The sequence below is a fragment of the Vidua chalybeata genome, chromosome 1 (assembly GCF_026979565.1).
Source record: "Vidua chalybeata isolate OUT-0048 chromosome 1, bVidCha1 merged haplotype, whole genome shotgun sequence".
In the NCBI taxonomy this organism is placed as follows: Eukaryota; Metazoa; Chordata; class Aves; order Passeriformes; family Viduidae; genus Vidua; species Vidua chalybeata.
In genome coordinates, this window is record NC_071530.1 from 31,921,438 (window position 1) to 31,982,806 (window position 61,369).

The 61,369-nt window shown below is 39.3% G+C and overlaps 1 protein-coding gene across 8 annotated transcripts; it reads right to left on the reverse strand.

Moving 5' to 3' along the window:
• Positions 1–13,078: 13,078 nt before the first annotated feature.
• Positions 13,079–59,464, reverse strand: HYCC1 (hyccin PI4KA lipid kinase complex subunit 1). Of its 8 annotated transcripts, XM_053967952.1 has the most exons (14): positions 59,374–59,395; positions 55,889–55,939; positions 39,820–39,899; positions 38,850–38,951; positions 34,981–35,160; positions 32,092–32,172; positions 31,432–31,547; positions 31,010–31,105; positions 29,250–29,366; positions 28,418–28,505; positions 27,782–27,941; positions 21,580–21,594; positions 20,080–20,447; positions 13,079–13,545 (listed from the first exon to the last, which is right to left on the reverse strand). In XM_053967952.1, exons 3-14 carry the CDS (start codon positions 39,868–39,870, stop codon positions 13,465–13,467), a joined length of 1,455 nt encoding a protein of 484 aa, XP_053823927.1. In that variant the 5' UTR covers positions 39,871–39,899; positions 55,889–55,939; positions 59,374–59,395; the 3' UTR covers positions 13,079–13,464. The 8 variants fall into 8 exon arrangements, with proteins under 8 accessions (XP_053823927.1, XP_053823902.1, XP_053823915.1 ...); XM_053967927.1 differs by lacking the exon at positions 13,079–13,545 and having other exon boundaries at positions 16,051–20,447; XM_053967961.1 differs by lacking the exon at positions 13,079–13,545 and having other exon boundaries at positions 20,356–20,447; positions 21,380–21,594.
• Between the last annotated feature and the right edge of the window lie 1,905 nt (positions 59,465–61,369).

Consider the following 61,369-nt stretch of genomic DNA (forward strand, 5'->3'; position numbering starts at 1 on the left):
AACTTCTGTTACACCTTCTGGGATTCTATCTATAGCAATTGCTTTCTCTCCCCAGTTGGCTCCAAGCCAGAAATATATCCATTTGCACAAATGCTTCTTAACCTTGTTCCCACTGGAGGGGGGGGGGGAAAGAGGGGGAGTAATATTTTTGTCTTTCTGCTTGTCTGGTTGGTGGATACTTTTATAGGAAATTCAGTACTTGCCATGTTCACTGTGTAATGGACAAGTGGTTACAATGCCTTTTCTAAACTACTGTTTGTTTCACTTTAAGTGCACTGAATAAAACTATTTCTCCATGGTCATTTCGTGCCCATCTTACTGTAACATGGGAGTCCTAAGCAAACACATTTAATCAATTTTCTGATAAGGTTGTATTCTTCCTTCTCAGTAGGGCATTCTCAGCTGACAGAGAAAGCATTCAAGACTTGCATTAACCAGCATTTCTGAAGGCTGAAGAAAACACTAAGGCACAAACATTTCTCAGCAGCTACCTGGCAAGTTCCAGTCATGAAGAAGTCCTTGTCATGAAGAAATTGGTTTATAACTGACAGGTAAGATCGTGCTTACCACAGGAATGCTATTGGTACCCACACTAGCTTGTCTTCATTCTGAAAAACCTGCAGCTAACACACATACATGTACAGCATCCAGCTCTGGGGTCCTCAGTGCAGGAAGGGCATGAATCTGTTAGAGCGAGTCCAGAGGAGGCCACCAAGATAATTAGAGGGATAGAACACATCTCCTACAAGGAAAGATTGAGAGAATTGGGATTGTTCAGCCTAGAGAAGAGAAGGCTTCAGGGTGACCTAATTGTGCCCTTTCAGCACCTGAAGGGAGCCTACAGGACAGGTGGAGAGGGACTTATTACAAGAGCATGTAGTGACAAGACAAGGGGTAATGGATTCAAACTGACGGAGTAGGCTTACATTAGACATTAGGAAAAAATTCTTTGCTGTGAGGGTGGTGAAACACTGGAACAGCTTGCCCAGATAAATTGTGGATGCCCCATCCCTGGAAGTGTTTAAGACCAGGTTGGGGTTCTGAGTAACCTGGTCTAGTGAAAGGTGTCTCTGCCCATAGCAGGGGTGTTGGAATAAGATGGTCTTTAAGGTCCCTTCCTACCCAAGCAATTCTATGATTCTATGTAATGTGTATAGACACTTCTGCATTACATGTATATAAGTACACAGAACTACAGGTTTATCAGAATTAATTGAAAATGAGCCAGCTTTGATATCAATACCAGTACCATTTCTGAGGATATATGTATAGACACATATAGCAAACTTCAGCTGCAGCTTTTAAGTCCTCAGTGTTCCAGCTACCTAGAACTACCTATGCAAATATTTGATATTAGAAAATTAGGAGCACTTTGATTGGAGTAATTAGGTTGATACATAGGAGTTCTATGGTAGAGGCAGGAACAGATAGTCCTGATTTTTCTGACTCAAATTTTCACGACAAATTTTTAAAAAAATGTTTTCATGCACTTCTGTACAGTTGTGAATGCTGTACCAGAGTCCAGTCCAAGCTCTGAAAAAGACAGAAAGGGTGTGGTTACAAAAATAGTCAGAGACCATGGCTCTATGTCTGCATGCTAGATCATGAACAAGGATTCTGCATTAAGATTGTACATAGGACAGTGTGTGGCATCTCTCACTGCATTCTTTTGTGGCATCTTAACCACATTTAACTTCCATTTTTATTAGATCTCAACCTTAGGAAAAAAAGAATGCAAGTTCTAGCTTGTGCAAAATTTTATTTATTTCCAGCTCTAATAAATCCAGCCTTGCCACTTCCAGTCTTCTCGGATGTCCAAATACCTGCCCCTAGAAAACATTCCTTTGCATTAGAACTCATAGGGTAAACTGCTGGATCGGTGAAGTTCTGTTCTCTCTAAGGTACTGCATCATGCATTTGCAGTTTTGTTCTCCCCTTAATGCAGCTGGAGTTTCAGGCTATCCCATTTAACTGCATCTGTGTCACAAGTCACTGACATCAAAAGTACATTTTAGCTTCATTCTCACAAATTAATTGAGTTACTGAAAGAAGAATAAGGTTACTAAAAGAAGGGGTTTTAAGATTTTACTTTCAAATAATAGTGAGTAGCTAAAAAAAAACACTAAAAGCCAGGAGTATGCAAGCTCCTACTGGTCAGTGTTCAGTTGATCAGCTTTTAATAACTACCAGCAAAAGACTAATTAGTGACTTCACTATGCTATCCTACATTTCAAAGTGTCTAATTGCTGTCATGTAGCTGCACACCTAACACTGACTGCTAACTCCATACCCAGCACTGGTCAGCACTAGCAAACCTCAGCTTCAAGGTTTAAGGTAGAGTCAGCATTTTGCCTCCTGTCAGCAATAATCTGTAACTTCCATTGCTGGGAAGAAGCGAAAAGATATTAAACCAGGAATGGTTTGGTTTTCACCTACTTACAGTAAATTTAGAGCAGTAACTTCATGACATCAGTGGGAGCAGCCTGTTCAAATCTTCCAGCACATCATGGGAAATACAGACTATCAATTTTCCATTCCTATTTTGGCAGGCATAATTTTGTTATTTTTAAAGCTGTTGATATTGACCACCTCAGTGTTTTCATTATTTCACACATATTTCGGCATTTCAAGAAGTCTGTGCTTCAGCAGATATAGGGGATATAGTGTGTGTCCTCCCCAAATTTGGAGTTTCTTTCACCAAGTATGATATATTACATTTACAAGCTTGATTTACACAACAGAAAAAGGACAGACACTTGTTATCACAGAAAACCTTTCCCAGCAGAAAGGTTAAGGAATTGCTCTGTTTATGTCAAGGCCAAAGACCTGCACTTTGAAAACAGCCACAACACAGATGACCTCTCAGCAAAAGACCCAGGATCCTGATCCCAGGAGAATGGTACCAAGGCTGCAGCGTCAGATACGCCTTGACTTTCCTGTTATCCTGTCTGGAAAACACACGTGTTGAAAACCAGGAAAAACAGGCAATGGGCAGCAATGGCCTGTCATTTGTGGAGAGCAAAGTAAACAGGATTCTGAGGTAAAAGATACTAGCTGATGCCTCCTAAGGTAAATGACAGATCTGTCCAGAAACCACTTTCTTGTCCCTAGTCAAGGGCTTGTATTGGGGGCGTGGCAGCAGCATCCCCATTCCTTTGTGTCAAGCTCGAGGGAGCCTGGCCAGGCCACTGGGACTCTATGAGTTGGTGATCAAGAATATAGAAGTGTCAGAGTATTCGAGAATTAACTCTACAGCAGAATGAGTGTGAGTGCATAAAATCAACTTGCTTAAAGATTTTGTAAATAAATACCTTTCATAAGATCTCACACTGAACTTTCTCACACTGATTCATGTGTTACAGCAATTTCCCATTCTTACACAAATGAGCAGGCATGCTTGCTGAGGACCATATCATAATTCCCCAACAGACAGAGGGACAGAGATCATCATGACTTGCTCTAATTCTTGCATTCCTTCCTAGATGTGGCATAGTAACAAACTCTGTGGCAATGTATCTACAAGCACATAGATTATAATTTTAATTTCCTCCTAGAGCTTTTTCAGAAGGTTGGTTTGCCTGACACAGATGGATTTGGTACAGCATTTCATGACATGGAATTTAGGCTTCTTTGACAAAACCCATGCACTACTGGAGTAAAATAATCATCAAATCATAGTTGAGCAGTTATTGATAAAAAACAAACAACTCCATGGAAAGCCACATGAAAAACAAAGGATTGCAAAGAAAGTGAAGAAGGAAAGCTGAAAAAGTTTGCTGTAAGACCTGAAACAATAAAAATGAGGAAACAATGTATTGGCCTGATACAAGGACAATATGGACTTAGCCAGAGTCACAGTATTACTCAAAGTTGGTAAGACATGTGAATAATGCCTCCCAACACCCCACACTATTCTGGATCTGTAGTGCCAGAAAAGGAGACTGCTAGAGGGGCTCAGTTAGAACAAGGCTGGGCTGTAGCGTGCAGAAAGGGAGATTTGGATTTGTTTCTTTCACAAGCTTTGATAGGGTTCGCATATCAACAATGAGATCAGGGCAGCAGACAGTACGGCCCTTTGCGCCTCCCAGTAAAAACCTCATGGAGAAATAAATATCTTTGTCCTTCTCCCTCACCATAGTAACACTAAAATAAGCTACAATATGTATGTCCATTTACCTTGTCAGCCAGATGTCAGTGAGGCTCAAAGTCCTTGAATTACTTGTGTTAAGTACTGCAAAAGGCTTTTCCCAGAGGACTAATCAGATGGGAGCTGGCTGGTTTTGATCTTAGACACATATCATGTTTGTTCTGACACAATTATATATTTATTCTTTCAAATTTCTTTTACAGAAAGTAGAAAGTCTGCTGGTAGCTCACCAGCCAGTTGGCCCCTGCTGTAACCTTGAGCTGGTCTTTGTAAATGTATTGAGAATGTTACACCTGCTAATTTAGCAAGGACTGGTGACATGCTTAGTGCTGCATAAAAGAGCTGCTCCCTCACAGCCACTGAAGGGAAAGAGGGCAGGGGCTATAAGGAATTGATGCTACTTAGAGTTCAATGCCTGGCAATGCTAACCTGGTAAGTGTGAAATCTTTGAGACACTAAGTTTGTGTCCAAACATTCAAATGTTTTATCATTATGGACAACACAAAGAGGATTTTCTACCCAAGTAAAATGTCTTAAATCCAGTAATCTCATCATTGTCCTGTCTGGAGTGCCTCTAGATCTATAGAGCTCTAGAGCAGAAATTCTCTCTCTATTTCTTCTCTTACAATCAATCCTAGAAGGCTTGCCAAGCTTCTGCCTTCATATATAGTTGGCAATCAAAGCAAAAAATGAGCTCTGGGGAGGGGGAAAGCCTGGTTGCTAAGAACTGTGTCTGCCACACAATAAACTATGTGTTTGAGGGGTGAAAAAAGGGATGTGCAAAAATAGGTTTAAACCTAATTTGCTCCCTCACACAGCTGAAGCAGGCTAGGTGACCTGAGGGATAGTCTCAGTTGACCACCAAGACCTGCTGGAGGAAGGAGATGACCTGACTGGAAGATGCCCAGCCTAGCCTGTGGCAACAACAAAAGCTGCTCCACTGGGGGTGCTCGGGACTCCCATGCTCATAGCCAACAACATCAACTTCTGACTTGTCAGGCAAGACAGGTCACCAGAGCCCAGCACAATGAGTAATCCACTTGCTAGATCATCTTCAAGGATAAAGAGTCTTAATTCAGGCATTACTAAATTACAGAGCTTCAAAATTACACTGCTGAAATTTAATTAAGCTGTGAAAGCAGCCAGGCACTGAGTACTGACAGTAATTCAGCCACGCCAGAAGCGCTCAGTCTCAGTTCTGCTGCAGCTCCATAGGAGGCAGCAAGGCAATAACCAGGAGCTCGGAAAAAGAGGCACATGTGCCACTGCCAAAATGTAATGAGCTCTCATTCAGCTGTGTAACAGCTGTTTTGAAGCCATCACATAAGCATTTTCATTAAAATATAAAGAAGCTAATTGGAAAACCCTGCAAAAAAAAAAGCCTCATGAACCTGCCTGCAAAGAAGCACAATGTAAAAAGGCCAGCCCAAGCCTCACTTGCAAATGAAGCTTGGACTATCAAATCTCCAAGATGATGAGGCACATACTGAGGAAAAGGTTTGGTGTGTTACTCTGGCTACAGAGGGAAAGGGTGCTCTATCATCTGCTGATAGGTACATGGTAAATACTGCTTTGGTTAACTAACTGCAAGAGAGAAATCTGAGGGGAGCTGACTGAAAGGCTGGCACCTCTAACAGCTGTCTTGTGAAGTTTATGTGATAGTAATACAAAAACAGTCATGGGCAGATCTTTGACCATGAGGGCAGAATTCAGCTGTGTGCACAGCCTTTGGAAGCTGTCAGGAGTGGACTGGAGATGGAACAGGATCACAGAATCATAGAGCAGTTTGGGTTGGAAGGAACCTTATAGATTTCATAGTTCCAACCCCTCTGCCATTAGGCAGGGACATCTTCCACTAGACCAGGCTCCTCAAAGTCCCATCCAACCTCACTGAGATAATCTCCTTCTATGTATTTTATATACAGCACATAGACAAACAATTAAAAAGACACATACTAGTGTTTCTGACATGCTTTTCTTGTAAAATTCTCATTTAGGAACAGAACATTTTAAAATGCTGGCATTTCTGTGTAAGAAAATCCCATGCTCCCTCCCAGCCCTGTATAGATGGCAAGTGTTCCTCTGATTGCAAGGTCATGATTAGGTCTAGCAAGTGAAATACAAAACATTAGAAAAATCACAGCGCTGTTCAAAAAGTAACTCTGTCTGCCCTGACCAGCTCAGTGTCTTCTCAAGACACTGAAATTATGGAATAAATGACTAGACCCCTAAACTATAGAATACCTTTAAATAGTGGGATAGGTTCCCTTCCTCCAGAGGCAGGTTGGCACTACTGTGAGAAACTGTGGTTTGTTCTAACTCACCTTAGGGCAGCTGAGTTTCTGTTAACACAGAGGAAAGGTGATAAATCTGATAAACACTGTTAGAAGACCATCTTCTCTGAAAACATGCAGTCCATCATGCAACGAGGACAAACAAATTCCATTTACTTCAGCCTGTAACACTTTGATGTCTGTGTAGGCTGCCAGTGGTATCAGTGCTGTCGGGTCTTTTTTGACTCTGACGGAGATATTCCATTTTCCTCCTTCACAGGAATCATAAATGGTAGCTGTTCCTTATGCAGAAGGACTCCTTATTTCTTACACTGCAAAACACCCTTTGAGTAAAAGGGAGAAGATGGAATGGTATTTTTGTTTCTGCCTGAAAAAGCAGATCCATACCATAACTACACAGATAAATGCAGGAAGTGGGATGTATAAACACTTACATTTTCAACTCAAATGCCAACGTTTCTGGGCATGCTGCCCCAAACAGTCTGGTGTTTGAGTAGACACCAGCTCTTGGATAGATTTCTGCACTTTGAAACGTAAAAGTGCCTCTCAGAAATGCCATTCATCTTGGCCCTTTGGAACAGAGAGACCCAGAATGATACCCACTTGCTTTTTTGCTCATGTGTTCCTAAGAGGGCCAAGGCGAGAGGGAGCAACCCAAGGTCTGGTCAAATTAAAGAGGACTCTTATGCCATAGAGGCATGCATGAGTGATACACCTTTCGAGCAGACACCATATGTATGACTGGCAGATGACCTCCAGAGATGCTCCAAAACCAGAACCACAGCACTAAAGACCCAGGACCAAACAGAGCAAGCCACTACAGAAGCTCAGAGCTTGCATGTTGAAAGCTCTGGTTAGTTCCATGAGGTAGCTCAGTGTTGGCCTGCAGAAAACAAATTTGAAAGCCATTGACTTTCAAGTAATAATCTGCATGCAAGTGATGCTCTTCTAGGAAACTGTGGACCTGAAAAAGGAGGTTTAAGGTAGGTGCAATAAAAACACATTCTAAGATGAAGGAGGACATTCTTCTCTCACAGGCATCAACACTGCCACTCTTACTGAATTCAGAAGTCGAGGTGTTTGCTAATCAAATACATTGATTCCAGGCAAGTGGAAATATTTTGAAAGGATGCTGGAGCCTCCCATGAGGTGCTGTGAATAGTGACAGAAGAAAGCAGTACTGTAGCTGATCTATTGAAATCAGATCAGTGCTGTGCTCTCCTTTTGAAGCAAGCCTTTCTGGCTGCAGCTGTCATGAGGAGGAAGTGACATCAAAGGCTCTAGTCTAAGTGGGCAAAGCATTAATTACCCTTTAATCTTCCTTTAATTTTTTATCCATGCTTTGGAGTCCTCAATGTAAGTGAGTGCAGATATTCAGGCAGATACTCAATTCCCTGTTTTCCAGACACAGGTGAATAAATGAAGGTTTAAGTAGCATGCTTTCTCCTATAAGTGAGGGTACTGGATACTTTCTCATCTTCAAACAGCTAAATGTTGTAAAGACTCAGCTCCCTTTTTCAACATGTTTCTCACTTTTTAAGTTATTAGGGAAGAAAAATTATTAAACACACTGACTAATGCACAGTCTAATAAACTGGACTAATAATGGTTTTCCTGCCATCAGAAAATATGATATTTCTGCATTCCACGTCCAACACTGAGCTACCTGAAGCAGAATGGAAGACATAATTGATCTGTGTAGGAAAGTGCCTCCCTTTCATTGTTAGCCAGACCAGCTTCATTAAGCCACCTACTCTACCATGCTGAATTGCTCTTCTTACCTCATACACATTGTTAGATTCTGCCTGATCCTCACAGATGAAAAGTGCTTACTCAGGGGAAAATTTGAGGAACATCTGGCAATGTACTGTAGTGCATATTGCTTTTCAGCTTTTTAAAATTGTGATAATTATATCATCGTCTCCAGTTCCAGGGGCTGCAGGTTATGGGCTTGTGCTCTACTGTACCCAACACTCAGCCTCTGAGGTTTAAGGCTTTGTCCTCATTCCCACGGTCATTTGTAGTATCTGAACCTACACAGGCCAGTCCTCAAGCCTGAAAATCCATCAGGACAGGAGAGACAGAGGATCAATTTCTATGGGACACTAATTTGAAAATGCTTGGTTTCTAAGCAGTGTTTTAGGGCAGGCACAAGTAAACTATCAAATGGACAATAAACTTTTGAGAAAAGCAGTCCTTTAGAAAACTCTGCATTTTTTAGTGGACACCCAAAGCTGTTATAGATTAAAAGTAGTCAATTTCCAGATACCCAGGAACCTTAAATCAGTTTTAGGCAGCTCTGCTTAGTTTCAAAGAGTCTACAGAAAAATTGCACTTGACAATAGCACTCTACGCAGTAATTCTGTGCCTGGTCCTAGGAGATCTTTCTGCCACTTAATCTATTTTATTTTGGTTTTCAGTCCAAAGAAGGGCAGTGAAGCTGGTAAGAGGTCTAGGACACAAATCTCACAAGGAGCAGCTGAGGAAGATGGGGGTGTTAAGCCTGGAGAAAATGAATCTCAGAGGGGACCTTGTTGCTCTCCAGAGTAAAGGTGGGGACCAGTCTCTTCTCTCAGGTGACAAGTGAGAGGACAAGAGGAAATGGCCTCAAGTTGTGTCAGGGGAGGTGTGGAGAGGATATTAGAAAAAAATTCTTCCCTGAAAGGGTTGTCAAGCATTGGAACAGGGAAGTGGTGGAGTCATCATCCCTGGAGGTACTTAAAAGATATGTAGATGTGGCACCTGGGAACGTGGTTTGGCGGTGGGCTTGGCAGTGTTAGGTTAGTGGGTGGATTCGACGATCTGAAAGATTATTTCCAACCTCAATGATTCTTTGTTATTTTACATCTATTTACTATTCAAAAATCAGACTAATACAATGTACTATATATGTTAGATTCTGGTTGGATAGATAGCCTAATTTTAATTCTTGCACTTTGAATGAAGATTAGTTTTATGCAACACTGAAAGCAGTCACCTCTCAGTAAGGCATTTAGCACAGGGGTATAGCAGCTCCAGCTCCTCCAGTGCAGTGATCAATAACAGTGACACATTACTCTTATGCCACAGCAAGCGACATATGGCCATGTAGCTGCACATTATAATTAACCACTGATTAACAACAGAAAGAGGATTGACTGTTACATTCAATTAACTTGCCTTCCTTTCAGCTGACAAGCAGCTGAGTGCTGAACACTTAATACACTTTTTGCAAATTTCCTTTTCTGCAAGTATTATAATTGCAGTAATTAGCAGAGATCACATATGACAGCAAAACTCTCATTTCATCTATACAGTGCAGTAGCTTAGAAAAAGTTAGGTTTTATCTGTTTTATTAATTAACTAACCAGTATTTCTCTTCTACCACAAATTCTCATAGAATTCCATGTAGTTTTTCTGATAATTCAGCCAACTTCTAGATAACTCTACAGAAAATTTTCCCAAGAAATATGATTGGGGTTGTCATCAGTTGATGACAGTCTTGTGCACATCTACAAAGAGGTACATCTGTGTACCTGTGTGAAGAATGATCCAGGTGTCTCACATTTGCTGTTAAATGAGTTGGTATTTTCTCACATGCTGTTTCCTTTCCTTTGGACTGTATATTAGTCCATAGGGGGAAAGCTGCCAAGGCACCCTGAAACTCCTTTTTTTTTCTTTCTTCTGTTTTCCATATGGTGGCCTGCTTGTATTCCCTAATAGGGACTCGATGTTTTATTTGACTTGGCATTTTGATTTGCCTGTCAGAATAGTGTAGAGGTTAGAAGAAGTGACTGGCAAGAGTAGAAAGGGGTTTATGCTAGCTAATAACCTGCCCACTAAGCAGATATTGAGAAATTCGAGCAAAAGTTGTCAAGTCAGATGACACTTCTGACAAAAGGACCCACAAAGTGCCTTCAGGAGTGTAACCCTGCTGAGCTTCATGTCATGCATTCAGGTAATGAAAGCCATGAAGAAAAAGGTTAATGCCAGTACTTTGTATAGCACAGTCCCACAAACCTCAAAGAAATGTAATCTGCTGTGATAACAGAGAGCAGATCAGGCACTGACCTTGTGAGTCACCGGGTTGTTCCTCCTGGCATAACGAGTCCCCTCTATTCAGAGGGTGGTGCCACGCAAGGGCAGCTGTGGGGTCACTGTGGTGCCTGTGCAGGGAATGATGCACAGCTCAGGCTGTGCACTGCCCGGTGTGCCTGGCCTCCTGCTGGCATTCCCAGGAGCAGCACTGAGTGACACCGACCACAGGAGCACCTTTGGCCTTCAGATGTGCATCACTCTGTCCTTGTACTGACTGGCCGTGGAGTGGCAATGTCAATCTTCTAGAAAATAGTTTCTTACACTTCTTCCTGCTCCTCCCCCTTTGTGTTTTTTTCCCTTGTTCTCTTTTTATAGTGAAGGAATCTGTGCTTATATTTAAATTTCCTTACAGAAATTGAATTCTGCTTTTTCTTCTAGCAACAGTCCACCACGAAGATTTTCTGACCCCACTAGGCTAGACATTCTCTTTTGCTCCCTCTTCATTCAGTTCCTTGCGGGTGCTCAAGTATATTCCATAAATTAATTTTAAGTGCCAACTTTCCACACAATTTTCCTCTCATTCTAAAGGTGGCAAATGCCAGAGACTCAATCCTTTGGCTAAATCTTCTTTGAGCATTTCATTTTGTGCTTTCCAAAAGGTACCAGGCACACATTTTTTGGCAGCAAAGCATGACAAGAAAATCATCAACACTTAAACTTATGTAGAAGAGTGCAGTCACCAGTGCTGCCCAGAAATGTTCTTCTGGTCCCATGGTTGGTTGTTTCAGGACTAAAGTCCCTGTATTTGTTACTGTGGTAGTTCCAGCACTTTGCTTCCTCTCCAAAAAGGAAGCAGAGGCAGGGAAGGGACAGAATGCCATAGCACAAGTTCTGCCTGATGGGAAGATGACTGCCCTTGCAGTCAGGTAGGAGTCAGGGGAGAAAAGATTTCTTCCAAAGGCTCTCAGCTTTATGTGCGTCTCATTTTGTGCAGTTTCTTCATTCATACAAAAGTGCCCCCAGAAACAGGCAGAGAGGAAGCAACATTTTGAACTGTTCTTAAAGCTTCTGGTTTCGCCTCCCATTCACCTCTTTTCCCACAGCTCAGTACAAAGCGTGCTTTGTGTGACACGTTCCTCCTTTCAAGCATGAAACAGAACTATCCTTCAGCCCTTGTGCTGTACACTGCCTACTCTTGTTGGAGTAGGAAGGAATAATTACAGGGATTATGAACGTGGTACTGAATGTCAAGGCATATTAAAACTGTTCAGTCTCTCAAGAGCAAATCAAGATTCTTCCAAGGGGCTGCTTTTCTTCCTGAAATTGAATTACGGTATCGAGTACCTTACAAGTAGATCTACCTAGTAACTAATTTTGTTGGTGTATTTAAGAAGTTACTCATCTCACCATTACCAGAATGTGTCGAAACTCTTTGTGCTCCCAAACATCACCATTTTTCATCCAGTATGGCTCCTCAGGTACAGTAAAACCCTGTGATTCATGGAGAATGGGGCCCATGTGTTGTGCTGCAGTCTGTATCACACGTGCCATGTTTTATGAAAAAGGTGGGTCATACAGTCTGGATCTTGGAGAAATCCATTGCTCAGTAATTTCTTATTTATCCATAAGCACATTTTGTTTTGTGCAATGATGCCAAAGCAGGGAACTAGCAGGAATTGTTCATGGCTTCCTATGCTGGCAGCAAGAAAAAGCAAGTTCTCATGGATAACCAAGGAAGCTTAAAGATATGAATTTGATACAGTATGCAAGACAGTCAAGGAGCTCTTCCCCAACCCATATAGTTAAGAATCAAGATTTGTCAGAGGACTCAGCTAGAGCTGAACACGTACCATTCACTTATAAGGAAGCTGTACCAGCCTTGCTGCTATTCCACATTAAAATTCAAAAGCTGGTAAAGGTATTGCATACTTCTAAGTGGGATCATAAAGCAATAATAGCAGAAATGAGAATGATAGAGAGAGATTTGTGCTCTATTTCTTTCCTCCTTCCCTACTTTAGACATTTGAAAATGGCTGAAAATGCAACTACTTCATGATTAGTCTTATAATCTGAACAGATGCAGTTTGAATCCTAAATCCCAGCACCTGTCCACATTATTTCAAGCTGATCTTTACAGCGTGGCCAGAGAACCACTAAACCAGATCTATTCTTCCTAGACATCTGCCTGCTTGTAAGGCCTTTAGCAAAGGGGACAGCTGCTGATATTCAGAGCTCTGCTGAAGCCACTGATGCTGTGCTAAAGCTTCTTTTGGCTTAATTTAGCAAGAAAAGGGAATGTAGGGATTAGATTCAGTCAGAATCAGTAGGAAGGCAGCAATGCTAAACCAGTTGTTCAGGGTGAAAAGGGAGAAAGACATGGGATAAACACCTCGTGGGTGTCAGAAAGGATTTTCCTAGCTCAGATGTCCTGAATCAGTTTGACAGTGCCTGTATCTTTCTCCAGTCAATACAGGAAGAGATGAAATCAGTACTTTTGCTAAAGAGCAGTTGGATTGGTATTTTCTAATGGCTGAAATGAGGAATATAAATCCCAATGAACTAACAAGTAAACAAGTAAATGAAATATCAATGATGTTACCTACTGAAAGTAGTTCTGATTTATTATAGCATATTTCTTACACACCAGCATTTGAGGGGCAAGACAGCCTGCTGAAAGATGACATTTGGTATGACAGTTGGTTCACAAAATGTTATCATATATAATACTATCCTGATTCCCTCCCAATTATTAATGAAGTCTGAACTGCAGGTTGTTAACAATAATGAAAACACAATGCATTTTACCAACTAAAAAAGCAAAAGGAAAATACAGGAGTATTGTGATTTTTTAAAAAAAGAAAACATTTTTAAGGAATAACTTCAAGAGCCTTTACAATTTATACTCAAATCAATTTACTGCTGGCAGATAAAGCCACAAGGAAAATATACAAGTGACAATACAACCTTTCACTGCCTAGCTACATCTACTTTACGTGGTATCCTAGGTCATTGACACCAGTGCTGTTCCAAGGTTTTGCCAGCTCCAGCAGTCTGCATGGCAGTACTACAATCTCCATACCTTGATAGCTGAAGAGGAAAACAATGTGTAAAATAAACACAGACACACATTTTATATGTAATTTTTAAATAAGTGATTCAGTGATATCAAAGATGATGTACAAGAGAATTTAGTGACAAGGGGTAATGGATTCAAACTGAGAGTAAAAGGAGTTTATGCTAGCTAACATTAGATATTAGGAAAAAATTCTTTACTGTGAGAGTGGTGAGGCACTGGAACAGGTTGCCCAGAGAAGCTGCAGATGCCCCACCACTGAAGTGCTCAAGGCCAGGTTAGATGGGGCTCTGAGCAATCTGGTCTAGTGAGTGGCATCCCTGCCCATGGCAAGGGAACTGAAAACAGATGATCTTTAAGGTCCTTTCCAACCCAAACCATTTTGTGATTCCATGATTTCATGCATGAAAAAAGAATATTTCCAGAGAAAACACTGAACATTCATTATTCTGGTTGACTATTTGTATTGCAGAAATGATATCCACACAAGGACTTCTTATGCCGATATGTGACACACCTTCATTTACTTTGTTGTGCATTGTGGAGGCAGAAGCTGACATTTCTTATCCCATCTGAAACGTGCCCTCTCACAGCACAAAACCTACCATCATACTCCAGACCAAGCAAGTCTATGTGGGGGACTGCCAGTATTAGTCAGCACTACTGATGAGAACAACAAGCAGGCAGCTTGTCAGAAGCGCTGTGTGACTCAGACTGACTTCCACAAGTCCTTCTGCACCATTACATTTCTGTATTGTCCCTGCACATGTAGAGTAACAGATGACTAAACACAACCTTATTTTAGGACTCAAGCTAACGAAGCGAGCACCGTGCGATGTGAAGGCTTGTTTCACAAAGGCTTCTGGAGTTTCACAGTGACATTCTTCCCACTACCCTGAATTAGCAGGTGTATTTATTACCTGGCAGCTGTGGGCTGGGAGAAAACCCCCATACTGAAGTCATCTTTAATACAGAGCCAGATTAACATAAAACATGAAAAACAACTATTACAAGCTCAGTGCACGCAACCAGCTGTGAAGTCTGTAGGAACAAATGTAATTTCTGTAACTTGCAACTAATTGCCTGTAATACCTTCAAAAACCCCTTTTCCCATGAATTGTCCAGCAGGCTCTCAGCTATACTCTCATGCTCCAAATACAGGCAGTATTTTGGAGTACCACATTTTGGGAAAAGTTCTTGAAATCCATGTTGTCTTTTATTAATCAATCGCTATTCGACCCTGAAATTACCTAAGAGCCCATTTTAAACAATGCCTTTCACTCACAATAACTGAAATTGCAAATCCTACACACTTACAGGGCAATCACAGCATCAAGTCTAATCTGTACCTTTTGCAAAGGAAAGCTTTTACCTACTCCAATGCTTGGAATCAGATTTCCCTTCTCACCCATTTAAATGATGGGAAATTGAGTTTTGTCCTTTCAAGATGCAGGTTAAACACTGACATCCAAAAAATAGGAAACTATGCAGTGAGATCTCCCACTGCTGCCCTCTACTACAGCTCTTTCATTCAACCAGGTTTCTCTACAGCATTGCACCAGAGACTACATTTGTAAGGGCAAAGGAAAAAAACCCTGAACTAAATGCAGGATGACAACCCTGGACCTACAGAACAGAGCTTGCCTTGCACAGGAATTTCTCTGCAGATGGCCATGGGAGACCATCTTAGAGAGAAAGGCCCAGGAGAGCTGGAGGATGTTCAAGAACCACCTCTTCCAGGTTTAAGAATCTTCTATGGGTACACACAGAAAAGCAAGCAGAGGTGGCAGAAGGCATGGAAGCATGAAGCAGAAGCTCCTGACTAGACATGACAAAGCAGCATACAAGAGGTGGAAGCAAGAGCAGGCAACCTGGGGAGATGCACCATCCAAGCATGCACAGGTGGGCAACCCCCACAAGACAACCCCCAAATTAAATGGAACATGGCAAGAAAGGTGAAGGGCAAGGGAAAAAAAAAAAGATTTAACAGAGAGATCATCAGCAACAGGAAGACTAGGGGGAAAAAAGGCACCGCAGCTGAGTGGGGCAGAGGAGCTGCTGACAGAAAAGGCCAAGGTACTGACTGCCACCTTTGCTTCTGTTGTTACCAGCAAGAGCAGCTCTGAGAGCTACCCTGGACACAGTGCAGATAACGGCTGTGTATCAAACCACTGTTAATATTCACACCACCAAAATTACCAGTCTGCCCAAGTAGTGCTGCTTTACTGACAGGATCACCATCTGCTTCTGCCAAATTTGCAACTCATCTGCTTGAACTCACCCTTCACCCATCAGTGTTTCTCAGCCATGGTGTCCCTCCTGACAGGGCTGCATTTGCAGACCCTATGTTGCATAAAATAGGTATTCAGCATATTTTAGGTAATGCAGTCAACATACTATGACTTCTGGATGTGTAGAATAAAAACTGAACAAATATGTAGCAATGTAATGCGTATTTCAATAAAGTCTGTAAAGAGGCAAAATTTTCTGCTGTACATAGTATTTACAAAAGCATACGATTTAAAAAAAAACAAATTTATTTTACTGTCAAAATTATTAAACACTAAAAAGACAATATTGTAGCCTATACATTAGGAATGTAAGTTTTCATGTACAATCAAGAAAACACTTTACTGCAAAAAAGTTGAAAAAATGTGTTTCTAAAACAGTGTCACATAATGAGCTGAAGAATGAAAGTGTGGCAGTTGCTTAAATTCAGGTTCCCATGTGAAAGACATACATTTATAGACTGATGCAGATATTCCACAGACTCCAGGGAATATCAAATGTGTACATCTAGTCTTAGAAGAAGAATTATACAAATACAAAAGGCAATATATTATACATCTATATACAGCCTCAAACACCAACAAAAGGTACTGGACAATTACATTAGAAATTTCTAGAATTTCTCATAGGAAACCTCCTTAGAGAGAAGTGTGGCTAAAATAGCTCTATTTCTGTACCTTTCAAATTTGTTAGGTAATCAAGGCAATTCAAGACATTTAAATCCATTCAGAAACGTCACTGCAGCTCTACAGGAAGTGGTTAGAGGCCACACACTTTTTGCCCAAATGTTACATATTCTCCCAACAAAAATAATTCTTCTCTGCTTCAATGAGTTTTGCAAGTGTTGCTGTTCAAAGCCATCCTTGGAAACAGTGCCCTCTGATTTGGAACAGTAAGGTCAGTTATAAACATCAGCATTGAAACAACTTCTCTTATTACAATGTGAGATGATTCACTCCTACATAACATTTTCCCTGCAGAATGGTGCAGCTGTGTATGTTCGGAAGGTATTCATCAGAACTACCCACTCCCGGGCAGACTGTAATATGTGGTGTCTTAATGGGTTTCCTTTACACTGTTAGAAGACATCTACTTCTTTAACAAAGATTTTCCATCTGACAGTCTGAAGTGATTGGATAATGCTCAAACCCCCCAGAGTTTGACAATTTTAGAAATATGTTTCCTGCCCTACTTCCCTCATCACTCTTCCCACCCCTCTCCTAATGCTGAACCATGGATATTTGGTAAACAAATAATTCTGCCATCACTCTCCCTTGTGCCTTTTTTTTTTTTTTTTTAACTTTTCAATTTTTAAGAAAAGAAAGAAGCACAACTCAAAGTTTTGGTACTCAGGAAAGAAATTCTTTAGACTCAATCAGTATGAAGGTGGGATGTCAGCTCAAAAAAACACACTCATCACTGGGCAAGTTACTCCAGAGACCAATACAAACGTGTTTATATGACACCACATATGTATGGACAGAACAGTCTTTAGTACCAAGAACCTTTCCTTTTACCATTTTCTCAAAAAAGTATGAAGATCTGTATTATTTCAGTTGTACCAATATGAGCCTATGTCTTGGGTTCAAGCCAGACCAGCTGGATAAAAAAAGGATCAACAAACTTCATTTCAACACCATTTGGCTTGTGGCCAAGAGTACTGGAAACATTATGTTACATCTCTATACTTTTTGGCATTTTAGATCCTAATTTGAAATCCTAATTATTTAGATCTAAATCTTCCCAGTATAATAAATATCTTTTATACCAACATCCAGCTTAAAAGAGTGTCTACCATGGAGGTAACAAACAATTATGAATTAAATTAAACAAAGCAAAACCAGCAGAATTCTCAAAAATTCTAGCCCCTCAACACTACCTCGCAACTAATACAATAACAACAAATATTTGTCTACTGCAATTTTATTTATCTATTCTAGTTTTATGTCAATTTAAATTACTGCAAATTTTTTCTAATGTGTTCTTTAGATCCTACACTGCAAAAGTGGATTAGGAAACTGCTGTAAGTTTTGCAGGTTATTTCTTTGCAACATCCAGATCAAATTTCAAGGGAAGGAAGAGCTCTACATTACCTGTGTGTAGAGACAACCAATGCCAACTATCAGCTGCCTAACACCCTGCTGCTGCTCGTGGTTATGCATGTCCAGCAGCCAGATGCATTTGTCAATGTGTAACAAATGTCCTATCTAATGTGTATTGCAGAAAAGCCTATTAAAAAGAGGCTAAATTTTCTGCTGTACAAAGTATTTACAAACACAACCTCAAAGAACCAGTTTTTCTCACTGGTCAGTATTAAAAAATAAACAGGGCAAATTTGTAGTTTATCCATTAGGAATATAAGTTTTCATGTAAAATTAGGAAAATACTTCACTGTAAAAAGGTGAAGTACTGCATTACTAGAAGACAATGGTGTCACACAACAAAATGAAGAATGAGAAATTGTGGCATACTCCTTTAAATTCAGGCTCTTGGGTAAATATGAACACCTACAGACGGATGGGGGAATTCTGCATACTTTGGTGCATTCTCAGGAATGTACACATCCAGTCTGTGGTCATATTAGTACAATTATACAACTTATTTACTCTTTTCATTAGTTAACCAGCTTATTAGTTGCTATAAACCTGAATAACATTAGCTGTTTAAAAGTTACTTGTGCTTCAGTTTAAGTCAAAAGTATCTAAACTTACCTCCAAGCAAATGGTAAAGTCTACCAGAATTTTAGGTTTTTTTTGGTTTTTTTACAATGTTGTTGACAATAATGGATTAACAGCTGCAGAAACCTGGACAGTTGGGAGCAACTATGCCTTAGATCTTCATCCTACTTCTCCACTCTTAATAATATATTGTCTGTTCATCAGCTAATAACTGCTACTGGAGTGGCTTTGTCAGCAACTGCTTCTTCAGATTTCTGCGTAAGAAGTTTTAATGTCGTCCATTTTTCATTAAAATCTTAACATTATAAAAATTGTTGTCAAATTCACTGAAGGCTAAAGGTTTGGTAAAACCTTGAACAGGTTGCTGGTTTAGAATTTTGAACTAGAAAAATAATAGATATAAAAACCTTAGGAATTACAGTGCTACTTATATTTACATTATAGTTCCCCTTTGTGCTTGCAAGTTACTGAAAGTACACATCCTTTGGTAGTATTCTCTTAGTCTCAAGCATGAAATTCCTGTTAAGCACATTCACACTCCTGATTTGCTTGAGTCAGTGCAATGGGCTCATATTTCTACATAACATTGGTACACAAGCACATCTCTTCCCCACAGACAATAAAAATACTGATGACTGACTTTTCAGTGAGTAGTTTTGGAACTGATATTTAAGAATCCTAAAAAAAGAGTCTGTCACATAATTTTTGAGTCTTAAGAGTGAGTGACTACTACAGCAATTGATAATAATTCCCAGCCACAAGCTCTGCTGCTGTATTACTTTAGGCCCAGTTTTGAAGACATACAGATAAAACAAAATGCATCTAAAATTGGACTTATACAGGCATAAAGAAGTATGAACATTGCTACATGTACTAACTACCAATACAAAAGCCACCAGAACACCAAACACTGAAGTGATGCTTCTAGTTTAAATTTACATGTAAGCACAGCTCACATGTAAGAAAATGTCTGTTCTTACAATGCTCTTCCAAAATTGCATGACAATACTGCAAGACTCCTCCTAAAAAAACCCTAAGTACTTGCAGTTTTGCCTATGCCAAATGGAAGACAAAAACTAGGATCTGGGAGAGACACTCTATTTGTTCCCACAGTGTACATGTGTAAGAAGCCACACACCTTGGCCAGTGACAACCAACCAATTAATGCTTGTTCAGCTGGTGAAGGTATAAACTTTTCATGAAGCTGTAAAGGTATCAGAAGTTGACTCAAAATAATTAAAACTGTTGTCTATTCACTATTACTGTCAAACATGAGCCAAGTAAGAATTTATTTGAGACTTAAGGAAGTAACGTATGGCATATTAAGAGCTTAATGTACCAATATCAGGATAAAGTCTCAGTAATTTATTTTTTATACTGGCCAATTTAATATCAATCTGTTGACAAAGTTATGCTAATACTAGGAGGTCGCTGCTGATTAGGTTGTTTGCTTAAAATAGGAAGATCTGTTCTTTCTGTTCCATATATCAGTTTTTCCTCCTGAAGACTGCAAGCTGAAAACCTGTTTGCCTCTGTACCAGAGACACCACCACGATTATTTGGAACTGGGACACCACTGACCTGTTCAAAGGATTTACTAAACACAGTAGTGGTTGTTCTGGCCAGGCTATGGCTGCCAGGCTTAGGCAGGGACTGGCTGGTTGTCAGTGTCAGTCTCTTCAGAGACACAAGCTCCAGATTCTCACTCATGGCTCTCTGAGTTTGTTTTCGTGATAAATGCTCTCTGCAGGTTTCCCCTTCTTTTTCTTTTCCTCCAGATTTGCTTCCTCCAGACCTTCGTTGGCTCTTCCCTAAGAGGCTCTTGCTGCTTATGGTGCTGCTGTTAGATAGGGCAGACTGACTTGCACCAGAAGTAGCCCTAGAGTAAAACCCTTCATCGGTTTCAGATACTTCTATGAGTTCTTCTTCAATTGTTAAGTCAGAATTATCTGCATGGTAGAAACAGAAATAAAAAATTAGCAATTGACTGTCTCACATTCATTGCTTTTACATATTGTTCAATTTTGATATTTATAAGCATGAAGCCATAAAGCAGTAGAACACAAGACAACGCTTACCTATTCCATGACATTTTGGAATTAAAGTTCATTAGGATATAGAGTTACAGCAAGTAATGCCGCATTAACTACATCAAAAAGCATGCCCCAATCTCATTTTGTTGTGATTTTGAAGGAAAAAAAATGCAGTCTTGTTAATTCATGCAGGAAATTAGAAACTTAGAGATTAGAAAGTACCATACAGAGCAAAAAAAAGTGTAAATCTTATTTTGAGCAAGTGATCCACTACAGGATTTGGCAAAGCTTGTTAATCACAGAGGTATGAGATCAATGCCCCAGGACGCCCTATGGCACCTGCATGTTTAGCAACCCAAGAATGCTTTAGGACTGAAAGGTCACTTTCTGCATCACAGGTCTGATGGTAAGAGTTGGAAACTCAAGCACAACATGAGATCTGCAGTACACCATGGAAAGTAGAATTTGGGAAATCTGAGTAACATAGCAAGATACTTTTAACATCCATTTTGATGGATTTTTCATACCACTGATCACTGGATTTTGTAAACTCACACAAATATGCTTAATAAACTCAAAGGTATGTTGAGTCTTGGTGTATTTTCTCCCAATTAAATATATCTACTTGTAAGTATGTCATCATTGTCTGTGGCACAGACAAAGCTGTGTGCAATACATGCAACTGTGTTATTACACATGCAAATATATTAACTGCATACTTTAATTCTTGAAACATGCAGCAGTGACCCTTTCAATCAACAGCGGTACCTTACGGTGCAGCTACAAGTGCTCTGCTAAAACTGCACTCTGCCAGATGAGTTTATTCCATCCTCCATCATTTTTCTTACAGATTTTTGCCTCCTGATTTCTGGCATGCCTCTGCTGTCAGTTCTAGGATCTGTAGCTGTTTCCTGTACTCCCTGTAAATGCTGAACATCATTCTCTGCTAGAGCTCTGCTCTTTTCCCCATTCCCGGTCCTCTCTCCAGCCACACTTGTGACACTAATCTCAGGTATGATAAAGTTGCCCAATTCAGTAGCATCATTACCATTCTCTGGTTGTTCTAGAATTAAAGATGGATAAGAAAAAAAAAAAAAAACAAAAGATGTCTGAAATAAAACATGAAACAAAACGCAATAGATACAGATGACTTAAGCATTATAAATTAAAGCAGATGTACACATATTAACCTCTTGTTAATTAGTAACATTAGCAAGTATGGAGTTTTGCTTTATTTCTAAAATGGCAGTCTTCAGTCTTCCAGTTATTGCCCTGAATCATACTGAAAAGGCCCATGCTAGAGCTTTCAAAACTGAAATTTCAAAACTGAATGAGGATCATGAAACAAATTATCAGAAACCAAAGAACAGTTCATAATTCCCTTTACAACTATATTCTCCACATCCCCATGCTAGAGTGAAAGTTACTTTTACAATGAAATGGCATATCAACTTCATGCGTTATCATTCAAGACTAGAAAATCTACACATACAATATCATGATGCTGCACCTTGGTCAGCTTGAAAACAAAGAATGAAACAACAAAGTCAACTCAAGCACACTTTGATATTCATTATCTTTCTTCATTTCAAAAAACTGTTTTCAACTGGAAAGGGATTTCTGGATACCCCAAAAAAACTACTTGAGAAGAGGACTGTGGCACAGAAACTTGACAAGACTAAAAATGCACTAAAAGTACAGCTCAGAATAAAGCTCAAGTGAGTCTCTATTTTATTCATAATGCAGCTCTTTCAGACCAGAGGATTAAGTAAAGACCACCCAGACTATACTGCCAGTCTGCTACTGCACATGACAGAAGCTGGCAGCACATTGAACTGACAGTACGAAGTCCAAAACCAGAAAAATTTACAATTAGATGGTTTTTCACAGTGGCAGCTCTAATACTCTTTAATTCAAGGGGATTCCCTCTTCCTCCTGTCCCCTCACTGAAGACTCTTGTGCAGGCACAGTGCACTTCTAGGTCAGGTGGCTCCTGCACTGGGCTTTTCACTACCATTTATGCTGTCTGCACTGACCACAACTGAGCCAGAAGGTTATTCTGGCAGGGATGGACAGCAGTGTTCCCTGGTGTAAGAGCTATTTTACCTGAGAATTCTAATAATAAGTCTTTCTAACTAATCAATGACCAATCAAAGTATCTATTTAAATAGCTGCACCACCCAAAGGAAATGGCATTAATAGCTGATGCTATTCTTCACTAAATTCCTGATATTTTGGAGGAAACTCAAAATAGAACCATTTTCTTTCTGCAAAAGTCTTCTATTTTCAGTAGCAAAGGTGGCAAGGAGCACCATGAACTGGAATAGTAATAACAATAAATAAACAATTATGATATGAAAGCACCATCAAGTATAGCCTTTTTTTTCTAAAAATACAGAAGCAGAAAGGTTAGTGAGAAGACCAACGCTCACACTGGCCTCAGTGCTCTAAATTCACTGGAGTGAGGAACTTCCGCCTCTCCAATGGCAATCTTTGGAACTCCTTCCTGCTGCCCCAAAGGGAGGAAACGACAGAGCAGAGCTTAACTGTCAGAAAAGCACTGATTATCCAACTCCAAAGAAAGAAGACTCAAAGTACACAGCAGAAATCAGAAATAACAGAGGAAGATTTTTTTTTTTTTTTGGTAAAAGGTTCTGTATAAAGGCATTACCCAGTTATGGTTATTTGGTGGTGTGCATTTCTAAATGTACCATCCAGCTGTGATACCAGCACTTCACCCAATACTGCTGCATTCCCACAGCTGAGTAACCATTACTACAATGAACTGAGGAAAAAAAAACCCAGAAGTTAAGAGTTTTACTCATTATAATTAGGTCTAAAGGAAATATACCTTTCTCTGAATTTAACTGACTACAGGAGGAAGCTAATGGAAAGAATGGGATATGGGGTATCTAAACACCTATTAACACTGTCTACCACAGCAGCTACACTCTTGGGGCAGGGATAAGAGTACACAATCCACACCCTCCATAGCAGCATACCCTCCTTATTTTACAGCTTTTAAGGACACCCAAACCTTCAGCTTTATAGTGCTTGGTGGTGAAGATAATACTGCTTTCAAGCTGGACAGCTCTGGGGGTCTAGCCTTTGAGAGAGAGCTATTAATGCCCAGTGCACAATGTAGCAAAAAAAAAAAAAAAAAAAAAGAAAAACAAAACAAAACAAAAAACAAACAAACCCCCCCAAAAAAACCAAAAAAAAACCAAAAAAAAACCAAGGACACTGCTGAACAGTGCAGAGATAAAAATTAATAATGATGTCAGTTTGATTGTCAACATAGATATACCCACAGCAGTTGAAGGAAAATGTATTTGGTGTCACATTTCTGAATGCTAAAACTTAATTCAAAATTATAGTCTACCTTATTACGGTTGCCCAGATAATTTACCTCAGACTGCACAGGCAAACTGCCCAGTCTGAATATAATTCAATTGTAAACCCCACAAGCTCAAGCTGCACGTCCTGCACAACTGTGTTAGCATATTTAATTAGTCATAAAAGCACCAGGCTTATACCCTAAGATTAGCATTAACTTCAGATTCTTGCAAGTTACAATTATTTCAGGAATTAATAGTGTTAAAAAAAAAAAGTAAGAAAATTTTCTTCACAGGGAGAATTCAATGACTAGTATTTCTAAGCCTTGTGTACTACATGAAAGTCAACTTCTGCAGTGAAGAAAAAAGTAACTTCTTGTCCTTCACTAGTTGATGTCTTTGTTCTTGTGTTATGTATCTCACCAACATCTGGTCAGCTTTTCTCTGTCTGTTACATCAGAGTATTTCTCTTACACACACCTCTACAAACGAGAGCTAATGCCCCCCTTCAGGTGTGATAATTTATAGGCAATCCAATCCAACAGCACTAAATAATTTGTTGCTAAGTAGTGGCTAGTATCAGCTCACTCCATAAACAAAATCCATCTGTTATTAAATGGATCTATTTTGCAAACCACCCCTCACATTTAGTACCTCTAAAGTACCTATCTGTGAAGTCCAAATTCACATTACTAATTTAATTTAAAAAGTCCTTATAAGTAACTGCTCCTTGTGAACAAATTACAGGGTTAAGTACCACAAGAAGATTCAATGTTAAGTCAACCTTTATGCAAAACTGACTTCAATCTAGAATTCTAGCAAAGGCTAGCAAGATCTAATGTCTGAAAACTTTTATAGTAAAATTAATTTTTTAAAATATAAAGAGAATAAAGCCCATGCTTCTCAGCTGGAAATGTGATTCACTGGGGTTCTTCTATTTTATTTTACACACATAAGTAGTGATTGAAAATTGCTGCCGTGCTTCCCCAAGAGATAATATGCTTCATCAGTTTTCCTAGTCCATGTAATGTATAACATTAAATACCTCTCAGGTGGCTCCTCTGACTTCTGAATCCATTTACACTAATTTTTATTATAATGAAAATAAAAATAATCCCCCAAATACATTTTTCCTCTTACACTGTGAGAGAGAGAGAATAATGGTCAAGAGGTACAAGGTTTGTTACCTAATTTCTACCAATTCCAGTATTCATTTTAATTTGAACAAGCACATGTAAGCACAAGCCTTGTTATTCTTTCTGCATGCCAATCGTGAAGATGTATTTCATATTTTTCTTTTCTCAGGAATTGTGTGGCACTGAATTAGTTTAGTAAGAATTTTGAAAATGGGAGACCATCCACTCTGACTTTAAAAAGGCTGTCCAAGTCACAAACAAAAGGTTTGTTAGGATTTTATGAGAATTTTGAGGAGATTAGCTGAAGTGATTTATGCATGGAATATTTACCATTTAAAAGAACACAATTGGCAGTCACTTAGCTAGATACCACAGATTCAGCTTTGGAATCTTAATCAGCCTAATCTTTGCATAGCCTTCAAATTTACAATTACTCCCACAACCTGCCACGTATTCCACTCCAACCCACCTTATACCAAGTGATTTTCTTCCTCTTCATTAAATCCTGTACGGTTTTGACAAATCCAACATTTTCACAGAAACCCAAACAAAATGTTGGCATGAGCTGTGTTGAACAAGTCCTTAATCTTTCAGTCTTCATCTCTGAACACTGACTACTCACTCCTTGCCTGGATTGCACTAACTAGATTATTGCTATTTCTCTCAACTTGTCCTACTTTATAAGACTCTCATAAAACACAGCATTCCACTCCACTTCTGAGTTCAACTGGTATTTTCATTTCCCTTTCACCTTACTGTTATCTGCTGCAGGGCACACCTGTCACACACTTTTATTTATCCCTGAACTTCACAAAGCCACACTCCCTGCAAGGAGGCAATAACTGTAGAAAGTTCTCTATTTCTGTATTTGCTGAAAATTTTGCATTTTTATAAGGATGTATCCAATACTCATTTTATACCATTTTGGTCTCCTGTAAACACAAAGGAAATGTTTCTTTTAATACACTTTCAATTTCTCTGGATGACCTAGCACTCAGTATCCTTGATCGGTGCTACTCTCCACCATCTCATTTGAACAAGCATCAAAACCACTCAAAAATAATAGCTAACAAAATTGCCTAGCTTCAGAGGGCATTTTTCTGTTTAAAAGCTAAGACATTATACCATTTTCTTGCATCTGGTCAATAATCCATGCTTAATAACTTTAAGGCTGAAAAAAAGAAAAACAAAATGGTTCTTAGCAGCCTTGAGACATCAGTAATGACCTGCTACTCCATCTCACTAAAGACACTAATGTTTTGCTCCTCAGGTCTGTCTGATGGTTTTAAGTAGTTTTTAATCAACTGAAATGAAATTTGGTTGTTTTACCTTTCTTCTCTGTCCTTCACCTTCTCTGACAGCTTACTATTGGTACTAGTACTACAAATGTGTTCTACCACCAAGTGTTTCTCAACACTTGCTTGAATTACCTCTTGGCCAATTTATGACATGTAACTTAGCAAACTTTTTCTAACTGTCCATATACTACAAAAGCTCACTTTGTAACATCATACAAAAATTTTAATAGGACTACAAAATCTTCAGTGAACCTATTAGAAAAACACTCTTATCTACACTCATGCTCTTAGCCTGTTACCAGGATTACAATCCCAAAAGAACAACTGCCAATTCTGATCCCTGGTCCAGTGGCTCTTCCCTCACCTGAAGATGGCAAAGGTGAAGGATTACAATATTTAGACTCACAGAATCTCTTGCTGGTACTGCTACTTCTGCAGTACATTCGGCACCATTCTTTCCTACTTTTCAGCCCAGACTTGTGCTCTGCATTGTGGAAGCCCTTAAACTAGTTTGCCCAAATATACAGGCTTTGGCTGGAACAGAGACAATTTTCTTCACAGTAGCTGGTATGGGACTGTGTTTTGGATTTGGGGTGGAAATGGTGTTGATACTTTGTTGATACAGGGGTACTTTTGTTATTGCTGAGCAGCGCTTGCACAGAGCCAAGGCCTTTTCTGCACAAAAAGCTGGGAGGGGACACAGCAGGGACAGCTGCCCCAACTGACCCAAGGGGTATCCCAGACCATGTAAAATCATACTCAGTATACAAAGCTGGGGGAAGAAGGAGGAAGAGGGGGGATATTTGGTGTTGGTCCTCCCAAGTAACTGTTAGGCGTGATGGAGCTCTGCTTTCCTGGGCATGGCTGAACTCCTGCCTGCCCATGGGAAGTGCTGAATGAATTCCCTGTTTTGCTTTGCTTGCAGGCACAGCTTTTGCTGTATCTCATTAACTGGCTTTATTTCAACACGATTTCTCACTTACTCTTCCAGTTCCCTCCCCCATCCCACTGTAGGGAGTATGTAAGCAGCTGTATGGGGCTTACTGGTTGTGTGGGCTTAAACTATTACACCAAAACACAGTCGTTTACCCCTCTATCCTTAAACCCTATTTTTATTTAAGTACTTTAAGACAGATGAGGTTCTGTGGTAAAGTTCTTAAATATTTATTTTGCTTCAGGTACTAGAAACTAGTTTCCAGAAGAAAGCAGAAACATCATCTTCTGAGGGACCACTAATTGTGTACACCTCCCTTTAACAAAAAGGGTTTGTGTGTACTGTGTCTTTTTCAAAACATAGTTAGGGAAATAAAGAATATACTTCATCTGAATTGTGTTGAGATTCCCACTCACCAGTCAAGAAAATAATAACCTCCAAATTGCTGCCTGCCTATAAGCAATAAATATGTGAAATAATAAAATCTTCAATCTTATTTTAAAAACATGGAAAAAGCTAAGAATTCATTGCAAAATGTGTTCCTTACCATGCCTTTTCCATCTGTGCCCTCTTATAGACATGCTAGTCACAGCATTTCTTGATATTCTGGATGAAGTAGGTGTAATTTCAACCTGAATGCATCTTGTACCTTCTTTACTAGATTTCATGGCACCCTGAGGCAGTGAAGCTTTTATTGCATTAGCAACCTACAACAGAAGAGATGCACTTAAGTTCTTATCACAAAGGTACAAATTTTAAAAGAATTCTGTCAGTGATTCTTCCTATTTCAAGAACAATACTGTGTACAACTCCAATTTAGGGTCAAAAAGCACGCCACCTTTTTGCATGGCCTATAAAAAATGCTGGTTGCAATTAGCTCTCAGAACTTATACTTGCCACTTTCTTAAAACAAAGTTTCCACTTTCAAGATGTGGCTATTCCTTCTGCTGCACCATTACCTTAGCTCTGAAGACTTAGAGGTGTTCTGTTGAAAACAGCTTGGTCACAAGGAAATGTGACACCACAACTAAGTACAGTGAAAAGCCCCACGTACTGTTTGCACAAGCACACACACAGCTTTAGGTTCCTGGTATCATCTTGTATCATGCATGCTCACAGCAAGAATTTACCAGGCTAAAACTTCTACTCAACAAACTGTTGAGTAGAAAAAAAAAATACCTACCAGCAGAGGTTCTGGATACAGCTCAAGCTGTGCTCTATACAAAACGTCATCCATAGCTTTACGAGCCAGATCCCATTCTCCATTATAACTGCAAAGGTAAAATTATATGTAATAATACGCATCTATGTCAACAGATGAACCTTCTTGGTCACCTAACCTTCACAGTGCTGGTGTTCCCTGAGAGTTCAGTTTAGAGAACTGGAATTACTTGAGTTTGTTAGCAGCAAGCGTGCTAATTAAAGAACACTGAAGTAGCATCTATGGAGACAAAGTTTTATTTTCATTGGCCACCCAGAGCAGTTTAAAAATTTTATCATTAGCTGCTGATCAGCTAGTCACAAAATATTCTGAAATACAATCAGGGCTTTTTTAATATTACTCCATCTTTTGAGTACTCCTGTATTACTAGTCTCCAATTATTTCAGTTACTGAGTAAGCTTCATACATTAACATCACTTTCAAAGGGTAGATGACATCAGCATTACAGAGAAAAAAATATAGCCTCTTTTCCTTAACTAGACTGATGTCAAAACTAACCATGCAGAAATGTGGACAGCAGACAATGGCTGGAAAAGGCTTTTTACAGTATTTTCTTCCCATCAGCAGTTACACCTCCCACATGCTGCTCCACCAATCTTTCCCCAGTATGACACAGGTAACTTCATCCAACTACTTGGAGAACTGTCTCTTCCCAAGGACCCCTTATTGCTACACGCATCTGCCCATAGAAAATGAAATGCCTCCAAGGCAGCATGTCTGAACAAGTACACAAATTAGGCTGGCATTTCTCTATTTTGTCTGCCTATTAGGGGAAAAAAAAAAATCGACTTACAAGGCATAATAGATCCCTGTTAGCATTTGCACCATGAATTCAGATGAAACTGGAATCCTACTGCTGACTCCCTTGTACTTTCTCACTTGTTGGCGAGGATATCCACAGACACAAATTCTAAAGAAATCATACATTTGTCATTAGTAAATAATGTGGAACCACCTTTGTAGTTTATAGACTTTCAACACTTCACCAGTAGTGACCAGTTTTTAGAAGCCCTGAGTTACTTCTTCTAAAAATGCAAGAATGACATCCAAGTAAGATAACATTCTGATGAAGAGAGACTTAGTAGCTGCTCAGATGCAAAAAATCTGGATTTACAACTTGAGACCAGCACAACCTATTTTGTGCCGTAATTTTCACATTTACAATCCATATTTGTCATTTAAGAAAGTGATAAAAATTGAATTAGATTTACTGGAAGAAAACACATTCATTGTAGATTTTAAAGAAAACCCCCTGAATTCCCCACTGCTCAAACCAATTAAAGGAGTTATTCTAAATATCCAAATAGCAGAATAGAGATTTCACCACATCCAAACAGGACACTGAAAGATATTCAGGGCTTCTGACACATATTCCTTGTATTCTAGCATGCTGTCTATTCTAAATTACTGTCAGGGTAAGATTTTCAGTAAGCAGAGAAACAAATGACAAAACCAGTCAGGAATAAAGAACAATGAAAGAAGTTAAATTGTATAGCATTAAATAATTCAGTAACCAGACATTCAACATTTTGAAGTAGAAAGACTTGCTTGCATCTACTGGTAACTTGCTTGGGGTTCTTTTGTATGTTTTAAAAATTATTTATTCCAAATACAATCAAAACCTAATCAAGCAGAATAAGCAACATCAGTCTCCTTTCCACAATCCTTAGCTTCTAAGCATTTTTACCTCATACATTAAAGCAGTTTATCTAACAAAGATCTTGTAATTACTCTTGTAAATATTGCCAAGTGCTTCAAACTCCAAAGTCTCTTGCCTCCTTTGAAGAAAAGGCAATCTTACAGGCATCCATTATCATGCTTTAGTTGTGAGAGAAGCCTAGGAACTATCCTAGAGAAAAGTTGCTGCAGGTGACTTCCTGGTCTCTTGGGTTTCCTGGGTTAAGGAGAGCATTCTAATTTTTCCCTTAACATACAGTCCACTTTTGAAAATCCAGAGACAAACATGTTTACTACCCATTTCTCTTCTTTGAAACAAGATACTGATCAAAAAATATACACTGTAATTAAAGCTGAGGTAGGCTTTGTTTTGAGGTCAGGAGGGACATGTTGCCATTGTTATTTTGGTTTTTTGAAGAAACAGCTGATTTTGGAAATGCTCAATGTATCCATAAAAATGGATGTATGTCTAGTTTCAACACCTGCTATAATTACAAGAAAGTTTAAACGTGCACAGCATCCGAATTTATTTATTTCTGTGATGCAAAATATACCGCACTTCTAAAAGACACTTCTGGTTTTCTGTAGTTAACACAACTACAACACCTGTTATTTAAACAAACAGTTCTCTTTGACTTCTCCTCTTAAAGGAGGAGCTTAACCTGCATATAAGCCAGGTTATTGTTCCCCATTTTGAGATCTCAACCCAAAGTTATATAAGAGACACTTAAAAGCAAATAATGTAGCTGTAAACACCTATGAGAAGAAGTCAAGTTTAAAAGTGGCCTTTAGGAACTCAAAGCTTGTTTTTATAAAAACTGACTGCACTTCAGTTTGGTAATGCCATTTCAAGAGTAGACAACCTTCAGAAATTACCTTGAAGAAATTTGACACAATGACTGAAGAGACATTGCAGGCATGTAGCTTAAGGCAGCATTGTAACAGAGCAGAAGGAAAGTCAGCACTTCAAACCTGGGATTTGAAAGAAACATTGGAATTCCATTACCAACTTTATTTTTTAAAAGTAAACAAATTTACAGGGAAGTTTTAAAGAATTATTTGAACAGATCTGGCATTGTATTTCAATTTAATCAACAACTGAGTAAGCTTTTCCTCTACATGTAGTAATATGGCCTGCTGATCTTTCTGCATCTACATTTACATGTAGAAAAAAAAAAAAAAAAACACATGACGAAACACAACATACACCTATCCCCCTTCAGTCTGCAACTATACTAAAAATTAGAAGCTCAGATCCATTAGAGACTCTCAAGCAAAATCCCACGATACAATTTCACCTGTTCTGGGCTGTCAGCATCTCCCTCTGAGGATGAGGTCCACTGTACACAACCCTGGACAAACCGTGCTGAGACAAAGCTCCTTCAGTGAGAGCCATGGAGCCAATGCTGGAAGGCTGAAGGAAAAAAGGGTCATTCAGAGCATGTCCACCTCAAATCTTGCAATAATGCAAGTGAAAATAGCCAGCAATAAGCATCACCATATTTATATATGAATTTTCAACAGGCTTAATGTTATCTGACTGTTCAGATGTTATCTGTTCATCTTACACCAAATAAGGCAGATGGCTTCAGAAAAGAAAAGAAAAAAAAATACATAGTTGCCGCGTGGATATTATGCAATTATGACTATTCCACCTTGAAAAAGCCTCAGAGACCAATTAGCAGTATTCAGAAATCTCAGAAGTATGTTCCTATGTCATCATACAACATGTTAAAATTACTCTTCACTTTTGCTCTTAACGAACACACCCCCACAGCATATAGAGCATTTGAAAGACCCCATCGGATGCTCTCATTGGTTTGAACTCCATGGCCCTTCAGGTTCTGGCCAGTGAGATGCCTGCAGCCTGGGGAGATATTTGGTTGGCAAAGACCCCTGACAATCACGGTAACACTGCCCTTCCCAATCGGGAATTTCACTTCGTAGGTGCCACTTACTTCATGATAGACCGAAGGTTTGGACAAAGATGGAATTGTGAAACTCAGCACTTTGTTATGTCCCTCTTTGTCAACTATCTCCTAAAAAAGACAAGAAGATATCAATGATTACACTGTACTATAGAAAACAGACATCCTATGGTGTTAAATACTATTTATTATAGGGACTGATAGGGGTACTATAACAATCCAAGTTGCAAGCTCAAGCTAGAAATTATCTCTCTTGCTTTTTCTCACCACACATTTTGTTTGTTTATGAAAACTCTTCAAATAACTTGGCCACGGTCACATTCATTTGCATATATAACCCACATTAAAAACACTAAGAGGAAACATCATGTTTAAAACAGCATCAGCTTTTTTTAATTATACACAATTTGCTAATTGTGAATGATCAATAATTCTGTTCTGAAAACTATTAACCATCAAGTAAGCACTCAACAAGTAATTTGTTTTGGAAATATTACAGCTCTGGAATGACTGCAGCCTCATATGGTTTGACAGCAGCAGATCACAACATTTGCAAAAGCCTAAGTCTGATAACTCACTCTATGGAATTAAAGGAAGCATGGATGCAAAGCTTTAGAGAAGCTGCTTTCCTGAAAGATACCACCACAGCAGTAGCTGGCAGACTTCTTGCTCCTCTAAGTTAACAGAAGACTAATGGATAAGGCAAAACAAGATGTGGTTTTGTACCACAGAAGAGCACTGGAGTATTTCAAATAAAAATTTTTTAAAGAACCAAAGCAGACTTGACCAAAACAAACACCACACACTAGATTTTATTTTTCTCTTTTCTAAATTGCAGCAGCTGATTTCATATATCCAGAAGTAATAATTAGAGAGAAGTTTCAGCATCTCCTAACACCCATGTGTTAGAAGGCAGAAGGTCTAACTTCACATAGTAATTATTAAAACTCCTGTCTTAAAATAAAACATGAAGCAGTAAAGGAAGACTGAAAAGGATCAAAAGGGCACACAGAGCTGCTCCTTCTGAAAAGCTGCACATCTCCTCCACTCTCCACATAAACCACTGATACTTTAATTTTTAATATTGCTCCTGGATCAATGTGGAAAAGATGTTCCTCAATATATAGGAGAAAGGGAAAGAAAATGGCCACATCCAAACTTCTAAATTCTAAAAATATTCTTATTTGTATTCTTCATTATAATCAGATTCGTAACTAAGTTTCAGGAGTACATTTCAGAATGTATTTGTAGTGTCTCATGTGTATTAAAGTGTATGAAGTGTATTTAAAAAAACCCTGATAACTACAGCTAGGAAAGCAAAAAATTTCAGCTGCATGCACTACCACTGTACATCCCTAAGCTGAAGGCAGAACAACCCAGTTCATGATCTCAAGGTTCAGCCACAATAATTCCACATGCCTCACAATGTAGCCAATTTAAAATTATTCTGAGCAATATTTTTCATTTTCCTTCAGTAAGAAACTGCAGGACTCCTACTGAACATGTTAAGTTTGCAAGAGTCCACTGTACACATTTACATAGGAATTACTTTTATATTAAACTTTGTATTTCCTCTTGGTTTTGAAAACAAAGTAGTTAGTTAAAGAGAAAATAAGTATCTAAGCAGGTCACCTATTACCTTTTCAACCTATATACTAAAGAACAATACCATCTTGATTTATGCAACACCAACAGCAGGGAAGAAGTCAGTGAGTACCGTGGCACTGTTTTAACATAAGCATTCCTTATGTCGTAAAGCAAAATGGGGAAGAAGTTCCCAAAAGTCATGCTGATCTACAGCTTCCTAGAGAAGCTTGCTGTGAAATTCTTATGACCCCAGGCAGCTGGAGATGGAAAGCCAAGTTACTAATTGAGAAAGAAACTGTTCTCAGCTAAGAGAGGATGTTACCAGACTGGTTTCAAGATTAACTGTAAATGTAATCTCTTCTGGGAGAAAAACAGGTGATTACAGCCACATCCATGAACCACCTTAAATTACTCCATCACGGATAAAAAGGAGTGAATTGCCTTAAGGCATAAGATAAGACCAAATGCTTTTCAGGAATGTTCTTCTTGTCAGATACAACTAAGCATACAGAAAAGGAAGAAAGCTTGTACTCCACCTCAAGAGGAGTGGAACATAAGGGCTCAGGTCTTTTAAATTAGACTCCTGGGTGAAAAAGACATTTCCACCTGCTTGGTGAAGACACCTACGATTATTTCTATGAGAAGGATAGCAGCTGCCTTCTCCAGATTTTCAGATGAAGAGAGTTGAAGTTCATCAATATTTTGCTTCACAAAAAGCCTTCCTAAAACAACCAGAACAAACTACACAGACAAGACTCCCAAGAGACATAATAAAGCACTAAGTATTTAAAAATAGCCATAAAAAGATTAAAACATGGTGCTTTTAAGGGTTCCTTATTAATTCTGTAATTCAAAGCAGAGATACAGCAACCAACAGGATATTTTCATAAAAAGTATTTTTAAAATGTCACGGTTATTTCAAAATGGACACCTTTAATTTCTCAAAGCTAAGCAAGCTGTTCAGCAGTCAAGTATTAGTTGAAAGGATTTTTTTTGTGGTTTTAGTCCAGATAGTCAAAATACAGGCAACAATTTCAAAAGCAGTGCCTCAAAAAGTTCTCAAGCAGAATGTGATTTAATCACCAAGAAATGGTGATTAATCACCAAGATTTAATGTGATTTAATCACCAAGAAACGGTGACCACCAAGAAATGAGAGTTTAATACCAAGAAATACGTAACAAAATATTCAAGAAGCACACAAAGAGCAGAGAAAGTATTGACTAAAGTATGAAAGTTCATGTTGCAGATTTCTGAGAGACATGGATTTCAAGAGTTGCGACTGAAATAATCACTTCATTTTAATTCCAAAATAAAATGTTGAAATACAAACCAAGTTATAAACTCCTAGGAGAAGAGCCTCTATGCATCCACTGCTCTGCAAATCTCTGCTGGCTGAGACAGCAAGATAGCACCACATCAATTCTGGCAGAAACTGCAGCGTAAACCGTAGCAATTGTTCCTCACCACTGCGGTAGAACTCAAAGAGCTGGTGGCAAACTGGCTCCAGAAGCTGAAATACAAGTTACAATCATGAATGAATAAAACATTACAAAAATCTGCAACTTTGTCTGGATCAACCCTGTAGTCAAAACTGTAAACTGATAAAAATTTTAGTTATCAGGGCATGACTGACACAGTAACTGCTCAAGTCACCTTACACACTTCCATGCCTGTAACATACTTCTGGATGATAAAAGTAGAGCAATTCATCCTAAGTGAATAAAAAAATTCTAACAGCTGCTTTGCCTTGTTTTTGGCTCACTTCCTCCAGCCTCAAAGGCAAAAAATAGAGGATAGTTATCACATACCTCATACCTCTCAATATCTCTAATATACAGGCAAAGTACCTGAACAAAAGGTCTTGTTATTCTACAACTCTAACAGCATACACAAAATGAAGCTAGAAGCTTTACCCACCTAGTGAGAAGAGCTGTATAACACTTAAATTCCAAGTATTACAAAAACTTAATACACAATAGAATTAAGTTTATTTTCCCACTCTCATTACAATCTTCTAGAAGCTTCAATGTATTTGTAGACTTGAGACAGAAATGGGAAGCCTCAAGAGTAATTTTAGAATCAAATTTGTTAAGCTGATACAAATGGATGTAAAACACTGAACTGGAAGTAATACACTAAGCTAGATCAAGTTAAAAAAAGATTTTAAAACAATGAAACTATCAGCCTGCCTGTGTTCCTGGATTTAATGTGCCTGCTTGTGCTACCACCTACCTCTGATATAAGGATGAAATACTGTGTTAACTACCACCTGTCAATGTATGGAAATTAGGAGATTTCCTAATTTTCTTCAATTAGAAAATATTGTCAAAAAGCGCAGGCACTTTCAAAGTCAGCTGAACTATTAAATTCAGTTCTGCTATTTGTGTAGATCACAGCTTCAGTTTTAGTAGACAAAGTTTTCAAAAAAATAAGAAAGCCAATTCTATATTCATCCCTTCATTGAAGCAAAGGAGGCAAAATCACCAGGGAGACCACGCTAGAAATATACCTGCTTGCTTTCCTAACCTTTTCCTCCTGAACATGAAAAAAAACGTCAAGTCAACCTTCCTTACCTCCCAAAGTTACTTCTGAAACGGAAAGACCTTAGCAGATTCGAGTTCTTTTTTAAGAAGTAATCTGGCACAATCTGATCCATTCTAAAAAAGAGGAACTTTCAGCTTCTTAGAGATATTAGCTTCACTTTGGAAAAATCATCCCTGTAAAATCTACAGTAAAGGCAAAAAAGCCACACCAAGCTAAACTAGTAATCAGTTTTAAGAGCAGTACAGCGAAGATCGTTCTAGAAAACCTTACCAGCAGAACTGTGTTCCATATTCAGCTTATATTTTCACACAATTCGCATCCTTCCCGTAATGAAGTTTCAGCTCTGAATGATGCGCTTGAACTTTAAAAGGCCCATAAATAGCTGTGACAGGTATCCATGTTTACATCGTTATCTCACTTGAGACAGCTTTGTATCAGCACATTTAAATGCATCATCAGTACAAAACCAGATTTTCTTCCTCAAAATGCCACCACATGCTACAACCTAATATCAAAAAGCACTAATGACTGTGGCTGTTTCAAGATATCGTTTTGAACTTAACAAAGAACTAGACTGAGACATTTTTTCATGCTGGAACAGAAGAATGTCCAAGCAATTTCATCCCTCTTCCTTTTAAACTGCACCCAAGTGTGTCAGACACTCCAAACACTTGCTATTTCCTAATGCATGTGCCTGTTTGCATGCTCCTATCTACAAAGACAGCAAGAGTATTTTAAGTAAAAAGCAAAATAACTTCAACCTTAAAAAAAAAAAAAAATCCATCACATATTTATTCAATTATTTTTGACCACTGGAAGTCTTTAGTGAATTTTAAGTCCTTTAAATCTACACATCTTCTGGACTCTCCTTTCACTGAACTACATTTTTCACCTAGCAAGTGGCCCAGGAACCTCAAAAGTAACTAACAAAGTCTTTACTAATACAGCTACTATGAAGTGGATGTTAAACAAGTAGTCCATTTATCTTATAAATGGCTAATTAATTTTTTGGAAAAGTAAACGAAAACAACCTATATAAAAAGCAAACATGAATCAGCAGGAAAATGCAGTTGCAGATGCCAATACCCATGATTACTTTTCAAATGCTTAAAAAAACCCACATCCATCCTTCAAAACAAGATTAATCACAATTTTACATTACTGATAATTATTATAAGCACATATATTCAAAGGTGTACAGATGGGGTTGTTTGCCCATTTTTAAACTCTGCAGTATTTGTAGCAGAGTGCAAATCATGCGAGTGCTTCCCCTTTGCATTACACCCGTGAGATAAGAGCAGACAGCACATACCCTCCACAGTACAGCAAGCTGACATTGCACAATGCAGCTAACAGATCTCAGAGAACAGCTAAAAGATATTACTTTTCTATTTAACTGCTGGTTTGTAATTATTTTTACAATGTGGAAAGCTCCAAGTAGCCTCTCCCACAAAGCAACAGCTACTTGGAGAACAGTCCAAAAAAGATTTTAGGACTTTTTCCTCAAGGCAGCACAACACTCAGTGTCAGCACTAGCTTTTCATTTCAATTCTAAGTCCCACTAACAGGGAAATCTTCAATACCTTGCCCCTGGAATTATCCCAACAACCTTTTCAACCAAAAGTTGCAGCAGCACCCTGCTACTAAGGCCCCTGAGAAACCTAGTGATAGTCAGAAATAGTAAGAAATCAAAGAACTTATGAAAGTATTAATTAGGCTATCAACAGGGAGACTCATCAGATTAATTTACATTTTGATATGAATTCTGAAGACCAGACAGGCTTGACTCAGTAGCTGGAATGACTCAGAATGCTCTTCTGAGCAACAAATTAAAATTACATTTGTTCTTTGCTGGACAACCTGAGAGTTTCACTATCAGCATTCTCTTTAAAAGCATATACACTGAAAGCATTTTATCTTCTGGCCTTTAGTACTGGTGTAATCTCAAACTTGGGGAAGATGCCTTATTTCTGGGTCTTTTCAGAGGAATTAAGGATTTGGTGCAATATTAAAATAATGCACAAAAGGATTTCTGGATGGTACAAGGCAGTTAACAACACACAATTAAACCCAGATCAGGATGTTCTGAACATACCTGGACATTTTAAAACAAGGGCAGTTATGGGATACAGAACCTTCTTAGTACAGGTACTGAGGAAACCTGCCCCTCTTCCCCACAATTTTTTTTCATATTTTGCCCTCATTTCAGTAAGGGTACTTCCACTGTATAAATACATGTGTTTTTATCATATGCATTTCAAACAACAAAAAACCTAAAACCTAAGCAACAATTTAAAAAGGATGGCTAACCTAACTTTGTTCTCTTGCATTGTAATAGACAAGCTTCTGACACCAAGAGATTCACATTCAAGTGATAATTACAGAAAGAATTCTGTCAAACACAAACATCTTTTCAATTCCTTAATGCATTTCATGATTCTATATCCAAGCCCTGAAGCCCATGAATGTGACCTACAAGCTTAACTATGATCAGTAGGTTACAAAACCTGCAATATTTTTTCCATGATAGTATGTCATTGCTAAGAACAAACTTTTTGAAGGAGACTTTTCATTAATTACCTAGCATGCAAGGTCTCGGTTTCATTCTGCCAGTGTTACGCCAAACATTTTGGGTGAGGGATCCAAAATACTCACTTCACTCTGTGGCTCCTGAATTACTTTGTAAAGAGATGAAATCAAAGCCGTCTTGTCTTTCAAGCTGGTAGCATAGCTGGATATGGATGCTTCTGGCAGTGTCTGAAATAAAAAATATTATAACCAGTTTCTATCATTAAACTGTAACAGCTATTTCAACAAACAATTTTCCATTACAAGTCACTATTTATCAGAGTGTACTATAAACTAAACCTTGTTTCACAAAGAAATCCTCACATTTTCAGACCCTTGCCAGAAGACACACTGCACTCTATCACTCTGCAATTCCATACGGAATGTAACAACAACAGATAGGAAATTGATTAAAAAAAAGTTATAAAAATGCAACCGCCCCTGAAATTTCACTGTGAGATGTCAGTCCCGTGAAACTTTTACAGTTTGGTTCAGATCCATACTTTAAGGAGTTCTCAAGACCAACTGTACACAGGTAGTGAACATTATTACCAGATACAGTATTACTATGGAAAAACACAAATTCCAGTTAATGCAAATTCCAGCTCTTCTCTAACACTAAAGATATTTTCTGCCACTACTTAAGAAGGTAAAAATCTAATGTTTTTAACAATTCTTTTAGAAAATGTACATTTAAATGTACCTAAGTCTTATAGTAATTCTTATCTCCAATCCTTCAAAGGACTTCACTCTACAGACAGGAAAAGATATTTCCAGTGTACCTAAGCAGACCAGGAGCAAAACCTACAGTCATGTCTGGTACTCAAACCAATAAAATCATTCATTTATGATATACATTTTCTCTGCTCTCCGTCAGGAAGTATGTAGCCCCAAAGAGGCAAGGAAAAAATTCCTTTCAAGTAGACATTTGTATTTATCACATGATCTCAGCAAAACCTAAGGTTACCATCTTTCTTTTTCTACAGGATGCAAGCACTCCTGCATACCTCACCAGCAGATTCAAACACTTCTGGCTAAATATCAGAGAGTGTATTACCTTGAACTCTGATAACCACTCCTCCACAACCCCAGTATCCACAGCTAACATCTTCCAACATCTGCTTCAAAACCTTCAGCCTGAAAGAATAAGCAAACAGAGTTTGTGAATACTCCAGTCACTGCATTAAGTCAATGATGAAAATTAAGCCTCTGTGAATATTTAAAGAATCTTATCATGCTTTTACTTGTTAACATTTTACATGCTGACATTACTTTGAACTTTTGTTGTACCTCACTTATGCACGCTGCTGGAAGCATTAAGCACAGGAGTCTTCACATACAGCAGTTTAATATATTCCAACTATGTATTGCGTGGGAAGTAAGTCAAAGATTTTCAGAAATGGCATTCTGAAAACAGAAAATATTACCTCCTCAAATTCAATTTATTTTTCAGCTTGCAAGACTCGAGAGGAAACTGTATGGACTCACTGAAGAGAAACAACTGTTTAGGTTTTTCCAAATCAACTGCTATTGCCAGCTTGGAAAAGGTCACTGAAATAAAGGCGGATGGAAAACCTTTCAGTCCTCCCCCACCATGGCAACTGCAAGACAATGAGCCTGCTGCCATGGAGCCTAAGAGACTCCCCAGCCCAACATTCTGCCCAGTCTCAGACAGACAGAGGTCATCAGCAATAGGACTTTAACACGGGAGATGCAGAATGGCTACTGAAATTAAATTCTGATTTCTCTTCAATTTTGAGAAACCACTTAAAAACAACTGTTGCTTCAAGCAGCTTATTCTGACACAAAAGACCCAATATATCATTAAGATATAAAACTACTAGAAGTTAAAAAAGCATGCTGTTAGCTTATCCAAATTGTGCCCATGGATTTCAACCAGTGACACAATTAAATATTCATCTGAGGGGAAAATTAACACCATCTTGGTGAAATGTTCAGTCATGGAAGATATCCCATCAAGTTTTACTTTGCCAGTTTAAAATTAGTTTTGAAGTACTGATATCCAACGATGGGTTTGTCCAGGAAAAGACAAGGAAAAAAATGCGAGGTAAGAATTCCCTTTTATAACACAAATACAAGTATTTTATTCTGAAATTCAGATTGTAGTAGAGCATATACGGACTATATACAGTATATTTTAAGAAGCCTGAAGGGAGAAGAACCAAGTATGATATTAGCAAGAGCTCACTATAACCCTCCATAGCAGGGGGCGTGGGGAAAGCCCAAACTTAAATAAGGCTTTAAGTAGTGACCAAGATATTTCAATGCACAGACAGGGTTGCGAGGAAATTACTATTCAGACATGAATGACAAAAGGAATAAAATTGAACAGGCTGTCCAGCAATCTCATTTTCAGAATCATTTTAAATACACAATAATAACATAAAGCAACCAGAGACTTCTGTGCCCCCCGTCCTCACTTGCGTGATCATTAAATAATGAACTGGGACAGGTGAAATCCCACGGAACCAGTTGTGGCAATGTCCTCACACAACCCTAGAAAGACACGCAGGTCTGCACAAAGCTTGCAAAACACTGCTTTTGGAGGATGAAAGGACAACAGGGAAGGGCCAAGGAAGCGTAAGCATTTAATTTTTGGAGACCAGACCACTGCCATGGCTGGATATGGGCTCTTCAAGGATTGTAGGGGAGGAAAGTTGCCCTTTATTTGGGAGAGCAGCAGGGAGACATGGAGCTCAGCCCTGCTGTGGACAATAAGACAGTTGGGAGCTTATGGGTCACAGATGAGAGGGCAGAACAACATGGGTGACATTACTGCAGGTGTTTGCTACTCATCACCTGAGCAAGACAAAACACAGAATCCCTCCTCATATAGAGCAGAAGAAGCCGCATATTACAGGCACCTGGTCCTCACATGGAACATGAACTACCCTCTTATCTCTTGGAGGGGAAACGGAAGAGGGAACCAGTCCACTGATTACTACTTCCTGAAACAGAGGACTGAGGAGCCAAAGGCAGAACCTCTGCTAAACATGGTAAACTACAAACATGGAAAAACTGGCTAGGGATGTCAAGGTCAGAGCAGACACAGCTGCAGTGTCCAAGACAAAGTAGATCACAGGATCCCAGTAAGAAGGATCAAAGCAAAAAGGAAGATCAAGCATGTTCTAGAATGGTTCATGGGCTTTTGCAAAAATAGCAGCAGTAGCAACAGGAAAACTAAGGCTCCATGACCAAATCAGCAGGGGATCTGCTGAGAGAAGATACAGAAAAGGCCAAGGTATTCACTGTCACGTTTACTTCTGTTGTTACCAGCAAGAGCAGTGCCCAGGAATCCTGGATGTCAGAGCACAGGGAATTGCCTCAAGTGCCAGAGTGGCTGAGGAGTCCCCAGTTGGAGACGTTGAAAACCCAGTTTGGTAAGATCTTGAGCAGCCAGACACCTGTTCCAATTTTCACTACTTTGAGCAAAGGAGGCTGGACTTCATGATCACCAAAGATCCATTTAAATCTCATCCATTCTGTCATCCTGTATCAACAAAGAAATGGGAAGGACTGCCATGTATACTAATTTAGCTAAATACCAAGTATTTCTGATCAGCACTGACAGTCCCTGAAGGTATAACAATGAAAATATAGAGGAGCAGCCTCTGAAGGCTCAGCACAGGTTGCATGTGAGACCCTGCTGTGAAGTGAGGTTTATTTATTATTTATCCATTATTTTAAGGATAATACCATGTGCTAACAAAGACTAGTCCTACTACTACAATTATTGAAGCAACCACCTTGCCAGTTCCTAAAGAATCCCACAACCTACTAGCCCTACTTTCATTCCTATGAAGGTGGACAAAGGCTTTTGCAGCATCCCATGCTTCAGCACAGCTGACAATAGTAATCATTCCCTACTGAGCCCCATTAATAGCACAAATACCTGTCCTAATATAGACTGCTCAAAGCAAAAATCCCATTATTTAAAAGAGCCAAGAGGAGTCCTGGATACACCAAGTCCATAGCTGATACCACATATCCAAGAGATTTTTTTTCTCATCCTTCTCTAGTGATCCATTAAGCATTATTTTCAGATTAAAGGTTTCCAGAGAACAGAGGTTTCATTTGACCAGTAAAAACAGTAAGAGCATCCTTGGCTGGCATTATCCATTGGAACAATACTTTGAGTTTTTATGACTAATTTTATGACTAAGTATTTAGAGATGACTTTTTTTTTGCAACAGCTTGAACTTTTGAAATGACATTTGTAGAAAAGAAATAGGACAAAGTTTTTGCTGATCAGATTTTTATATTTATTTTTAAAGTAGCAGAGGCATTCAACGGAGAGTTAAGGCAATAGAAACATACAGGGGATAGACTATCCTTATCTTCATACTTTAAAAGATCCATATATATCTGCTTAAAACACAGCAATACACATTTGAGTACCACAAATAAGAACTCTTAACTTTACAATTATTTTCCATGAAGACATGGATTATGAGTTCAATTGATGTCCCCCAGAAGGAAAAAAAAGCTTTAACTCCAAATAGCAGCTGTGTGGGATCTATTTAAACAAGCAGACAACCTACTGCTTTACTGAGGATTGCCTCATTTTGTTCTAGTTACATAACAGATCAAGTTGGACTGGCACAATATTTGGACAGAGTTGGAAAACCCAAGACTGTTCCACAAGCAGGATTAACAAGTTCCAGTTAGCAACACAATTTTTTTGCTGAAGCCCACAAAAAGTTTTTAAAAAGTAACTCTAGAATGGGATTTTTAACACTAAGTGCACCAAAATAAGGCTTAATTTATAGCATCTGTTAACCTTTTACGAAAAAAAAAAAAAGACCCAGAGGATTAAAAAAGCATACCTTAATTACAGCTTTGTTTCAGCAGATATTACTGCAAGATATAGGCCACTGTAAACATGAGACATCCCAGCCCAGAATTAAAGCAACATAGAGTGGATAAAGTAAATACCTGCTACTTGGATTAAAAAAAAATAAAAGAGAAAAAAAAAGTGCAAAATTGCATTAAGAATGTACTTTATAAATACCAAAACTATACTGGAAATTCAAATAACACAGCAAACACTACACAGCATTTTCCCCCAAAAAAGTCTTGTTTTAAGGTACATCAGCATGTAATTCTCTTTAAATGACTATTTTTTCTTGGTCTCTTCCTATTAAGTCAGTCTAAAGATTTCAAATGAGTGGACTCTGAGAATTTCTTTAAAAACAACTTTTGTCACAAATCAAACAATACTTTAAATGTGAAGAGCAGTTCAAATGTCTCCATGCTCCTTGTTCATTTGGATGTCCTGATGAAGATTGTTACATGAAAGAGAAGTCTCAATTATTTAAATACCACAAAACTACTTGTGAAGCTCAGTAACAGTCAGGTGGTTCAGGACTGCTGAATTTTTATTAGACAATATATATTCTTAGTTTATCTCACACATGAAGTAACGCCACTTTAGGGAATACTCTTGCATTGCAGGTCTTCATATTTGCCACATGAAAGCAGGCACAGCTAATGCAGTCTAGCTAACACATGGCTAATTGTCTATATTTATATGGCTAATATAACCTGTATTCTCGTGCCTTGTGAGTTAAAAGCACTTTGGAGTGTTTTCCACAAGAATCTCCACTTGGATTAGCAGCCAAAGACAGGATTTAGAATAAATAATAATTAACAAGTTCCCAAATCCTAAGCATCCTCTGACAGCTGTTAATTGGTCTTGCTCTATTCTAATACAACAATGTAAGTCTCCTTCCTTTGGAGATACCAATTTTTCTTTTGTTTCAAGGTGAGTAGTGGAACTTGAATAAGATATGAAAGAAATTTATCGAACAAAAGCAAGACTCATGTAGAAGAGACTTCTACAAAGTCCCTAAATAGGTAATTTTCCCTTCCTCACCCTTTACAGCACAAATACATCAGGAACTTACTGAATTTCCTGTTTTTAGTAGAGGAGGGAGAAAAAGTTACAGGCACTGAATTGGTGGGGGGCCAGCCAAGACAAATTAAGACATTGTCTGGCAAACTTACTAGTGCATCCATCTATTTAAATGGCTTTGGATTTTCATAGCTGTCACAGAAGACTTTAATATAACAATATCAAATTATGTCTTTGTATGAAATCACAGACAATACATGCACAGGTTTTTCTTTAAAAAGAAATTCTCACAATAGGTGGCTTTCTTGCTCTTTACAGCTACCTAGCATTTGTGGAATTCATCCACAGAATGCACGTGTGTAAACACAATCTGGATTAAGTACAAGGAGGCTGGACTTGGATAAAGAATGAATGCTTGAGTTCTGCAGAACTGACCTTCTGAAACCACAGTATTAGATATTTGCTAGGAAAGTCATAGAGATGGAAAAAACAAAAACAGGAGCCAAAAACTGCTCAAGTCTCATCCTCTGGGAATTGCTGGAAGAGAAGAGTAAGCATATACTTCGTCTTTACCTCATCGGTAACGTATCTGCTTGGAAGCCTGTATTATTTGCTAAAAAAAAAAAATAGCTTAAATAGAAATATGAAGCAGAAAGTTAAGCTATTTGTGAACCATCAGCCAAATCTGTCAACTCATCCCAGAACAGGAACAAAGTAAACCTGTGAGCATTCCATTACAATGCATCAGACCCATAAGAGATCAAGCCCCTAGTAAATGTTCATCTTCTGTGCTACAGTACTTTGCACACAGAAGTAGGGATGGGCCAATTAGGACTCAACTTTTCTTCCCTTTTGAAGTGGTTCAAGAAATATTAAAAACCTTTTAGTCAGCTGTTACTTGAGTCATCAAGCTCATTTAAAGGACTACAGTCTAGACATAAAATTCACATTGTTCAACCCTTTCTTCTCCCTCACTTCAGAGACAAAGACAAAATCCTTGGTAAGCCACAGAACAGGAAAGAACACTCAGGCAAGTGTATTCTTGATTCAATTGCCAAAGAAGAGATATATATTTGCCTGATGTTAATGCACAACTCATTTTAGTGATACAGTGATCTGTTCATCTTCTATACAATTTTGAATATGGTCAAGCTATTCTGTTCAGATACTTTGTAGGTGCAATAACGGGCAGCAAAACACTTGAAGTCTCTTGAGAAAAGAAAGAGATGCTACTGTGGACTCCAAAAGCCACTCTGACAGGTTTCAGAAACCACAAAGGTCAGGTCTGACTTTTTGATTTTTTTCAAACTTTCACAAAGAAACAAACACTCCATTGTGCTAAGCCTGAAACAGTCACATGTTCTATTCAAATATACAACTGCAAACAGTGCTCAAAGACTTGGTATCAAACATTCTCTGATAATTGCCATCTTCAGCTTAAAACAGGACAGCTATGATGCACCAAGCATCACTGACTTAGGCTCAGGCAAATTCCTAAAATGAAAGATGGTTATTCAGCATCTTCTAACAAGGGAAATAACAAGTTTTAGGTGACACTAGAGGTGACAGGCTCAAACAGGAATTACCAAAAACAATGTAGGAAGAAAGTATGCATTGAGGCCCAGGTACATGAACTTTACATAAATGCACAGAAAAAAACCCACTGAGACATATGCATGGAAAAATCTACCCAGAGCCACTAAATATATAAACACTTCTAGTTCAGAAAGCTGGAGTCAAAGGTTGCTCCCCCCGCACACTCGTCCAGTTTTCTCTCAGTTCCTTTCTTGGCCTCTATTAACAGCCACTGCTAGACAATAAGGTTTCAGAAATTCTCATCTGGTTCACTTCACTATGGTCATTCTGCAGTCTTCTGCACAACAAAGTAGTGAACACACAAAAATAACTGTTCTGAACATTTGTTTCCAGTGGTTTGTAAAGATTACTGAACCTTAGGAAGTGAAACTGCAGTCAATTTTAATTTCATCTTGCCAAAGGCATTATTCAGTTTTGCTTCCCATTTTCCCCTCCCCTCTGTCAGTGACAGAAGCAACCGTAAATAGAATCTCTTATCTAGAGCTTACACTTTATATCACAATGTGGAACATCAGCCTTAAAGAGTCAGGAGTCAGTGGACTCTTCCATGATACAGATTTAAAGAAGGCTTCCCAAACTTGTGCACCTATGCTTCTCAAACAATTTAATACTTGGAATATGACAAAGTGATAGATATTTGCCCATCAAATGGAAAAGTCCTCCTGAATGATATCCATTACAATTTTTTAAGAAACAATAGATGTATTACTATTCAGCCACAGATGACAGACCTCAATTCAGTTTTGGTGCCAGCAATTAAGGAAATAAATAGTCTACAGAAAGCAACCATACATCAGCTAGACCATACAGAAACTATAAGTAACTGTCTTAAATGCAGTTGTTTCTTCTGCAAAGTATCCAGTACCACAGAATACTGTTTGGAGGTTTCTGGGCTGTAAAGCATCAAATACTTGATGTATCAAACTGTAACTCAGTCTTCTACAACCTTTCAATTCTGTCAAGAGGAAAAAAAAAAACACAACAAACCTGTGGTTCAGGTCATGAAACCACAAGGCCATTTACATTGCTGGTAAACAGACACATAGGCACACATGACCCAAAACATTCATGATTAAAGCTTTCTACAAAGTCTCAAGCAGAAGGTAAGACTCCTAATAGCACAGGCTTTTGAAGATTGTAATCCTGATCTTTGACTCCTGGCAAATTCATTTGTTCAATTTCAGATTAGCAATCAATTACAAACCATATTTGTACTCAACTAACCTTGTATTCACCCTTTACTTCCAAGGGGAATTGTCTCCCAAGACACCCAAATTACTCATGCCAGTCAAACAAGTCACCAGGATAGAGATAAGAGACTGCAAGCACTGAGACATTCACTTGAATTTATACAAGCCACAGTAAATCAGATCTATATTGTTTAAGCAGGACAAAAGCAGCCCTAACAGTACAGTGCCAAAATGAAGTAAGACAAAATAACTTCCACAGCCTGAATTATTTTTCATTGTCCTCTACTACTTCTTCCTTGTTACCTTTTTTAATCCTGCTTTACTATTTCTTCCCTGTTGCCTGCAGCACAAATGCACACTCTAAGTACATCTACCATGTTGAAAAACATAGTCAGCCAAAACTGACCACTTATAAGTCAACTTACTCCAGTTACACTCTTTGAAGCTACTTCATCTGCAGTATATCCTCAAATGTTAGCTTTTCTATCATCTGTAATTCATCAATAGTTTCATTATAGGGAAATAAAGTAAGATTTATTACTTTCAAAGCAGCTTTTTTAGCAGCTAAAATATATTTGCTTTCATTTTTATTTCATGCAAACATTACTGTTTACATCTTACTGACTCTTTAAGAAAGAACATATATATAAACAGCATAATCTTAGACAGAATAAAACACACATATTTGAAAAATCTTGTCTTAATTGTCCTTATGTTTTCTGGATTAATATAGTTAACTGTTCCAACATACAAAGAAAAATCAAGATAATAACTATATGCATCATATAGAAATATAATTTAAATTAAATCACATTAAAATGAGTACAAGCACAAGCTTAACCAAATAAATGAACTAGAAAGCTTTAGAAATCTTGCCTGTTTCCTATGTATCAAGATTTCCATAACTTGTGTCGAGAACATCAGTGAACTGGCAATTAATTCTATAGTACATGACACAGTGCTCTTATCACTTCTGTAAGGGAAAGCGATGCTGCACAAGTTCAGCACTTACAAGAAACATTCTGTACAGAACCCCACACAAACTTACTGTTCTTTTACACCTTAGTTCCCTAAGCCCAAAGTACATTACATCCCTACCAAGTCAGGAAGCTTTCTCAAAACCCAAAAGCAAATTTACAACAGTGAAATATAATAAGCCATAGAGAGAATAATTGTGTTGCAGCTTTAATTTTAGTATTGTGTATAAGTCTCGAACTAACTAGTGGTCTTCTCAATGGAGCGTTATTTTGGTAGCAATGCTGTGACGTGTAGTTCCTTCAATGCTACTACCACAGTATTACCTTTACAGGCAGTTATTCACTTAACCTATTTGTGAAGTCAATTTGCTGCAAGCTAATTTTAAAAACCAAGTTTTGTTTCCTAAATGAAAATTGCAAGTCATCTCACGTTACAGTTTGTTCAAACCGTTCAGTCATATGAAAAGAAAGGTGTTGGGTAATTCAGCTGCTGAAAGGCTCTCAGTGTAGAGCATGCACAGGCAGATGCTGCACAATAGCTTGAGTATGACTAAAAAGCATGTGGAGAACTGAGCAGGGGCTAAACTTCATCTCTGAGCACTGACTGTAAAAGACACAATTTTAGCACCTTCTACCATTACAGCACATAGTTTCAGGTAGTACAAATCCAGAAACATTCATCTGGCAAGCAGTTTAGCAGTGACCTACCAGAAGGAAAAAGACACAGTTCACAAAGCAGGGCAGGAGTTTGAGAGACTCTTTGTCTACTTTTTAGCAGCAACACAAAGAATGCAAGACTTTTGACCAAAACTTCCCAATTCTGCTGGCTATGAATGAGCTTTTAGGAGACTGTCTATTTCCAACCCTTCTCTAAGTATCCACACCTCATTCAATTTGGAAAGCAGAGATGTCTACCTGCAAGCCAGACACTAACTTTAGAAGATACTACACAAGCTACATAAGGAAGAAATTTTGTAGCAGCTCTTGGGACTTCATTTCAACTCAATAGTCCTTCTGCCTCCATAAAATGTGAGGAGCTCCACAAACTGAGAACTGGGCTGCAAAAGTCACAGGTGCTTCAGAAGTGATTTATGTCAGGTTCAGGGCAGAACAGGGTTAATTTTTGCAGTAGCTAGGAAGGGCATAGCCAGGATCCAGATGCTGTTGTACTCATCATTACCAGGGGAAGCACTTGGGGTAGCCAGTTCTGCATGGTGAGCGATCATGTGTGAATCGTTTGCCTGTTTTGTACACTTTGTTATTGATAGTGTAGCTGTTACTGTTTGCTTTCTTATTCCATTTCTGTTTCCAGTAAATTGTTCTTATCTCAACCCGTAATCTTTACTTTTTGTGCCCCTAATTCTTCTCTCCATCCCTACTCATGGGAGGCAGAGGGGGAAAGGGAGACTGAGCAAGTAGTTATGGTTTGGAACATTTCCATGGGAACATTAAATTGGGGAATACTATACCTATGCCAGGACAGCCTTATCTGGTAAAGCACAGGCCCCTCTTTCAGGCCAAACCCATTCCAGGGCACCCAGCCCTTCACAAAGAAAAGAGAACTCTCCACAGGGCTCCCATTGACTTCTCTGGATCAGTTGTGTCATCGCACTGGGCTTCCCAGGGAAGATCTACGATATAGCATAATATCAGACATGATCAAATGCAACTGCAATGGAAAGGTTTCATTTTGACTCCAGAACCTTTATTTTAAGTAAGTGCTATGACACATCCCATCACTCTAACCCTACCAATGCAGCAGCATTAGCATTCCTGATAGCTTTCTATCTGCAAAATATTATCTCCAGTGTACCATTCTACCATTTCCTCAAAGATCATGAAAGAAAAGCAGGAACCTTGCTATCAGGAATACACCCCAGATTTTATAGCAAAAAGAGGTCTATGGTAGTCTACTGACAGGTGTTTCAGTAGCTCATTTTCACAGGAAAAAAACCCCAATCTATACAAAGGTACATTTTTCAGAAGAGGAGTGCATCAATACTGCAAATAACCTTAGGACTTAGTTTTAGTAGTTGATGGCTGCTCCCTGTTAAATTACAGAATTAAAATTATCCTTTGATACATGCATGCAATGCATGTATTCAGCTGTGTTAAACAGCTTCAGGAGAAACATGCTTTATCTCTTCATGACAGTTCTCTTATTCTTCCTCATGCCTTCACATTCCCCCACCCCCACAACAGCCCATCCGCATACACTCACAAGACTAGACACATTCATTTGAAAAGCATTTCAGAGCAACTAAGAACAATTTTGTGGGTTTTAACATACTTTACAAGCTACAGAAGAACATGACTTCTCAACTAAAATTTTTACAGGCAGGACCCACGCTTCTGTCTCATTCAGAAGATACATCCAATGCATTAAATGCTCTATTGTCACATATAAATGCTGTAGTACAGACAAAATATATGCAACTCAAAGTCTCGAGAGAATTTACTACCCTGTATGTCTTGCTTTGCATTGTAATTTTTTTTTTAGTCAAATCCTAAAAGCATAATACTGTCAAAGCAGAAAAGGATTATACTTCTCTTATGTTAAGAGATGTATTAATTTAGATCGAATTCATGTTAGATGAAAAAGCTTTTAAAATAAAAAGTCCCCATTTCATGAAAGCAGCCAAAGGTCAGAATATTAATTACTCCAAGAAATAGAAAGCTAATAAAACTCAAATTATACAGGTTCTGGAAGGACTCTTTATTTGAGTTCAGATTTCCAAGTTAGTTGGTATTATCAAGTAATCTGTCATTATTCCAAAGTCACAACAACAGGAAGTTTCTAAGGAATTTATATTGTTACCACTTTAGTAGCATAAAACAGTTTAAGATTTAAAATAACAGAGCATACATTCATTTTCTTTTTCTCTTTCTTTTATTTGCATTCTCATTAAATCACACAATGTCTTCTGCTCAAGACAGGCCTGACTTTTAAGAGCATTATTACATATTATTACATATGTAGTTCTAGAAAAAGTGAGCGGTGCTTCTATAATCAGTCATCAATTCAGAGTCCTGGTTTAGACCACAGATTTGATGATTTAGAGCCAGGCAAATATTTCCGTAGCCTAACTACAAAGAGGTCAAAATTTATTCCTGTAATAATTTCAGGTCTGTAAACTTGAGAACTTGATTTAGTGTATTGTGCTTACAAGCAGTGTCTGAGAAGTCACATGAATGGCAGACACAGTTGTGACAATACATGGAAATTGATCATTGATTGCACATGTATTTGGGGTGTACTGGACCAGATGAACCAGAGCCAAAGGACATAAATACAGCCTAACAACCCTTGCACACAACATGTTCTGCTTGTACGAACCGCCATAAGCATATGAAAGAAGTGTTGCAATGAGCCAAGAGCAAAGCAACCTCCATCACACTGGATGAAAAAAACCCAAATATAATCCAAGTGAATGGCCACTTTTCAAACAATATGACATTTGAGGCGCGAGGGTTAATCGCACAAAACACAAAGATCATACACCTATCATTTAACATCAATAGACACATTTAACGAACTTCTTCAAGGGTGTGGCATCATTTGGTTCCTGTTTCATCACTCAGTTAACTTTCTATTCCCACTTTTGTCAGTTCCTCTATTTACTGTACAAGCAGGACCTTCTTCTAGGTGCTTGCCATCAAATGTATCCACATCCCACTCCACCTACTGAATTTATACAGGACTTTTATTCTGTATAAATATTCTACCACACCAAGAAGCAGCTGTAAATGGTTAAGGCAGTCCCTGCCACTGTTTCACAGGATTGGAACAGCTTTTTGAGCACAGGTGAACTAGCATCCACTTCTTTAACAAAACAAGACAAAACCTTTGAGCCACTTTTGAATAGGAATGAACCAGAGATTTCCATTATTTCCTTAAGGAATGAATGAATGCATGCATTATGTATACAAAGGAATGGCACAGTTGAGAGATCTCCTCTGATTATTTTGTTTTGGGTGGAAAAATCATTATCATTCTTCCCTGTGCAGTTACAGTTTGCCAGTAACAGTCTGGGAGAAAATATCACTGCACAAATAATTCCATTCCATTCCATTCTAGTAAAAACTCTTGGTAACCAATGCAAATGCATATGCTTTTAGATAGTCTTAAATTTCAGCCTAAGAACAAAGAGAATGATCTTGAAAATACATATACCAAACTAAAGTAAAGCAGCAAAAGAATTAAAAGTAGCAGAGACTGCAAATTTACTCAGCCAATCCTCAGCATGATGCAGAAGTGCTGGAAGAGTAGTTCTGCTAGATTTGTACACATTACTGAAAAGTCAACAAAAGTTCAACCAATTCCAGCTGAAACAGAATCCTGTTACTCCAAGCTGTACCATTACAGACTAAGCAAAACAGATGTTTCCTTTTTTGTGTTTCACTGAGTAACAGAACAAATTTGATTGTCTGAAGTGTCTCATCACAACATGACTGTTGCAAAAATACCCCTAATTTACAGTGCTGACACATAATGCTGCTGAGAAAACAGGGAGGGGGGTAAAGAAACTCAGATTTTTTTTCCTCAGCTTTACAATTAAATATAAATCACATTCTCTTAAGACAGGCAGAAATTCGTAAATATTATACCAGCACTCACAAAGCTACACATGGACGTGTAAGCAGATGTGCAGAATTACTGTCAAAAGCCTCTCATCTGCTCCTCTGGCTGCTGCACTGGGAATTTAGTTCAAAGCAGGGAAAAAAATGCAGGAGCCTATTAGTCTTTCTACACCTGACATTTGGAGTCAATATTATTAGGAACATAAGAGATGTAATATTATTAGGAACATAAGAGATGTATGCAGAAAGACTGCAGCTTATTGAGCCTAAAAGCTGTAACTGAGTAAAAACAGTAGCACGTCTGCAGTATGTAACATGAAGCAGGCAGGTATTTTGGCACAGCCTAAAGGAAGTCAGTAAGAAATATATTCTATTAACTGAGTATATAGCAATTGGTTTAACCAGATGTGCTATTAACCACAAACTGTAGGATAATACTCAGCATTTCACTAGCAAAATGAGTCTAAATTGACTGTAAGGAATATGAAATTGTTGCTTTAGCACCAAGAGCTAAGGAACTCCCCAACCCTGCTCCTTCCCCCACTTTGATCACACTGTTCTCCCCTTCATCAGCCTAACACCAAATACATGATGCTGCAGTCTACCTACTTCAAATCTGGAAGAAACAGAATTTCCTTCAGCCAGCAAATACCGTAAAGGAGTATTTACCAGGGGAAAAAAAATTCATTTTTATACCTGAAGATCCTTTAGTCTACTTCCTCAGGTAGAGATGTGACAGCATACCTGACATGCTTTACACAGTACACTGAAAATATTCACAGTATCCTAACTGACAGAGAAGGTGGCTGGTGTTAAAAACTTGTCAAATGCAATTTTAAAAAATTTACTAGGTCAACGCTTTTACATATATTCCAGTTGTCTCCTCTAATATAGCAACTGGTATTAAAGGATTGAAAAGAATTAATAGAAAACAATTGCTTTTACAAATCACAACATAGTACAGTCTTGTCCATTAACCAGATGCTCATGGATTCCTTATATTATCCAGCACCAGCTCCTGTACAATACTCAGACTACTAGACAGGTTAATTGTAGAGTATTAGATATATATTTAAAGTGTAATGGGATTTTTTTTCCTTCTTTCCTAAAAAAAAGGAACTGCAATAAAATATAGCAAAAGGAGTGAATCATGGTATTTAGTATTAGCAAAATATTAAAGTTGTATGCAGTGTTCATCAGGTTGAAATTAATTCCTTGCTGAAACATAAATATTTATCCAGTGCAAACAGCAGGAAACCTTAGGAGACAGCATGGCTTTAAGCACCGAAGTGTGTTAATTAGTACTCAGTGCAGCTTCAGAGCATGCTATGCTATTGTTAAATAAAGGTTAGATTCCAAATAGAGGAAACTAACAAAACGTAAAGGTATGAGATAAGATAGCCTAAGAAAGCTGTCTTGAATAGCTATCAAAAGTGCCCCAACCGTACATTTTTTTGTCACAAAGTTTAGAATGAGAGCTCTTGTGCCAATCAGGATGTAATACAGATACTTAGCAACTTTTGCACCAGCAATAAGCATGTTTTACTAGTATTACTTTTACCTACATTTCTTTGCTATGCTTCAGTTGCTACACAGCATTTCATATCATCAGAAGTTAGAGATGGAAAAACAAAAACATCCATCTGTTTTTAAGAGATAACCCATTTCCAAGTCTTCATCTCAACACTCAGATGATTCTTCAGCATTGCTGGTCATTTATAAATTAAGGAACGTTTCATGCACGCCCTCACTTTCCATGGCATTCTCCATACATAAGAGTGATGATAATTAAATATCTGTCCAAATTCCATGTCCTTTATTGATTCCAGTTCTAATAAATAATGCTACTAATAACAACTGTTTATTGAACCCATCTGTTTTACATTTGTACACCATTTAGAAGTTCAACTGAAGCCTTATTAACAGAATCCTTAATTCATCACACGGAACACCTACACCAACATCCTCCCCTTTCTGGCACTACAAGACAAAATAGGGTCACATTCAGACAATTTCAGGACTCACTTGGCTGTAAGTTATACTGCTTTCTCTCACTGTCTTTCCAGTTGTTAGCAAAGCATGTAAGTTCATGTGGGGATGTGACTAAAGAAATTGCCATAAATAACAGTTGCCCTCACAGACTCAGCCAAGATGCTATTTTTATTCTGCTCCTCTTGAACATGGTCCTGATTAGGGCAAAGGCTTCAAAACAGTTTCACCACAACTACAAGAAAATACTTCATATCCAGTACTAATTTAGAAATGCTATAAGCTGAAAACGATTGCAGCTGTTAGATTTTTCAGATGTTTGTTTTGGTGTTTTTGATTTTTTTTTTAATCTAATACAAGAGTATTTGAGTTTTCATGCTAGCAAAGTTCCAACACAAATTCTGATAGAAATCTGATTTACAGAAAGAACAAATGCAGAAGCAATTCACCTGTCAGCTTTGTGCAAAACTTTTTGAATTTTAAATGTTTTCAAATAACTTTAAATAATTCAAGTATCAGTTGCTTATAGAGAAAATCTCAAGTTCATGCAGAAGTACTTAATCTAAAAAGTGTGAGCATACACTTACATATTATAGAGTAGAGGAAAGAGTCTGGCCATTGCAGAAATAAACATTTTAATGGCATGCAGAACTTGAGCAGCAACTTTAAACACAGCCTAGCAGCAATATGCAGTTACTACACATTAAAAACATTTTCATATTTTAGTACTCCTTGTCTTCAACAACACTGACACAGACTTCTGTCCTTTTCCTGACACCTTGTTGCTGCCTTCCAAGATTATCTCACAAAGCATTTCAAATTAACTAATCCAATTTAAGTTTCTAAATAACTGATGCTAATAAAAATGCTTTAATTCCAATACATTCTCCACTTCCAAATGTGCATTTCATACATCACCTTTTCAATTCTAGCAACTGAGAACAGCAGATGCCAAAAGGGCTATTCTTCCTGGAACAGAAAGAAAACACAGATTTAAAGACAAAATGTCAGGCCTAAAATTCTAATAAAAGTGGTCTTTTATATATATATACCTGCATAATTAAACAGAACAGCATTAACAAAACAAAAGCTGTAATTCTTCTAAGCAGGGAAACTACAAGATTCTAGTAAATCAACAAACTCCAAACTCTCTCAACTACATCCTACCAAGTACAAACCAACACACTGTAAGGCACTGCATATAAACTGCAGGTTTTAAGCATGCTGTATTTCCATAATCCCATGGAAGTCTCAGAGATTAGACAGGGTCACTCCAGTCAAACTATTTAACCTCAGAATATAATTACAGATGGGCAGTCTTCAGTTTTTCTGAAGCGTACAAGATTTGGACTCTAGTTATCTTCAAAGAAAACAGAGTGTGCAGGCAGAGAAGGTCAGACTGTCAGGCTTCTCATTTCCTATACAACAACATCAGATCTCCTGCTTAAATTTCATGCACCTTGCTCTTGGAAGACAGACTGCTTGGTAACACTGGACATAATGCACGCGAGTGCAGTGATTCACAGGTGTAACTTCCACTTCTGCTAATAAAACTACCCACACAGTCCTATGGGAGACCTAAGGATAGATCAGCTTTCTACCCAGTCTTCCACCTGTGAGAAAGGAAGCGTGCTAGGTCATGCAGAGACCACATTTGTCAAAGGGAAGGGGCTGGGAATGAAACCTGACCTGGCAATTCACCTAACGGATTTAAGTCTAAGCTCTTCCTGATGGAGGCTTTGTATGTTTGCTGAGTGCACGGTGATCTTTGTTAAGAGCCTAAGAGCTACTACATTTTAATATTCTCATCAACATAAACATTTATACCTCATGAAAGTTTCATCCTAAAGCCTCAAACACTCCACAAGCTCTTAGTCCAAAGGGAAACCTGGGAACTGTGACTTTTCTCTAAGAAATCATTTTGCAAACTATGCATTCTTCATACAACTTGAAAAAACATAGTGTCACATCAGACCATTTATTTTCTAATTAAAATAACCAGACATTAGCCAACACTTTATAACTAATAATTTAAACCTCCAAAATGAACAAGGTGATTTTCACATTGCACACATTAAAGTCAGTGACAGGTTAAGAAGACAACCTAATATGCACCTTAAGGTAGGCTTTAATGAAAATCAATTTCCTGACATGAACATGAGGAAGGTTCAGAATATTGGGGTTTTAGAGGAACATGTACTATGAGTGAGACTTCAACTCAGTGACTTACTATTAGGTTTGACCCAGTCACATGCATCAGCAAATGGGCTTGTCTCCCAGCTTAGAGCCAGCCCCACTGTGGTAAGTAAAAGGCAGATGACACACACCACTTGTAGTGCCCAGCCTTACAATATCTCACGTACACGCTTGTGATACAAGTCCTCACCAAATTAGAATCCAAGTGACTTAACTACCCAGCTATGCCTGAGAACACGTCTCCCATGGACTCTCAAATTAAAGCAAATCCGCCCATTCAGGAGGTTACAGCAGAATTTCAATGTGCTCCTGCCCCTGACAGCCTTTTTCCTTGGAAGAAGCTTTCTGATTAAATGTAACATGTCCCATTAAAACAGCTCACTGCTGCAAGGAAGTGAATTGTTACAGTTAATAAATCATCCCAAGTAGTACTGAACTTCCTCAAAATTATCATCCTTCTGAAAAAAGGCCTATTAGAAGTGCCTTGCCTCACAAAGACATTATCACAGAAGAGAAGCAGATGGGTTCTGTATTTCAAAATTAGTGATTTTATATTTTTTCCGACTCTGGAGGAAAAAATACATCCAAAAAACACTGCCAGAAGGATCTAAAATTCAACTTCAAAGTATACTACTTTTACCAAAACTATTTTGCTGATGAAACTACAATAGATTGCAAATTAATTTGACCACATTATACAACACTACTTACTTTTCGTAACATAAAAGAACTTGTTGAAAGGTGGAGAGAACAAAAGCAAGACGCCATTAGAGGCATGAAACGATATGATCTTTAGGGCCCCTTCTATCCCCAACCTTTCAGTGATATTGTGGAAAGCACAAACTTCTGAAAAACCACTGTAGCATGTAAGCCCATCACTGGAGGGAAAAACTGCAGAAAAGCATTTCAGATACCACGAAATCAAAGTCACTCAATGTCACTCTACACTTTGCTCCATAACACTGCTTCTTGCCTCTTTGCAGTGCAATTTGCTCAGCTTGCCTTAAAAAAAAGTCACTATATCTGAATTTGCAGCTAAGGACCCTAACACCAAACATGTAATAGAAACTCACATATTTTGCTCTTTTATAGTCATGTCCTCACACACTGGCAGTGTATGTTAAAACTTCTGAAAGGTCGATACTAGCAGGACTTCATAATCTTCAAGTACACAAATCTTCTCCCTGTGAACCTAAGGCTGGGGAGCTCTTTCGGCAGAGAGCAAGAATTCAATTGGACGGGAAACAAACGTGATGGCTGTCGGGATTACATGGGACAACACAAATCCACTATCTCTGCTTTCATCGTCACTCTGACACACAAAGCACATCGAAGGCCACTTCAATTTAATGTGCGCCAAGTTAAAGCACGAAGCCCGCGGAGGCACAAGCCCTGCCGCCTGCGGCGCTGCCCGCTCGGATTTCCCAACTCCGCGATTCTAACTGTTGCTGCCACCTCCCGCATCCCTGCGGCGGGCACGCAACTCACCGCGGCAGCGACACCACCAAACACACCCACAGGTCGGGTCAGCATGAAGGCGACCCACAGCACGCAGCCCCACTCTGCCCCAGACCTGCCCACGAGGGTCGGCAGCGGCACCGAGAAGCCCGCTGCCAAGCACCGCGCTGCCTGCCCTGCTCCGGGGACGCCGCGGGAGCAGCTCCTTTGTCTCTCCCGCAGCCCCGGCCGCCTTCTCCCGGCGGCATAAGGCGCCGCTGCCCCGCCGGCCCCCACACGCCCCGGCGACGCCGCCGCTTGCCCGCCGTGCCCTGCCGCAGCCGGACCGGGTGCGGGCGGTGCGCGGCGAGCTGGCGGCCAGACGCGGCAGGGATGCCGGCGGGGCCCCGGAAGGACCCGCGGGAACGGGGAAAGCCGCAGCCGGTGCCCCGGATCGCCGCCCCGCACCGGGGGCAGGGTGTCGTCCTGCCCCTCCATCGCCCCCGGGCACCGACCCTGCCCCCGGCAACTCCACCGCCCCCTTCTGGTCTCCCTCCCGCGCCCTTCACCCCCCGCCGCCCCGGCGAGTCACAGCCGCCCCAGCCGCGCGCCGCCGGCTGCCCCAGGGTGGGGCGCGGGACCCACAGCCTGGGGGGGCTCCGCTCAGTCGGCCGTGAGTTGCCCGACGGCCGCGGCCGCCCCGTCGGGATGCGCCAGCCCCGCGCGGGAAAAAAGTTGTCCCCGCGGTAGCGGCCGGGAATCGAACTCACCCTCCCGCCCGGCGGCTCCGCCGCGGCCGCGACTCAAACTCACCCTCCCGCCGGGAGCGGCAGCGGCGGGCGGACACCGCCCGGCCCCGCCGCTGCCTGGCGGCGGCCGCAGCCAACCGCAGCGCGCAGCGCGGTCACGCCAGCCAATAGCGCGGCAGAGCGGGCCGTGCGCGCGCCCCGCGCCCCGATGGGCGGGGCCGGCCCGCTCCGGGGCCGGGCGGGAGCGGTGGGCGCGCTGTGAGGGCGCCCCGGGGGCGGGCACGGAAGCCGGACGGGTCGTGAGCTCCGCGCCGCGGCTGGGCCAAGAGAGTTGTCCTGGGGGAAGCTCAGGCGGAGTCGGAGCGCTGGACAGGGTCGTGCCCCGCGGGGAGATGCGCCCTTCGGGGCAGTGCCCGCTCCCGAAAGTGCCCTGCTAGCGCGGATGGCAGCGGGCACTCGGAACACAACGGGCGGCAGCGCTTGGGATGGGCTCCAGAGAGCAGCACCGGAGCTGCGTGTGTTCTACCGCTGTCCCAAATCACACGTTCCCCCCGGCCTGTCACTTGGAAATAAAAACAGAGCTGGAGGCAGGAGCGGGGGGAGGCAGTCAGGTCTGACAGTGCCCCAGCCCAGCTGCGCCCCAAAGGTACGGCTGACAGCTCCGCGGGAGGTGCTTACAGGCACCCTGACGGGAATGACGCGGAATTGAATGCCTCTTCATTTTCATCAGGCGTGTCTTAATCATTATTTAGATACTGGATTCTTATCAGCCTTCCCCAAGTGAAGCAATTGCGGGCAAGTCTCGTTCCACAGCTCTCCAAGGCCTTTTCAAATACAAGTACTATTTTTTCCCCTATTTTTTTTTTTCTGCTGACATCCTTGGACTGCTCTGAAGAAAAATCTTGAAATAAAACCGCATGCCCCACAAATAGCTAGTTTTTATTTTTACATTTTTTTGTTACCACCAGAGTTTCTTTTTAAGTATGCTTTCAGGATGTAAATTTTATTCCTCAGAAGCACTCACTTCTGATAATCCTCTGGATTAATAAAAATTAAGTTAATCAGTAATCTAATTGCTGTGCGGTGAAATCAAAGCAAGGAGGCTGTGATTTGATCTGTGTCAAATAGCATATAATGGCAGAGCCTGAATTAACATCACCAACACTGTCACAAAGTGCTGTCCCATATGATTACTCATTTAAAAGCCATGGTCTTCTATGCCTTGCACACGTTAATTTCCTCAATTACTCTGTAGAGGTAGATCATGTGTTCACACACAAGTTTGACTTCTCTGGAGCCTTGAATCTGAGAAAATACCAGGTTCAATGCACTTCTTCTTTCTTGGCCATCCTGCATAGGGACATCAGTACCATTCTGTCTGAGCTGTTTCTAGACTTGTGCTAGTGTACTATTCATTTCCCTAGGTATATAGTATACTAATTTGTTGACAATAAAATATGCATTATTTTCAAGGACCTTTTATAATATAAACCATAATACATAAAAATTGCTTTTAGAATATAAGTGTCTTACTAAGGCATTTTTCTTTAGAATACTCCCACTGTGTTATGGTCTAAATTCATTCTGTCATCAGTTTCTATGACACTGGATAAAATAGGTCTGTTTTCCTGACAGGATAGATATTAATTCCAACAAAGGTTTATAAAAGCTGTATTATTTCACTATGATGAAGAGAGACAGTTAAATGCCATAATCTTAGGAACAACCAAATGGAACTTTTAAAGGGAGATAATAAACTTCTACCTTTGAAAGAATATACTTTTGTATCACAGCCAGAATATTTAACAGTTTGGGGATTTTGGTTTTTGAAAGCTCTTTACCTGACTGACTTTCTCTGCACTCCCATCACTATTTCTGCCAACAGCATTGCAGGCATACACAGCCTCCATTACAGTGTCTTTTCCACCTGCTGCCTGTAACTATTCCTGAGACCTTCCTGGTTTCTGTGACCCAATAGCTACAAAAAAAAAAAAGGCCAAGAGAAGAGAACCAAGTA

Coding starts and splice junctions, on each gene's coding strand:
- HYCC1 (XM_053967940.1), bottom strand. CDS start 39,870: ATGTTAGCTGTGGATACTGGGGTTGTGGAGGAGTGGTTATCAGAGTTC. Junction 31,548..32,091: donor AACCTTCGGTCTATCATGAA/GTAAGTGGCACC, acceptor TTTTTCCTTCAG/CCTTCCAGCATTGGCTCCAT. Junction 31,106..31,431: donor ATGCTGACAGCCCAGAACAG/GTGAAATTGTAT, acceptor TTCAAATCCCAG/GTTTGAAGTGCTGACTTTCC.